The following is a 72,089-nucleotide window of genomic DNA, read 5'->3' on the forward strand; positions in this document are numbered from 1 at the left end:
GGACAGACAAAACTTGGGATAGGCTTTAGCCATTTTTCGCTATTCCAGCTTTAAAACCTTTTAACAGGTTTTTAATTGGTTTAGTAAAAATTTACTGCACCGATTTAAATAGTTTCTGAGAAATTATCCCAACAGTAGACCAAGCCAACAAATCACTTGATGAATCAGACTATTGTAGGAAAAGGTAATTCCAGGATAACTTAAGGATAAGGGAGAAAGGACATTTGACTTTAGAATTCAAGCCATCCATATATTTTATACTAAAACAGGAATAGGAATCTGGAATTTCCTATCTGATGGATAGGAAAATCACTAATGTTTTGGGGAAGGACCTAATTTGGTGATACTAAATTTAAGTATGGATTAAGGGGGGGTGGTATGGGGTGGGGGGGTTGTGTCTTTTTTTTGTCCAAGTTTGAGGAAAATCTGATTCCCAGCTATGGAATGCTTCCATAGTAATTCTATTTTTAAAGTAGTAAAAGGTTGTTATTTGAGATATTAAGTTTTACCCTTAAGCTGATGCTAAACAAGTAACCTAGAAGCAAAAGGCAATTTTATGATCTCTCTCTTTACATAGGTTCAGAAGCTGTATATAATTTTTCTCCCTCTCTTTTTAACATGAAAGTCATACAGGTCATAGTACGGCTTTGTTACTTCATACAATATCATTGTGCATTATAATGCAAGTAATAGTGTAATTTTATGTAGGACATCAACACTTGAATATTGTAAAACTCATAAAAACATTTTTAATGTATTTATTTGGAACTTCAGAGTACTGAAGTCACCTAGCTATATCTAAAAAGAAATTTAAAACTTCCATATGACAGTTTAAGGAACTATTTGTCACTGTCTCTTTTTAAGATTTTAAATCTTCAAACTACGGCCCCTAGCGCGCAAGCGCGCCGAAGACGAACCCACGCTCGGGGAGACAGCTCCCCCTTTCTAGTAACTTCCCGGTTCAGGACGTCATCAGTGTGCGCCGCGGGTGAGCTGGATTGTTTCTGTCCGCCGCTTTAGGAGCGAGGCTGCGGCGCGGAGGACTCGCTTGGAACCGTGCGGTTGGAGGGAGTCAGGCCCCACCCGTCATGTCGGAGAGCGCGGAGAGCTCTACGGGGGCCCACAGCTCTTCTGAGTCCTCCGCTCAGGGCTTCGCTGCTGCCGAGCCGCGGATCATCAAAATCACGGTGAAGACTCCCAAGGAGAAGGAAGAGTTCGCTGTGCCCGAGACCAGCAGCATCCAGCAGGTGAGGGGTTGAGGGTGGTAGGTGGGGAGCACAACCAGAGGGAAGAGCCCTGGCCTGCGGTTTCCGCCTCCCACGCTGGAGGGTGAGAGCCCTTCGCGATGACAAAGCAGCTTCTGCTTATACGAGCTGTTCTCGGCGCTGTTGGGCGAGTATCGGGGCTGGCCCGGCCTTGTGGAGGGCTGCTGCTAACTGAGGCTATCGGGAGTGGTGAAGAAGCCTTCTGCGTCGTATCCTCCACGGCTCCTCCCTGTTGCGATGCTGAGAGCCGGCCCGGGAGATGGACGTAGCTCGTTTAGTAATTCTGAGTTGCTCTGCCGAGCTGAGTCAGTCTGGCAGTAGGAGGCTCGCTGGCGAACTAGTACAACTGTAGAAAACATATGCAATCACCTACGTGGCAGTATTATAGTGCCAATAATTATCTTGATCTAAAATTTGCTTTAGAAACAGCAAGTAGGCTATGGTAAAGATCTCTTAATTTTAGAAAAGTCACGTCTTTAGACTGTATAAAACTTCCGCTACAAATAAAGCACGGCTTCTGCAGTACTTCAGTGTACTAGTGTCTGATAACTGAATTGTTAGGGTCTGTTTTCTAAGATTTTATGAAAGTTAATATCTCATTGTGCCTTTGGTTCAAGAGAAACAGTGACACCTACTGAATCATTGACACTATTTCCTGCAGCACTTCAGTTTTTTGGAGGCCTTCCATGTGAGCATTTACCAGGACTTAATTTCTTTAAATTAGGAGGTTACAAATCATAGGAAAGGTGTGGTCAAAGTGTAAGGCAGATATCTATAAAGCCAGTCTCTCCTATTTGTGAAGGATGTAGATATTGCTATGCTAAAATACTTAAAAAGGTGAAGTTCCCTGAAGGAGATTTAGCACTTCATTTTCTATAAAATTTCTCTGAAATTCAATGTATGCAACTTGAAGTCATGTTATTTTTCTGTGTAGTTGGTAACTGCAAACCTCACCAAAAAAATGGTTACATATGTAAGAGTGCAACTGATGTATAGAAATGGAGCTTTAAATCATTAGTTGCTGATGAGTCAGAGACGCGTTTTCAGAGGGGAAATGCAAAACGTGAGTTAAAAAGCTGTGGGTGATCTTTTAGTCAGGGTGCTGGCTCTATACATTTTACAGACTCTTGCGCTGCCTAGTTGTAAAATTCTTTGTAGGTGCATTTTGTTCTTTATAAAACATGCTGGTTCTAATTTAAGGATCGCATTTGTCCTGAAAAGCAGTTTGACTGCAATAATATTAGGGACTTCAGGAATTATAAACAAACTCCTTTAAGATGTGAATTTGTAATATATTTAACTTTAACACCATGATTTCAAATGTGAGTCCCAATAGGAATATCAGGTTTTTCTAGTAGACGGTTGTCTTAAAAACTGAAATAGTTATACAAGCTAACAAAACCATAAAGTTTTACTGAAAACAATCATAAAAAAATAAGTGATTAATAGAACATATTGCTTTAAAATGTCTTCATCGTCTATAGATATCTTAAACTTTAAATATTGTCTTGGTATTCCTTTGAGCTGATATTAACAGATTAGATTTGCAGTTGAATCTTCCTGTGAAGTAAGACTGCTGCTGCTCCTGTGGGTCCACCATTTGCTTTGATTCCTGGACAAAGTTACAGCTAGCACAAAAAAATATGCAAGACTGTAGTGTGACTAGTATTGGCTGTTTTTCTTAAACTGTCAAAATAAGTTGTTAGTTAATAATAAGCATTATATAGCATAATAACAAGAGATGTGATATTTCTAGAGCCAACCCTGAAAATAGGTTAGCCTCAAATAAACAAATTGAGCATCTGTTCAAATGCATCTGGGATCAGCAAGTGGTTGTTCTGTTGGTATAGGCAAGCTGGCGATGTCTGCCCTATTTGGGGGTGGGGGGGCAGGAAGGCCTAAACTGGTACAACTGAATAGCTTTTATTTTGCTGTGTGTACCTGTAGCTAATATTATGACTTAGTTTTTACAGTCACTTCTGAATACAGCCACAACAAACCCCAAAGGCTTTTAGATAAATATTTTGGGTTATTGGGGCTAAATTTAGGGCTACACAAAGTGTATTTTATGTTGCTCCATTGATGTAAGTCAGGTTTGCAACTGTTCAAAGTTGAGGAAGTTGAGGGTTTGTTACTGCTGATCCTATGTTGTGCCTCTAGAACAGGCAGTATGTAGGTTAGAATGGAAAATAACCCTCAAGTACCAAACTGCTCTGGGAAATCAGTTGAAGTGTTACCCATTTGTCTTTATTTTCTATGGAACTTATTTGATTATGTTGAGCACAACTTGGCTCAGTATTAGGACAAGGACCAAATATTTGCTTTCTTGACTTGGTATGATACTGAACTTGCAGGCCCATACACTGCTCTGTACAAAGACTTCTATTCATGGTAGGTAAAGATGAATACCTATAAGCCTGCTGATTTGAAATCCCAATACACAGGAGACTTTAGCTCAGTTAGCTCTGTTTGTCTTTCTTTTTTTTTCCTTTGTTTTATTTTGTGGGTTCTGTGGGCTTGACTTAACTGTGTTTTGGTAAAACTCATACACAGAGAGTGAGCAGTCATGTTACAGACTACTCACGCATTACTGTTTCTTCTTAGTGAATGATTTGAATTCTTTGAGTGATGAGGTGTTGGAACCGGTTATATTAAAAGCAATTTTACTTTCTTCATTTAGTCTGTTTACCCTGTAGGCGTTCTTGGAATGCCAACATAGCAACATTGGCAAAGTTCAAGATGTTATTGTAATTGATTCAGAATTACTATTCACCAGCATGTATGCATACTTTAAGATATCAAATTATGCATTTTGTGAACATTATAACTATTAGAGAATAACATAGATTGCTTTATATTTTTAATTATTAGGCTAACAGAGTTTGGATATAGCAAATGTGCGCTATTAATTTTAAAAGCCTGCAGTTCTTGCAGAGAATTATTGTCAGTCCCATGATTATCTGAAAATTTCAGGGTAATTCAAAACCCACCTGGACACGACCCTGTGCAACATGCTCTAGGTGAACCTGCTTTGGCAGGGGGTTGGACTAGATGATCTCCAGAGGTCCCTTTCAACCCTAACCATTCTGTGAATGTCTGTTTGGAAAAGCTAGTGAAATCAAGTTTAGTTTGTATAACCATAGAAAAAAGTTTAAATTATTTTTTCTCTATTTTTATTTAACGTCAACCGTTCTTCAGTGAGGAATATAGTTTTCAGCAGTAATAGATTATTATTATCAGCATGTAGTATATTTTTAAACTAATTATATACCTGAAAATTGTGCTTTCTGTACTACACTGAATTATAAATAAACTCACCTAGCGAACTATATGTGTAAATGTATACATTGTGTTGGGACTCTGTTCACTGACAAGTGGAGATCTGGTTAGAGTTGTATTCTCTGTTTAAAATTTGAATAAATATTATTGTTGAAACTTTAAATCCATAAATCCAATGTTTCAGATTTGTGCCTGGTTTTCACAATCACAAATTGGCCATGTTTGGTATATAAAGATCATGTGTACATGTTAAGGGGAGCATTGGGTGATTTGATAGTAGAATATCTTTCCTAACTTCTGTATGCTTTTAATATTTCTTATAATGCTTTATTTCATAAAGACAGCTTAATTTCAGTTCTTTTAAAATAACCAGTTCTGTCTTCCCTGTAGTCCAGGGATTACTGAACAGTACGACCAAAAGAGGTTGGAACTAATATAGTCCAATCTGTTCTTTTTCAGTATTACAATCTAGCTTTCTGTCGGCACTAAAGGAAATTGAGTGCATGAATTGTTTAGCACCAAAGTTAAAGCATTGGTGTTTTTACCATCTTATGTCTCAGTGCACTGAAGCACATCATTGATACATCTGTGTGACTGTTTATGGAGTCAGCCTTATAATATGCTCTGATTATTCACATTTCTTTGAAATAAAGAAGCCCTGTTTCATTAACTATTCAGCACTTAAGTAATTTTATTTTTCTCAGAGTTTGGAAACTATTAAAAGTGATTTAGAACAATGGTAATTTGCTGTTTGATAGCATATAAACCATATACTGAAGAAAGTATATTGACTTCCCTGACGGTTGAATTAACTGATATTTTCAATACGCATCTATCTAACCAAGGTACTTGGCAAATGTCTTCTGACTGGCAGGTATAATAAAATATTAATACCTATTTAAATAATACTCTAAAGTATCTTGTTTGCAGATACTTTTATCCAGAGTGAATTTCATTTTGATGTTTCAGTATAAGGGTAGGTGTGGTGGGTTAACCTTGGCTGGCTGCCAGGTGCCCACCAAGCCACTTTGTCACTCGCCCTTCTCAACTGGACAGGAGAGAGAAAATATAACAAAAGGCTTATGGGTTGAGATAAGGACAAGGAGATCACTCAGCAGTTACCATCACAGGCAAAACAGACTCTACTCAGGGAAATTAATTTAATTTATTGCCAATCAAATCAGAGTAGGATAATGAGAAATAAACCCAAATCTTAAAACACCTTCCCCCCACCCTTCCCTTCTTCCCAGGCTCAACTTCACTCCCAAATTCTCTACCTCCTCCCCCAAGCGGCACAGGGGGACAGGGAATGGGGGTTGCAGTCAGTTCATCACACATTGTCTCTGCCGCTCCTTCCTCCTCATGCTCTTCCCCTGCTCCAATGTGGGTCCCCCACGGGGTCACCGGTCCTGCCAGGAACCTGCTTCTGCATGGGCTTTCCACGGAGTCACAAGCTTCCTTCGGGTGCATCCACCTGCTCCAGCATGGGGTCCTCCGCGGGCCACAGGTGGATATTTGCTCCACTGTGGACCTCCATGGGTTGCAGGGGGACAACCTGCATCACCATGGTCTTCTCCATGGGTTGCAGGGGAATCTCTGCTCTGGCACCTGGAGCACCTCCTCCCCTTCCCTCTTCACTGACCTTGGTGTCTTCAGAGTTGTTTCTCTCACATATTCTCACTCCTCTCTCTTCCAGCTGCTGTTGCGCAGCGGTTTTTACCCTTTCTTAAATATGCTATCACAGAGGCGCTACCACTGTTGTTGATTGGCTCAGCTTTGGCCAGCGGCAGGTCCATCTTGGAGCCAGCTGGCACTGGCTCTATCGGACATGGGGGAAGCTTCTGGCATCTTCTCCCAGAAGCCATCCCTGAAGCCCCCCAGCTACCAAAACCTTGCCATGCAAACCCAATACAGTAGGTTATCAAAACAGCTCTACTGCACGAATCACTATTTACACGTAATCCTTTTTATATCCCTTTCCAATCTAAATGAGTTGTTCTAGATCAGACTTGCTCTGTTTCCATCTGTAGTTTGTGAAGTGCTTTTACAGAGAAAGGAAGTGTTGCTAATCCTTCTTCCTAAGTCAAAGTATAGAGGACTGGAGTGGTTTGCTGAAGGTTGTCTGGAAGGAATAGAACTAGCTAGAACATGAGTCCTCTTTCCACTAGATAGCACTACCTCAGTTTTCTTTTCAGGACTACTAGCTTTGTAAAGTAATCAAGAATTGGAATTTGTTTCTTGAATTAACTTTTTTTTATAGGTTTGGTTTGATTGTGGCAATTTGAGGAAACAATTTGGTTGCGTAACTAGCATGCACAATTGGCAAGGGCTAACTTCTAGGCATAGGAAGATAGTAGCTCTGACAAGTCATGAAAGACTGAAAAGGCTTCTATAGAAGCCTTATTTGGGTGAGCTTTTTAGCTGTGCTTCATCTGCTGTAAACCATAGGCAGTGTCAAAAGTCCTATCTTGTGTTCAAAACAGAGTTTGGTTTGGGAAGAGTCAGCAATTTTGTTACTTTTCTTTATTGTCATCCGTCCTGGTTTGGACTAGGATGGACTTTTCTGTTAAGTTTCCTTTAAGTGACTTCCTGAAGTGAACTACACCTCCTGTTGCCACGGGAACTAGGGTCCCTGTTGGGTCTCTTTGTCCCACAGAGGAAGGGGCTGTAAAGTGCCGCACCTGTGGGGAGGGGCAGACGGGACAGGTGACCCAAAACTGACCAACGGGGTATTCCATCCCACCCAGGTCATTCCTCAGTATAAAGCTGAGGGACCAGGAGGGTCGTGCTCTCTTCCCCTATGGCCAACATCCTGGGAGGACTCTGCCCGCGCTCCTGAACCTGGTTCCCGCCTGCTGCCGCGTGTGCTTCGGGACTGCCCAGCGCCTGCCCTGCAGCGTCAGCGGTGACATGGTCGTCATTGGGGGGAGCTCAGTAGTGGTTTTGTACACAGTTCATTATTTATTATACTCTTTTCCTTGTTGCTGTTCGTTAAAACTGTTTTAACTCTCCAACCCATAAGTCTCTCTCCCTTTTCTCTTTTCCTTTTCCCCTCTGGGGAAGGAGAAGGTTAACAGAGAGCGTCTGTCGTCCGTTTAACTGCCCGCCCAGCCTTAAACGGCGACATCATCTAAATAATATTTTCAAAGCAGTCACAGTTTTAGGAGTCTGTTTTACGGTGGTTTTCAGTGGGAGTTGGATGTTTAATTCCTTGAGGCCTCTTTAGGATCGTTAATGTATTTTTTTTTTTTTTTTTTAAATGTGTCTTGTATTAAACCAAGATTGAGAGGAATTGGGAAAGTATCTCTCATTTTTGTTTTCTTTCACAGCACTTTGTCATGTGAATGGGCATTAATGCTACTATAGTTGCTGCTTTTGATGGCATACTTTGAGTCAGCAGAATGCTTTTGAATCATTATATGGTGGTAACATATCAAAAGACGACAATTTGGGTTTTAAGTTTTTCGACTTTACCTAGGATAACTTTTTTTTTTTTAATGGGACCTTCCTGGGCCAACTTATCAGATGTTAATAAGTTAATGTTAACTAACTGGAAGGAATGTCCTATGAGGAGCAGCTAAGGACTCTGGGTTTGTCTAGTTTGGAGAAAAGGAGGCTGAGGGGCAACCTCATTGCTCTCTACAGCTTCCTGAGGAGGGGAGGTGGAGAGGGAGGTGCTGATCTCTTCTCTCTGGTATCCAGTGACAGGATGCGTGGGAATAGCTCAAAGCTGCGTCAGGGAAGGTTCAGACTTGACATTAGGAAACCTTTCTTTACAGAGAGGGTGGTCAAACACTGGAACAGGCTTCCTAGAGAGGTGGTCAATGCCTATTGCCTGTCAGTGTTTAAGAGGCATTTTGACAATGCCCTTAATAGCAATGCTTTAACTTTTGGTCAGCCCTGAAGTGGTCAGGCAGTTGGACTAGGTGATTGTTGTAGGTCCCTTCCAATTGAACTATTCTATTCTAATGTTTGTATCTTCTCTGCAAAGTGACTGTACAGATATGTCTCCTTTTTAGTCAGCTGTTCTACTTCATGTGTATACAAAGACATTGGATTTGTTCAGTGACAAAATGTTTGCTAGAATTAGCTCAGCTATGAGTGCAAGTTGGATTCTCTTTGCTTCCCCCCTGAATCCATGGGCCCTGATGGGATGCACCCGCGGGTGCTGAGGGAGCTGGCGGAAGTCATTGCTAGGCCACTCTCCATCATCTTTGCTAAGTCGTGGGCAACGGGAGAGGTGCCTGAGGACTGGAGGAAAGCGAATGTCACTCCAGTCTTCAAAAAGGGCAAGAAGGAGGACCCGGGTAACTATAGACCGGTCAGCCTCACCTCCATCCCTGGAAAGGTGATGGAACAACTTGTCCTTGGTGCTGTCTCTAGACACATCAAGGATAGGGGGATCATTAGGGGCAGTCAACATGGCTTCACCAAGGGGAAGTCATGCTTAACCAACTTGATAGCCTTTTATGAGGACATAACCCGGTGGATAGATGATGGTAAAGCAGTGGATGTGGTCTATCTTGATTTCAGTAAAGCGTTTGACACGGTCTCCCACAGCATCCTCGCAGCTAAACTGAGGAAGTGTGGTCTGGATGATCGGGTAGTGAGGTGGATTGTGAACTGGCTGAAGGAAAGAAGCCAGGGAGTGGTGGTCAATGGGATTGAGTCCAGTTGGAGGCCTGTGTCTAGCGGAGTTCCGCAAGGGTCGGTACTGGGACCAGTACTATTCAATATATTCATTAATGACTTGGATGAGGGATTAGAGTGCACTGTCAGCAAGTTCGCTGATGACACAAAACTGGGAGGAGTGGCTGACACACCAGAAGGCTGCGCCGCCATTCAGAGAGACCTGGACAGGCTGGAGAGTTGGGCGGGGAGAAATTTAATGAAATATAACAAGGGCAAGTGTAGAGTCCTGCATCTGGGCAAGAACAACCCCATGTATGAATACAAGTTGGGGGCAGACCTGTTGGAGACCAGCGTAGGGGAAAGGGACCTGGGGGTCCTAGTGGACAGCAGGATGACCATGAGCCAGCAGTGTGCCCTTGTGGCCAAGAAGGCCAATGGCATCCTGGGGTGTATTAGAAGGGGTGTGGTCAGCAGGTCGAGAGAGGTTCTCCTCCCCCTCTACTCTGCCCTGGTGAGGCCGCATCTGGAATATTGTGTCCAGTTCTGGGCCCCTCAGTTCAAGAAGGACAGGGAACTGCTAGAGAGAGTCCAGCGCAGAGCCACGAAGATGATTAAGGGAGTGGAACATCTCCCTTATGAGGAGAGGCTGAGGGAGCTGGGTCTCTAGCTTGGAGAAGAGGAGACTGAGGGGTGACCTCATTAATGTTTATAAATATGTAAAGGGCAAGTGTCATGAGGATGGAGCCAGGCTCTTCTCAGTGACATCCCTTGACAGGATGAGGGGCAATGGGTGCAAGCTGGAACACAGGAGGTTCCACATAAATATGAGGAAAAACTTCTTTACGGTGAGGGTGACCGAACACTGGAACAGGCTGCCCAGAGAGGTTCACACAGAATCACACAGAATCAACCAGGTTGGAAGAGACCTCAGGGATCATCGAGTCCAAACGTTGCCCTGACACCACCCTGTCAACTAGACCATGGCACTAAGTGCCATGTCCAGTCTTTTCTTAAACACATCCAGAGATGGTGACTCCACCACCTCCCTGGGCAGCCCATTCCAATGTCTAATAACCCTTTCTGAAAAGAAATGCTTCCTGATGTCCAACCTGAACCTTCCCTGGCGAAGCTTGAGGCTGTGTCCTCTTGTCCTATCGCTAGTTGCCCAGGAGAAGAGGCCAACTCCCACTTCGCGACAACCTCCCTTTAGGTAGTTGTAGACTGCAATAAGGTCACCTCTGAGCCTCCTCTTCTCCAGGCTAAACAACCCCAGCTCCCTCAGCCGTTCCTCATAGGTCAGACCCTCCAGACCCTTCACCAGCTTGGTCGCCCTCCTCTGGACTCGCTCCAACACCTCAACATCTTTCTTGAAGTGCGGGGCCCAGAACTGGACACAGGATTCAAGGTGCGGCCTCACCAGTGCCGAGTACAGAGGGACGATCACTTCCCTAGACCGGCTGGCTACACTATTCCTAATAGAGGCCAGGATGCCATTGGCCTTCTTGGCCACCTGGGCACACTGCTGGCTCATGTTTAGCCGGCTGTCGATCAGCACCCCCAGGTCTCTTTCCACCGGGCCGCTTTCTAACCACTCTTCCCCCAGCCTGTAGCGCTGCATGGGGTTGTTGTGGCCGAAGTGTAAGACCCGGCACTTGTTCTTGTTGAACCTCATGCCGTTGGTCTCGGCCCATCTATCTAACCTGTCCAGATCCCTCTGTAGGGCCTTCCTACCCTCCAGCAGATCGACACTCCCACCCAGCTTGGTGTCATCTGCAAATTTACTGAGGGTGCACTCAATCCCTACATCTGGATCATCTCTAAAGATATTGAACAGCACCGGCCCCAGAACTGAGCCCTGGGGAACACCGCTAGTGACCGGCCGCCAGTTGGACTTTGCCCCATTCACCACCACTCTCTGGGCTCGGCCATCCCGCCAGTTTTTAACCCATTTAAGAGTCCACCCATCCAAGCCCCGGGCAGCCCGTTTGTCCAGGAGGATGCTGTGGGAGACAGTGTCGAATGCCTTACTGAAGTCTAGATAGACTCCATCCACAGCCCTGCCCTCATCTACTAAGCGGGTCACTTGGTCATAGAAGGAGACCAGGTTGGTCGAGCAGGACCTGCCTTTCATGAATCCATGTTGGCTGGCCCCGATGCCCCGATTGTCCTGCATGTGCTGTGTAATGGCACTCAGGATGATCTGTTCCATCACCTTGCCTGGCACCGAGGTCAGGCTGACAGGCCTATAGTTCCCCGGATCATCCTTCCGACCCTTCTTGTAGATGGGCATTACATTTGCTAATTTCCAGTCAGCTGGAACTTCTCCAGTTAACCAGGACTGCTGGTAGTTAATAGAGATAGATAATAGGTTGTGGAGTCTCCTTCTCTGGAGACATTCAAAACCTGCCTGGACGCGTTCCTGTGTGATATGGTCTAGGCAATCCTGCTCCGGCAGGGGGATTGGACTAGGTGATCTTTCGAGGTCCCTTCCAATCCCTAACATTCTGTGATTCTGTGAACTGTGCATCAACAGACTGCATCACATGTGCATGTCAAAAACCTTCAGAGGCAATCAAGTTGAGCAGGTGTAATAAGTTCTAACTTGCCTTGTGAAGCCTGTTCTGTTCTGTTACTGTGGGACAAAAGAGCAGAGTTTTGTTGTGAAGAGTATTGAGTTTTAAGATCATGTGAATTTGAGGATATTTGGTATGGAAATCATTGAGAGTGTAAACAATAAGTGGTAGAGTGCTGCTAAAAACATTCTCAGGGTAAAAAACCCTATACTGTTCCTGTCCTTAAAAAAATAAAAAAGTGTGGGGGAAGTTCTTAATAGAAAGAAATTAACTTAAGGTGAAATGGTAATGCAGGCAAGGCACTTGAAGACTAGCTTCAGATCTGCTCTAATTCATGTCAAATTGACAAGTTTTTATGCTTTTAGGAGGCTGTGACCTTGAATTAATTCACTTTAGTTAATGCTTTTTTTATCTTTCTTAGGGAAACTAGGCCTCTGTCCATCTACATGATAATCTTGTGTTTCTGTCTTAATGCTCCTGTGTTTTCTTCCCACTATGCCCCTATTATGTCTAAAATTGATTATAACTTTTTCCATTATTGTTAATGTATTCAGTTACTAGAGCAGTACAGTTATCCTGGTTTCATTGGGATTTGGTTTCAGTTTGTGGCCAGCCATGGTGATTAGGGCCATTAGCAGTTAAACCCAGGGCAGCTGACCCTGGTTGGCCCACAGGTGTGTTATATAGCATTGACATCAAGCTCACTGTAAAAGGGAGGGTTTGCTAAGAAGAGGTGGGGTTCTTTCTGGTTTTCTTGTTTCTCCTCCCTTCTCCTTCTTCCTCATTGTGATTGCTGGAGCAACTTGTCAGTGTTCTGTGGATGAGTATACTTTTGTCTGTTTTGTGTTGTCATTTATATTGATTTCATTAAATCTGGTTAACTTCATCCTACAAGTCTCCCTCCTTTTCCCAATTCCCTTCCTCATTTGGGGAAGGGACATTGGGTGAGAGAAAAACTGCTTATTGCTTAGCCCTGGGTGTGGGTTAAACGTGGACAACAGTCAACTAGTTTCTGTGAATGTTAGGTGCTAGGTATGGAGAAATGTTACTTTTTTACAACTTTAAGTCCTTTTTTTATGTTTGGATAAAACTGAACATGTTTATGATGTTGTAATGGCTAGTAGTATTACAATGAAGTAAAGATTGAATTTTTGAACAGTAAAACAAATTGGCTAAAACCATTGTTTGCAGTATCTACATATTAATAAAAAGGGAAGAGTTAGTGCAGTAGGAGAATTAGATGGAAATGTTCATCATTCCCAGCCAGCTGGCAAGTCTTTGAACTTTTATTGCTTCTGGTTTCCCTAAGTGCCAAACTATTATAAAGCATTATCTCTAATTTACTGATAGTGTTATTTAGTTCAGTTGTACAAATTGATGAATTAACTACTCCAAAGATTTTTTTTCTTACAACTGCCTTAATATGTATGAATTCCCATTGTTGTCTCCATTCCTCTGTTTGCTGTCAATTGCATACATTTAATTTGAGAAACCGAGATGATGTGTACTGGATTGACACTTAAAGTTCCATTTAGGGTAAAGAAAATTGAGCTAGTTGTCTTTGCTGCTTGCATCTAACAGTTTCCAGAGTTGATGCTGTTTTCATTACCATGGCACTGGAGCACCTCATTCCCTGAACTCTTTGTTGCAAGTAAGAGTGGTGGAGTCCTATGAAAGCTACACAGATAAGACCTGTAGGAATAAGAATACAATTGCTAGTCATTACTCTTGTCCTTTCACTGTTTGAATTTAATGAAACTTTTTTTTTTTCTTGCAATTTGCTATGGGGGAATGGTCTTGCAGTTTAGTTACAGTTAATGGTGAGAGATGAAGAATAATAAAGAGGAATCTTTGCTCACAGAGGATGGTAAAAAGTCACACAATCACAGAATGGTTAGTGTTGGAAGGGACCTCTGGAGATCATCTAGTCCAACCCCCTGCCAAAGCAGGTTCACTTAGGGGAGGTTGCACAGGGTCGTGTCCAGGCGGGTTTTGAATATCTCCAGAGAAGGAGACTCCCCACCCTCCCTGGGCAGCCTGTTCCAGTGCTCTGGCACCCTCAAAGTAAAGAAGTTTTTCCTCATATTTAGATGGAACTTCCCATGTTTCAGTTTGTGCCTATTGCCCCTTGTCCTGTTGCTGGGCATCACTGAGAAGAGTCTGGCCCCATCCTCTTGACACCCACCCTTAAGGTATTTGTAAGTATTGATAAGATCCCCCCTCAGTCTTTTCCAGGCTAAACAGACCCAGCTACCTCAGCCTTTCCTCATAAGGGAGATGCTCCAGTCCTCTGATCATCTTTGTAGCCCTCTGCTGGACTCTCTCTGGTAGTTCCTTGTCTTTCTTGAACTGGGGAGCCCAGAACTGGACACAGTACTCCAGATGAGGCCTCACTAGGGCAGTGTAGGGGAGGAGGATAACCTCCCTCGACCTGCTGGCCACACTCTTCCTAATGCATCCCAGGATACCACTGGCCGCCTTGGCCACAAGGGCACATTGCTGGCTCATGGTGAACTTGTCCACCAGGACTCCCAGGTCCTTCTCTGCAGAGCTGCTTTCCAGCAGGTCAACCCCCAGCCTGTACTGGTGCATGGGGTTATTCCTCCCAAGGTGCAGGACCCTACACTTGCCTTCTGGGTGTACACTCTGTTCCTTCATCCAGGTCGTTGATGAATAAGTTAAACAGGACCGGGCCCAGTACTGACCCCTGAGGAACACCACTAGCTACATGCCTCCAACTAAACTCAGCACGGCTGATCACAGCCCTCTGAGCTCTGCCATTTAGCCAGTTCTCAATCCATGTCCTCTCTTCTACTCTCCCCAACTTTATTTTGCAATACAACCAGTAGTGATTTGTGTTGAACTTCAGCCTAGGGCTAATCTTCTTCCAGTATTGGCAGAGATTGGATGATGCTGAAGACTGAATTGTATTAATCTTTTGATATTTTCTTTTTTCAGAAGCAACGTATTAGATACTGACAATTTAAAACAAAAAAACCCACACTTGTATTGAAAAGGGTTTTCAGGATTTTTTTGGACAGATACATAAATGATTCTCTAATCTCTGCCTCGGCAAAAAGTAAAGTGTGCTGTAGATGTGCTAATCAGGAGACTCATTTGCAAAATATTTTAGATGGTAACCTAGGTTTTGTATGGTCTTCTGTTGTGGATGAAACGTCAAACAGAAGAGCTGGTTCTTTCATACCTTCTCATTCAGAAGTCTCAAAGTTGTACTGAATGCAAGTGATGCTGATGAAGAGACCTGACACTTTTTTTGCAGCTCTGTTGGACTTTTAATATAGATATGCTTCAGTTAGACAAAAGTGTGGTTCGATATTCATAATAGTCGTCTTATGCTGGCTGGAAAGAGATTCCTTGCACATATGGATCATCCACATTCATTATTGTAGGAGTTTTTTTGTGGTCCTGGTACACAGGCTGTTGTATTAATTTCTTACTGTAGTGCTGTTTTTACAGATCATCTAATTATAATGGCTGCATGTTAGTAGAGAAAGGGAAGTATATATGCTTTAATACCTGCATACTGGCAATACTAGGCACTGTGTGGTTAAGCTCTAGAAGTGTCTTGTTTCCTTAACCGCATGGATAAACAACTGCTTCTAAAAATGTGTAACAAGGTTTAGGATAAAGTAAACAATGTTGATTATACTACTGCATCAGCATTCTGAAGACAGTGAAGTTGTGGAATTCACTGTAACAACATACTGTGGAAAATATGATAGTAAATGAGTTTGGATAAACGTCATTACTCTCTGGTCTGGCACAGTATGATAGTTCTTCATTCTTATGTATTTACTTTGTACCAAATGATGAGGATTTCTGCTGGTTTTATGTTGCAATGTGTCCTGGTTTCATAGGGATAAAAATTTATAGAATCAAGTTTCTGTTAGATTTTGTTTCAGTTTGTGGCCAGCCTGGGTCAGCTGCCCTGGATTTAACTGCTAATGGCCTTGATCACCATACCACAGCTGGTGTATTCTAAACATTAACATCAGGTTCACTATAAAAGGGAAAGCTTGATGGGGAGGGGTGGGGTTCTTTTTGATCTCCTCTCTTTTCCCTCTTTTTCCTTCTCAATGATTGCTATTCCTGGGGCAACTTGACGCAACTTTGTGGGCTAAGTATAATTTTGTGTGTTTTGTATTACTATTGATATTGGTTTCCTTATTTTATTAAATCTGTTGAAATTTTAACCCATGAGTCTCCCTCCTTTTCCCAATTCCCTTTCTTGGTTGGGGAAGGAACATTGGGTGAGAGAACAACTGCTTATTGTTTATCCCTGGGTGTGGGCTAAACGAAGACACAATGGAACATGTATTTGTACTGGTTTTGGCTGGGATAGAGTTAAATTTCTTTACAGTAGCTTGTATGTGACTGTTCTGGATTTGTGATGAAAACAGTGTTGATAATCACAGAATCAACTAGGTTGGAAGAGACCTCTGGGATCATTGAGTCTAACCTTTGACCTAACTAGACCATGGCACTAAGTGCCACATCTAGTCTTTTCTTAAACACCTCCAGGGATGGTGACTCCACCACCTCCCTGGGTAGCCCATTCCAATGCCTAATAACCCCTTCTGTGAAGAAATTTTTCCTAATGTCTAACCTGAACCTCCCCTGGTGCAGCTTGAGGCTGTGTCCTCTAGTCCTGTTGCTAGTTGCCTGGGAGAAGAGGCCAACCTCCACCTCACTACAACCTCCTTTCAGGTAGTTGTGGAGAGCAATAAGGTCTCCCCTCAGCCTCCTTTTCTCCAGGCTAAACAATCCCAGTTCCCCCAGCCGCTCCTCATAGGACATACCCTCCAGACCCTTCACCAGCTTCGTTGCCCTCCTCTGGACTCCCTCTAGCACCTCAATGTCTTTCTTGAAGTGCGGGGCCCAGAACTGGACACAGTACTCGAGGTGGTTTAGCTATTGCTGAGCAGTGCTTACACAGTGTCAAGGCCTTTTCTGCTTCTTACACTTCTTCACAAGAAGTTGGGAGGGGACGCAGCTTGGACAGCTGACCCCAACTGACCAAAGGGATATCCCATACCATATGATGTCATGCTCAGCAATAAAAGCTGTGGGGAGGAAGGGGGGATATTTGGAGTTATGGCATTTGTCTTCCCAAGTAACTGTTATGCATGATGGGGCCCTGCTTTCCTGAAGATGGCTAAACACCTGCCTGCTGATGGGAAGTAGTGAATGAATTCCTATTTTGCTTTGCTTGTGTGCACAGCTTTTGCTTTACCTATTAAACTGTCTTTATCTCAACTCACGAGTTGTCTCACTTTACCCTTCTGATTCTCTCCCCCATCCCACTGTGAGGGAGTGAGTGAGTGGCTGTATGGGGCTTAGCTGCCAGCTGGGGTTAAACCATGATAGTATTCTTAAGAATAATTAACCAGAAAAATGCAGAGTGGAAAGTAACTGCCTACATAATTCCTCTGCAGAAAAGGGCCTAGAGGTTATAGCTGTTAAATGAGTCAACACTGTTAAACTGATATTTTTCCATATGGATTTTCTAACTTATAAATGGGAATATAGCTTGCAAGATGTGGAATTTATCCTTTTGTTCTAAGTATTGGTAAGAATTCATATGGAATATTGTGGCCAGTTTGAGCCCTACACTTACAGAATGATGGTTGGTTTGAAAATCCAGAGAGTAATGGGAATTATTAGATTAGATTAGGTGGTAGTGCCTCTGTGATAATGTATTTAAGAAAGGGTAAAAACCGCTGTGCAACAGCAGCTGGAAGGGAGAGGAGTGAGAATATGTGAGAGAAACAACTATGCAGACACTGAGGTTGGTGAAGAGGGAAGGGGAGGAGGTGCTCCAGGTGCTGGAGCAGAGGTTCCCCTGCATTCCATGGTGAAGACCATGGTGATGCAGGCTGTCCCCCTGCAACCTATGGAGGTCTATGGTGGAGCAGATATTCACCCTGTGGCCCGTGGAGGACCCCATCCCCATGTCAGAGCAGGCAGATGTGACCTGAAGGAAGCTGTGACCCCATGGAGAGCTTGTGCTGGAGCAGGTCCCTGGCAGGACCTGTGGCCCTGTGGGGGACCCATGTTGGAGCAGTCCATTCCTGAAGGACTGCACCCTGTGGAAAGGACCCATGCTGAAACATTTCATGAAGAACAGCAGCCTGTGGGAAGGACCCACGTTGGAGAAGTTCTGGAAGGACTGTCTCCTGTGTGAGGGACCCCATGTTGGAGCAGGGGAAGAGCATGAGAAGGAAGGAGCAGCAGAGACAATGTGCGATGAACTGACCACAACCCCCATTCCCTGTCCCCCTGTGCCGCTTGGGGGGAGGAGATAGAGAATTTGTGAGTGAAGCTGAGCCTGGGAAGAAGGGAAGGGTGGGGGGAAGGTGTTTTTTAGTTTTGTTGTTCTTTCTCGTTATCCTACTCTGATTTGATTGGCAATAAATTAAATAGCCCAAGTCGAGTCTGTTTTGCCTGTGATGGTAATTGCTGAGCGATTTCCCTATGCTTATCTTGACCCATGAGCCTTTCGGCATATTTTCTATCTTCCTCTGTCCAGTTGAGGAGGGGGAGTGATAGAGTGGCTTGGTGGGTATCTGGTGGCCAGCCAAGGTCAACCCACTGCAATGTCTGAATAATTTAGGTAAGTAATCTACTTCAGGCAGGAATGGATTAAATGGCTTCCTAGAATTCTTGCAAGTCTAAATATTACCAGTATAAAGGTTGACTTAAAAGATGTTTCTCTAAGAACTGGAACCAACTCTGTGTGAGCAGACTTCTAACTGACCAAATGCTACCTGCTACCCAGGCACAGAGATTTCTTACCTTTGTTGTGTCTCAGGCTCATTTTTTTGGGGATCTGTTTTATCTCTTCATATACTATAAACCTTTTCAATTAGGGACTTGCCTTTAGAGTATAATACAGTGGGGTTTTCCTTTTTTTTTTAGCCCTGCCTCTTATAAAATATAATTAATCTTGCAAATAATGGTGAATAGCCACATATTTCAGCTGGAAGCACATTTCATGTAGCTGTCATGAGTTGGATGAGAGAGAAGAGCCACCTAAGAAATAATTTTTGACTGTATGGAAAGGATTTCTAGTTTTGACACGTGAAGGGTAGCAGTAATATGTCCAAGAAGAAAGGATACTGCTTCTTTCAGTGCCTGCACAAATGTGGAATGAATTAACATAACGTGTTGTTGCATCCTCAGCATGTCAGCAACGCATGGTTTCAATGGCATGTGTATTTATTGCATCATGGGTACGTGCCTGAGTGAAATGACAGTATAGTCTAAGTGGAAGCCAGGTTTTGTTATTGCCAGCTACATAGTTAGTGATCTAGATGTGAAACATTGACTTTAATTGTATGGAAAAAGAAAAACTTGATTTCCCATCTTCCTTTGGATAAAAAGAAAGTTGAGATAACTTAGTGAAGTGTTTCTAGGTTGTATAAAGCAAAACATATTGTGCAAGTGGATTAATAAATGTGAGGAAAATAGTTATTTCTTTAATTATTAATAAATTAATAGTTCAGTATTCAATTACATAACTATATAATATTAACTTCTGTTTAGTTCAAGGAAGAAATCTCTAAGCATTTCAAGTCCCACACTGATCAGCTTGTTTTGATATTTGCTGGAAAAATTTTAAAAGATCAAGATACTTTGATTCAGCATGGGATTCACGATGGACTCACTGTTCACCTGGTCATCAAAACGCAAAACAGGTAACCTGACTGATGATCAAACTTTTTTATCTCTAAGTAGTAAAAATATTCTTAATTCCTAGTGTGATAGCTTTCTGTTGGGCAAACCTTGTTTTGACTAAAATGCATTCAACAGCAGTACAAACACTCCTGCTATTGAACAAGAGAAGCAACCCAAATTTTGTAAGGTTGGTTCCCTAGATATCACACATAAGCCTTTTGAAAGTTAATGTTGTCTTCTAAACTGAGCCGTTACTATTAAATCACTTGAATCAGCTCCTTAGTTACAGTTGGTGCAGAATAACAATCTGAAGACAATCTGAACAGTCCTTGATCTGTTTCACTGCATGGTGGCACCCATGCTTATGCAGTAGACAGGTGTGATGAACATACGAATTGGGCAAGCAGCCTTTAGTGCTTGTGCTAGTTTATGATGGCATTAACTTTGTGTAACTACATTGTTACCATGCTCTTACAGTCTTAAAGAGTATTGAAATTCTGATATTAGTCTTGCAATTAAATAAGACTAACTTAATTTGACGTTCAGTGGGGCGTCCTACTAAAAGTGTGGTATAGAATAAATCCTGTATTGTAGATCTTGTTAACCTTCTCTTCTTTAAGCACCGGACATGGAATTAGTACTATTTGAGGGGGTAGGAGTACATCAGGATCCCTAAAGCACGGTAAGGACTGAAGAAGCAATTCATTGGCAGGCATACCAGGGATAGGATGAAAAGGAGGTAAGGATCGCAGTGATGCCCATCCATTTTCTTAATGGTAGAAACTACTGTTCTGAAGAAGTGATGACACTATAGATGTCTGAGAATCACAGACTGGTTGAGGTTGGAAGGGACCTCTGGAGGTCATCTGGTCCAACACCCCTGCTCAAGCAGGGCCACCTAGATCTGGTTGCCCTGGACCATGTCTGGAAGCTTTTGAACATCTCCAAGGAGGGAGACTCCACAACCTCCCTGGGCAACCTGTTCCAGTGCTTAGTCACCCTCACAGTAAAAAAGTCTTTCCTTATGATCAGACAAGAACCTCCTGTGTTTCAATTTGTGCCAGTTGCCTCTGGTCCTGTCACTGGGCACCACAGACAAGAGCCTGGCTCCATCTTCTTTGCACCCTCCCTTCAGGTATTTATATACACTGATGAGATCTCCCTTGAGCCTTCTCTTCTCCAGGCTGAACAGTCAACAGCTCTCTCATCCTTTCCTCAGGTGAGAGATGCTCCAGTCCTTTCATCATCTTTGTGGCCCTTCGTTGGACTCCCTCCAGTACATCCATGTCTCTCTTGTACTGGGTAGCCCAGAACTAGACACAGCACTCCAGGTGTGGTCTCACCAGTGCTGAGTAGAGAGGAAGGATCACCTCCCTCAACCTGCTGACAACACTTTGCCCAATGCAGCCCAGGATACCATTAGCCTTCTTTGCTGCAAGGGCACATTGCTGGCTCATGTTCAACCTGGTGTCCACCAGGACACCCAGGGCCTTTTCTTCCAAGCTGCTTTCCAGCTGGGTGGCCCCCATCCTATATTGGTGCCTGGGGTTGTTCCTCCCCAGGTGCAGCACTTTGCACCACTTCCCCTTGTTGAACTTCATGATGTTCCTGTCAGCCAATTTCTGCAGCTTGTTGAGGTCCCTCTGGATGACAGCATGGCCCTCTGGTGTATATTCACTGAATCACAGAATTCAGCCACTCCTCCCAGTTCTGAGTCATCAGCAAGCTTGCTGAGGGTACACTCGTCCCCATCATCCAGATCATTAATGAAGATGTTAAACAGAACTGGAACCAATATTTACCCCTGGGGTATGCTTCTAGCTTCTGCTCTCCAACTAGACTTTGTTCCACTGATCACCACCCTCTGGATCTGGCCACTCAGCTAGTTTTCTATTCTCCTCCTCCAGCCCCTACTTCATCAGCTTCTCTATGAGGATATTGTGGTAGACACTGTTGAAAGCCTTCCTGAAGTCCAGGTAGACAATAGCCACTGCTCTCCCCTCATTTTAGGGCCAGTCATTTCATCACAAAATGTTATCAAGTTGGTCAAGCATGACTTCCTCTTGGTGAATCCATGCTGACTATTCCTGATGGCTTCCTTGTCCTTCATGTACCTGGAAATGGTTTCCAGGATTAGCTGTTCTGTCACCTTCCTAGGGATCAAGGTGAGGCTGACCGGCCTGTAGTTCCCTGGGTCCTCCTCCTTGCCCTTCTTGAAGGTAGGAGTGACATTTGCTTTCCTCCAGTCCTTGGGCACTTCTCCCAGTCACCATGATGGTTCAAAGATTCAAGAGTGGCCTCGCAATGACATCTGCTGGCTCCCTCAGTCCTCATGGGTGCATCCCACCAGGTCCCATGGACTTATGTATGTCCATTTTGCTTAAGTGTTCCCTGATCTGATCCTCTTCCACCTAGGGTACATCTTACTTGCTCCAGCCTTTCCCCCTGGTCTCAGGGGCCTGGTATTCCTGAAGGCCAGTCTTGCTAGTAAAGACTGAGGCAAAGGCAGCATTCAGTACCTCGGCCTTTTCTGTGTCCTGTGTAACCAGGTTCCCTGTCTCATTAAGTAGCAGTCCCACATTTTCCCTAGTCATCTTTTTGTCACCTATGTACTTATAGAAGCCCTTCTTGTTGTCTTTGACATCCCTGGCCAGATTCAATTCCATTTGGACTTTGTCTTTCCTAACTGTTTAAGAAAGAGAGACTCAGACAATGTCTTTGTATTCTTCCCAGGTTACCCATCCTTGCTTCCACTATCTGTATACTCCCTGTTTGAGTTTGGCCAGGAAGACATCTAGAGATATAATAGTTTATTTTTTAGAAATAATAAAAATGTAAATTAAGATTCTGAAGTATGATACTGTTCTTGTATTAAATGTCATTATTCCATTATATTAAATGCCAGACCTTGTGTACTGGGTCTGGCTTGGATGGAGTTTTGCTTGCTTCATAGCAGCCTGTATGGTGTGGTGTTTTGGTTTTTTGACTTAACAGTGTTGATAACACACTGATGTTTTTTTAACTATTGCTGAACAGTGCTCGCACAGCATTGAGGCCTTCTCTCTCTCTCGCTCTGTGCCTGCTGCTCCTCCCCCTCTCTCAGTGAGTAGCCTAGGGTTGAGAAGGGGACACAGCTGGGACAGTTGAACCAAGCTGACCAAAGATATTGCATACCATATAATGTCATGCTAAGCAATAAAACAGGGGGAGAACTTTTCCAAAGTAGCTGTTGCTCAGAGACTGCCTTCGCATCACTTTTCTGTTGTGTTTTTTTTTTTGGTTTGTGTGGTGGTGTGTTTTGTTTTTTTTTTTTTTTTGCTTATTAAACTGTCTTTATCTCAACCCATGAGTTTTTCTTACTTTTGCCCTTCTGATTCTCTCCCCCATCCTGCCTGGGATGGGGGGGAAAATGAGCTTGTGACTGGGTGGGGATTTAACTGGCCAGGGTCAACCTACCACACCTTGTTCAACTTGTAATTTTTTTAATTTGCTTTTTATAGATCACAAGACCATCCAGATCAACAAACACCCACCACTGGCAGTATTGCTACCACATCAATATCAAGCAGTAATACCTCAACACCAACTTCAACAAATAACAACTCTTTTGGCTTGGGTAAGAATATTTCTTAGGTAACACGGTGATTATCTTTAGGTATCTTGGTTTCAGGTAAGTATCCCTGGAGCTTTATTCTAATGTAAATGAGACTTAAAAAAAATAAAATTACTGATTACTGGCTCCTGTTAAAGAGCTACCAAGGGAAGGTGAGGGCTGGCAACAGCTTTCAGTCCTGGCACCTTCCGTGTTGGAGCAGTTGCTGGATGTTTTCACTTTGGGAGCTGGGCTTTTTCTAGAGTTAGAGAAAGTGTTGGGACTGTTAGGTGGCTAGACAGAGCATTTGAATTGGCCTGAAGAGATTATTGAAGTTGGACCCATAACATCAAGTTAAGACTTTAACAGAAGTAACAAAGTTAATCCTATCCTACAAACCAGTATTTCTCAGGTTCTGAGTCTGATTGCATTATCAGTCTTCTCTTTCAGGAATGCAGACAGAAGTCTATTGATTTAAAAATATTCTCTCTTTCCATAGTTACTGGATTTTGTTATTCATGCTCTTTCATTGTTTGCTTTCTTTTAAAAAAACAAAACAAAACACCATGGAAAAACTATGTTAAGCAATTGCTTTTTTTAGTTGTAAACAGTTCTCCAGACTGACTAGTACCTTCTAAAAATGTGAAACTTTTGTGTTTGCTGAACTCTGTGAAGGAGGAGAATTTAAAGCATTATTAGTTCTTGTTGCATCAGCAAAAAAAGAGCTCTACTTTTTGTTTAGAATAGGGAGTATGCGTCGTATTAAGAGATTCCTCGCGGCAGTGGTCTGTCTATAAATGATTATTACAAATGTATTGGAAAGTGTTGAGAATTAACCTGAGGCCCCAAAACTCAAACATCCCTTGTACCTCAGCTATAGTAAAGTAGAAGAAAAGATGTTAGAATTGTAACAAGTTATATTTCAGATGTGGTTTGGATTTCTAGGTGTCTTGTTATGTAAAGAAGCAAACTCTTAGTGGATGACTCCTTACAGCCTTGCAAAGATAGAATTTCCATTGGGTTTCATTATTTTGAAGTGTGGATTATGTTTATGTATTTTGTATTTAGAAAGAACCTGAATGTGTTTAGAAATATACTAGAAGCTGAAAGTTTAATTTTTTTTTTTTTCTTTCCTCTTAAAGGTGGTCTTGGAGGTTTGGCAGGCCTGAGTAGCCTGGGCTTAAATGCATCAAACTTTTCAGAGTTACAAAGTCAGATGCAACAACAACTTATGTCCAACCCAGAAATGATGGTTCAGATAATGGAAAATCCATTTGTTCAGAGCATGCTTTCAAATCCTGACCTGATGAGGCAGTTAATTATGGCTAACCCTCAAATGCAGCAACTGATACAGAGAAATCCAGAAATCAGTCACATGCTGAATAATCCAGATATAATGAGACAGGTATGTAGAAAGATCTTTAAGTTCATTACCTTTGATTATACTGTAACTGTGAACAAAAGAGCAAGAATTGGACATGCTTAGATGAGTGCGGAAATATTGTTGAGGAATTTAGGCTTGTCAGACAATATGTAGAAGGTCACTATAGGAAATTGATGTTTTTATTTCTAGCTGCTGGTGTCTGAAATAAGCTGATAATTAAAAAAAAATGCAGCATAGTTTTGAAAGATGCTGAAGACTGTATAATCATATCTTCCAAGTTTAGAGTTGGATGCTGCTTGAAATCTTCTGTTGTCTAGTCAACAGTGAGTTTACTATAAAGTAATAATTCTCCAAAATACTGCTTATTTCTAGTTTATGTAACTGTGGGTACTTCTGATTGCTTCTGAAGTTGTGTTATGTAAGGTATGCCTTATGTGGCAGAGGGCATCAAGAAACAAATGGAGGCTTTGGAAAATTAAGGTATTTATTTTTCAAGTTCATGTTATAAGCTGCATGCTGTATTGATGTTACAAACAGTAGAAATATATTGTGTTGAGAAGAGACAAGAAAGAACAGGATGGTACATTCAAGGGTTTTTTCTTCTGTTTAGTCAATGCTTTCTGACTCAGCCAGCATACTGACAGTTGTGGCAGAATGTTGGCTAAATATCAAATTCTGTTGACTCCCACTAAGCTGACATCTTGATTTGGCTTTAATCCTAATTTCAAATGGGGTTAGACATTAGTAACTGAGATATTGTTAAATGCTGATGTTTTCACTTTAGAATGGATTTTTTTTTTTATTAATACAAATTAAATGTTCTACTTCGTTAGACACTAGAACTTGCTAGAAACCCTGCAATGATGCAGGAAATGATGCGAAACCAGGATCGAGCCTTGAGCAACCTTGAAAGTATACCAGGTGGCTACAATGCCTTGCGACGTATGTACACAGATATTCAGGAGCCAATGTTGAATGCAGCACAGGAACAGGTGAGAAATGATTGTAGGGGCTACTGAAAGCAAATGGGTTTTTTTGGGTTTGTTTTTCTTTTTTTTTAATGAAAGAAGATAAATAATGTAACTTTTCAAATGGGTACTTGACAAAACTTAATTTCTTGAAGCTTGCAGTCAATGTGTGGCTTGTTCCTATGCTCTTTAAAGTTGAAGGAATAAAGATTGTTTTCTGAGTTTGCTAAGCTATTTTAACGTTAATAGATTTTTGTTAGATATATTCTAAATTTATTTATTTTTAATTCTTGGACTTATAAAGTTCCTGAGGTCCAGGAAAAATTAAGAGTGTATTTAGTAACTTGGAATCTAAGGTGGGAAGAAAAAAGGCTTTAAAATTTTTCTAAGTTGGAAACCACTATGCAAGATATAATTTTACTGTGATCAAAGTACCAGTGTAGTAGCAAACTCTGCATTTAATAGAAGGTGTGATTAACTTCCCTTTTTTATGTTGTTGTTAGAGATATCTCTTTCCATGTTGGTATCTTTTCAGAATATTTACAATGGATTATTTTAGGATGTTGATTATAATTGGTTAAGAGCCATGAACATATTTCTTCATGTGTAATTTTTGGAAAGGTAACTTGCCATTTCTAGCAGACTTAAAAATAGTTGACTAAAAGATGATATGTGTTTGTTTCTCCTTCTGTAGTTTGGAGGTAACCCATTTGCTTCCTTAGTAACCAATGCATCATCAGGAGGGGACAGTCAGCCATCTCGTACAGAAAATAGAGATCCCTTACCAAATCCCTGGGCTTCTCAGACCAGATCTCAGAGTTCCACAAGTACCAACACCAGTGGTGAGAACAGTGGTAGTAGTAATGTCAGAAATAGCACCTCTGCCAGTACGGGACAGAGCTCAACTATACCAAATTTGGGACCTGGACTAGGAGGTGTGTCTGTTATTGCAACTGTATATATTTTTAAATATTCAGGAGTTTGCTGAAATGATTCTCTTATTAGAAAGAGATGTTTTGATTCAAAGTTTGTATTGCTGTTTGATACTAGTCATAGAATCATAGAATGATTTGGGTTGGAAGGGACCTTAAAGATCATCTAGTTCCAACCCCCCTGCCATTGGCAGGGACACCTTTCCACCAGACCAGGTTGCTCAAAGCCCCATCCAATCTGGCCTTAAACACTTCCAGGGAGGGGGCATCCACAACTTCTCTGGGCAACCTGTGCCAGTGTCTCACCACCCTCACAGTAAAGAATTTCTTTCTGATATCTAATCTAAATCTACCCCCTTTCAGTTTAAAACCGATCCCCCTCGTCCTATCACTACATGCCCTTGTAAAAAGTCCCTCTCCAGCTTTCCTGTAGGCCCCCTTCAGGTACTGGAAGGCTGCTATAAGGTCTCCCTGGAGCCTTCTCTTCTCCAGGCTGAACAGTCCCAACTCTCTCAGCCTCTCTTCATAGGAGAGGTGCTCCAGCCCTCTGATCATCTTTATGGCCCTCCTCTGGACTCGCTCCAACAGCTCCATGTCCTTCTTATGTTGGGAGCCCCAGAGCTGGATGCAGTACTCCAGGTGGGGTCTCATGAGAGCAGAGTAGAGGGGCAGAATCACCTCCCTGGACCTGCTGGCCACTCTGCTTTTGATGCAGCCCAGGATACGGTTGGCCTTCTGAGCTGCAAGCGCACATTGCCAGCTCATGTTGAGCTTCTCATCAACCATCACCCCCAAGTCCTTCTCCTCAGGGCTGCTCTCAATCCATTCTCTGCCCAGTCTGTATTTGTGCTTGGGATTGCCCCGACCCACGTGCAGGACCTTGCACTTGGCCTTGTTGAACTTCATGCAGTTCGCACGGGCCCAGCTCTCAAGCCTGTCAAGGTCCCTCTGGATGGCATCCCTTCCCTCCAGCGTGTCGACCGCACTGCACAGCTTGGTGTTGTCAGCAAACTTGCTGAGGGCGCACTCAATCCCACTGTCCATGTTGCTGACAAACATGTTAAACAGGACCGGTCCCAATACCGACCCCTGAGGAGCTCCACTCGTCACTGGTCTCCACTTGGACATCAAGCTGTTGACCACAACTCTTTGAGCGCGACCATCCAGCCACTTCCTTATCCACCGAGTGGTCCATCCGTCAAGTCCATGTCTCTCTAATTCAGAGACAATGTCGTGTGGGACAGTATCAAGTGCTTTGCACAAGTCCAGGTAGATGACGTCAGTCGATCTTCCCCTATCCACCAATGCTCTAACCCTGTCGTAGAAGGCCACCAAATTTGTCAGGCATGATTTGCCCTTGGTGAAGCCATGTTGGCTGTCTCCAATTACCTCCCTGTTTTCCATGTGCCTTACCATAGTTTCCAGGAGGATCTGCTCTATGATCTTGCCAGGCACAGAGGTGGGACTGACTGGCCTGTAGTTCCTTGGGTCTTCCTTTTTTCCCTTCTTGAAGATGGGGGTTATGTTTCCCCTTTTCCAGTCAGTGGGAACTTCACCAGACTGCCACGACTTCTCAAATATGATGGATAGTGGCTTAGCAACTTCATCTGCCAATTCCCTCAGGACCCATGGATGCACCTCATCAGGTCCCATGGACTTGTGCACCTTCAGGTTCCTTAGGTGGTCTTGAACCTGATCTTCTCCTACAGTGGGCGGTTCTTCGTCCTTGCAGTCCCTGCCTCTGCCTTCTGTGACTTGGGTGGTGAGGCTAGAGCACTTGCCGGTGAAGACAGAGGCAAAAAAGTCATTGAGTACCTCAGCCTTCTCCATATCCCAGGTAACCAGGTCTCCCATTTCCTTCTGGAGAGGGCCCACATTTTCCCTTGTTTTCCTTTTATCACTGATGTACCTATAGAAGCTTTTCTTGTTGCCCTTGACATCCCTGGCCAGATTTAATTCTATCAGGGCTTTAGCTTTCCTAACCTGGTCCCTGGCTGCTCAGACAATTCCTCTGTATTCTTCCCAGTGTGCCTGCCCTTGCTTCCACCCTCTGTAGGCTTCCTTCTTGTGCCTGAGTTTGTCCAGGAGCTCCTTGTTCATCCATGCAGGCCTCCTGGCATTTTTGCCTGCCTTCCTCTTTGTTGGGATGCATCTCTCCTGAGCTTGGAGGAGGTGGTCCTTGAATACTAACCAGCTTTCTTGGGCCCCTCTTCCCTCCAGGGCTTTATCCCAAGGGACTCTCCCAAGTAGGTCCTTGAAGAGGCCAAAGTCTGCTCTCCTGAAGTCCAGGGTAGTGGGCTTGCTGTGTGCCCTCCTTGCTGCCCTATGGATCTTGAACTCCACCATTTCATGGTCCCTGCAGCTGAGGCTGCCCTTGAGCTTCACATCCCCCACCAGCCCCTCCTTGTTGGTGAGAACAAGGTCCAGCATGGCACCTCTCCTTATTGGCTCCTCTGTCACCTAGAGAAGGAAGTTATCATCCACACATTCCAGGAACCTCCTGGATTGTTTGTGCCCAGCTGTGTTGTCCTTCCAACAGATATCAGGGTGGTTCAAGTCCCCCATGAGGACCAGGGCCTGTGAACATGAGGCTACACCTATCTGTCTGCAGAGGTCCTTATCCGCTTGGTCTTCCTGGTCAGGTGGCCTGTAGCAGACCCCCACTATAATGTCTCCTGTTCCTGCCCTCCCTTTAATCCTGACCCATAAGCTCTCAGTCAGCTCCTCCTCCACCCCCAGCCAGAGCTCCATGCACTCCAGCTGGTCATTGACATAGAGGGCAGCACCCCCTCCTCATCTCCCCTGCCTGTCCTTCCAAAAAAGCCTGTCAATAGTTCAGTCAAATGTTCTGTGGAAATAAAGTCCTCTGTAGAAAAACAGACATGAAAAGTAAACCAAGAGTACTAACAGTACTTCTGTACTGCCTTAAAATAACAGAAGTAGGGAATCTGTAGATGAATGATAATATTTTTTTTTTCTGTTTGGAGACTGCTTGTTGGATATGACTTCTGACGTAACTTGTTTCTAGGGCAGATGCATCTGCATAAGCAGAAACATGTTGAGATGTATTTAAGGGGCTAAAGCTCATTTAAAAAACCAAAACACAAAAAACCCCAAACCCACACACAAAACCACACAGTTGTATCCCAGTTCTAGGCAGTCTAATTAATTTGATTATGGTAAAGATTTTTACTAAAGCGACCTTTTACTTTTTTTTTTTTTTAAGTTGGTATGTTCAACACGCCAGGAATGCAGAGCTTGTTACAGCAGATAACAGAAAATCCACAACTTATGCAAAATATGTTGTCTGCACCCTATATGAGAAGCATGATGCAGTCATTGAGCCAGAATCCTGATCTTGCAGTACAGGTAAATGGTGTAGCAATGTGTGTGTGCACAGAAGTGAAAAAAGGAATTGAATTTATGATACAGTTATATTTTCATTACAGAGTAATTGTGTCAGCTTCTCAACAATAACTTGTCTGTTACGTATGGTCCAGTTTTTAAAGTATGTTAATGCCTGGCTTATTGAAATTATTACCTAGTTACCTTTAGCAGTCTGTTGTGGTAAGTTTCTTCAATTTATAGTTGTACGTCATGTCAGGTATTCTCTTGTAACAACTTGTAAGTTTGTACGTGTCTCATACAGCCCTAAACTTTTGTGGCCTAGCATAAGAACCAGTTAAACAAAACAAATGTTTTGATTATAAATTAAGGTAGATCTGCTAGTAAATAAATATCTACCCTAGCTTGGGAGGACAGAAGTGGAGGGGAAGGAGTTGGTGCCATATCTAGCTGTTATTCTGGTTTTCATTTCTCATCCATGATCCTTGCTCACAATAAAAGGGCTAATACTTACTGCTGTTCTATGAATGGTATTGTAGAAGTGCTTTCCAATTTTACGTACAGCAATAATATCCGAAGTCAAATCTTGAACTGAGATGATAATATCTTTTGTATATTAAACACTTAATTGGAAAATATCCCAGGCTTTTTGCAGACAGTGTTTACAGGGAAGCCATCACATTTGTAGTGGAGGCTGACCAGAAAAGACTTTTCTTGTTACAAAAATGAGTTTGCTTTGGTGAGGATCTGGCAAGGATTCACTTCAAAAGTTTAACATCACTCTCCCCCTCCCCAACCCCCATCACAACAAGAAACACACCCAAAAATACCAAACAAAAAAAAAAAAAACCCTACTCCACACCACCAATGATTTCAGTAATTTCTCAGACTGGTGGTTCATTGTATCAGAACAAGTTTTGGCCAAACGAGAAGTGGGAGATAATTACTCTGAGGTTATCACAGACTATTATCTTGTTCTCTGATTCATATGTGGTAAACAATTGTCTTAAAATCCACTTTAGTATTTACTTTTTGATCTGCTGCTTGATCTATGATGTTAAATATTTTTGTCCCGTAGATGATGTTGAATAATCCTTTATTTGCTGGAAATCCTCAACTTCAGGAGCAAATGAGACAACAGCTTCCTACTTTCCTTCAACAAGTAAGATGACATACTAAGTGCTGTTAATAAATGCCTGAAATTCAGTGAGCAATTTCTACAATGAACTGGTGTTTTTCCTTGATTTCACTTAAAGCTAGATTCTGTTATGTGTATTCTCATTAGCTTTAGACACTGAGTTGCATTGTCCCTTGATAATTAAATGCTTGATTTATCTCTCCATCCATTTCAAAAGTTAAATCTGGATTTCAGTGGATGTTTTTGCCTGTGACTAGCACAGCTGCTTTGATTTGCTGTTGTCTTTGCTTAGAAGAAATGACTTGTTCTCACTCTTCCCTCATGCCCTTCTTGTAAACCGGAGTAATGTTGCCTAGTTTCCAATCAGCGGGGACCTCCCCAGACTCTCGAGACCTTTGGTAGATGATTGAGAGGGGTCCTGCTGTAACATCCGCTAGCTCCTTCAGTACTCTGGGATGAATCCCATCAGACCCCACATACTTGTGAACATTCAGCTGATACAGCTGGTCCCTTACAATTTCAGTGTCCACAAATGGAAAGTCACTGTTACTGCACTCATGGTCCTCCAACTCAGAGGACCAGGCAGCCCAAGGTCTATCAGTATTATTAAAGACTGAGGGGGGAAAAAAAAAGCATTGAATGTCTCTGCTTTTTCTTCATCCCTATTTGTCAGGTGGCCATCTTCAACAAGTATCAATCCAATGTTTTCTTCAGACCTCCTCTTGCTATTAACATACTTTAAAAAAGCCTTTCTTGTTGTCAGATACAGCATTGGCCAGTTTCAACTCTAGTTGAGCTTTGGCCTTTCATGTCTTCTCCCTGCATATAGGAACCACAGCTCTGTAATCTTTCTGCAGAGCCTGACCTTGCTTCCAGAGATCATATAATTTATTTTTCCTCCTGAGTTCCCTGTTCTGCCAAGCTGGTCTTCTGCCCCGCTTGCTTGACTTATGACACAATGGGATTGCCTGTGCCTGTGGTTTTATAAGGTGGTTCTTGAAAGCTGACCAGCATTCGTGGACTCCTAAGCCCTCAAAGGCAGATTCTCAGGGGACACTGCTAAGTAACTCCCTGAGTAGCTTAAAGTTTGCTCTCTTGAAATCCAGGGAAGCAACTCTGATGTCCTTTTTGCTCACTACACCAAAAATTTTAAACTCAACCATTTCATGATCACTGTGGCCGAGATAGCCACCTACCATCACATCTCCCACGAGTCCTTCTCTATTCACAAACAACAAGCCTAGGAGGGCATCTTTCCTAGTTGGCTCACTGAGTACTTGTGACAAGAAGTTACCTTCCACAAACTTCAGGAATTTCCCAGACTTGCTTGTCACAGCAGTATGGCATTCTCCGTTGGTGTCTGGGAAGTTGAAATCTCCCATAAGGGCAAGGGCTACCGATCCAGAGATTTCTCCTAATTGCCTATAGAATAACTCATCAGTGCTATCATCCTGGCTGGGCAATCGATAGTAGATGCCCACTCCAACATCTCCTTTGTTTTCCATTCCCCTAATCTTCACCCAGACGCTCTTAATGCTTTTGTATCTCTTTCCATCAGTGTCACCTTGGGGTTTATCTGCTCAGCGAGTTCTTTGCTGTCTTCTCTGTGTTAGGTCAGGTGATCAACGATATTAACAGATGAAGTAAACTGGAGAAATACCTGGGTGTTCTCAGAATGTTGATAGTATCACAGCCCATACTTTCTCACTCATCTGTTGCCATTATATTATGGGATTGGGTGATGGAAACTATGAAATATTCCTCTCTATAATGGAAAGCACTTGCAATAAATGGCCAGTTGCTTAGCACAACTGGGAAAACACATCTGTGAGCTACTCTTTCTACTCCTTTTACATAAGTTTTACCCAGAATTGCTGTTACTCTGCTGCTGGAATTAAAAACATTAATAGAGATCTAAGTCACCTAAGTGCTCAGAGGTTTGTTGGGTCATTTTTCTGTAAAAACAACTTGAAATATCAGACAGTAAGTCATGGCTTAAAGGCTATTTTCTTAAAGTAATCACAGCAGCTTACTTCAGTGAATCTAAAATTCTTTCCTCCTTTAAAGATTTGGATTAACTTCACCAGCTATACATTTAGTTATTCTCCTCTGACTTTTAGCTGTCATGAAGATACAAATCTGAGAGACAAATGGAGATTGTTTAAAAACTTACTGTGCTTAAGTCCCATTACACACCCATATTTCAGGACCGAATCAACATTTGATCATTGTGCCCTATTCTGTTCTTCTGTTTTGCACTGGAGGAAGCTTAACCTTAATTTGTGCAGTTCTTTGAATCAAAAAATGTTTTTGCAGCAGAAGGAATTTGGTCTAGTTACCAAGTGAAGGCTGCTGAGATTAATCAGCCTGTCTGCTATTTGAAGCAGGTCTGGCTACCAAGACTTCTAACCGAAACAAATAACTTGTCACTCACATGTGGCATCTATAAGCTAGGTGAGCATATAAGCCATTAGTTTTGGTTTTGTATCTAAAATAGTCCCGTTTTTAGATATACTTTTGATTTCTGAAATTAAATGTCTTTTATCTGTGGATGCAAAAGCCAGGTTTTAGTTGAATTTGCAGTAGAGTGAGGGTCCTTGAATATTATATGTTTGTTAGTATGTTTTGCAGAGTATTTGTACGTCTGTAGGCGTTGATGGCACTACAGATATGAAAACATGCACAAATTATGATCAAATAGCTGTGGTCTGAATTTAGCTAGAAAAAGATGTTTTATAACTTCCTGTATTAGATACCCGCTAGTCCGGTTTCACTGCGTTTGGCCCTGTTGCTTACTAGTAGTATGATATAGGAGACTAATTTAGAATTACATTGAACTCCTGTGGCTTTGGAAGATGATAAAATCTACTAGAAGTAGTAATAAGAAATACTTTTCCTTATGTTCTCCTTATTTAAAAGGGGTCTAGAGAGCTTGTTGATCACCTCCTGTGAAAGTTTTCTCAAAAAAAAAAATCTGAAGGATTTAATGTAAACATTCAAATACAAAGTTGAGAAACAGCAAGTTCTGAAAGGATATCATTCTATAAAACATCTAGTGATAAAGATCAACTTTGAATGTCTGTATATTATTCAATTATGAGTTTCTCTCATGTTTTTAGATGCAGAATCCTGACACATTATCAGCAATGTCAAACCCTAGAGCAATGCAGGCTTTGCTACAGATTCAGCAGGGCTTGCAGATACTAGCAACGGAAGCACCGGGACTTATACCAGGGTAAGAATTGGTTGTACAAATATATACAAGAACTTTTCTCTCGTGTTTGGGTTTTTTTTTTTCAGCTTTTTGTCTGTCTTTTTAACATGTAGAGGTTTATCCAGTTTTTACAGGCTATTCCTTTTGCATTTTTTAGTTTCACTAAACTTGTTTTAGAATCTGTCACACTTTTGTCTGCAACGCACTTTTAAGCATTGATGACTATGATCTTTGTTTTGGTGCTTTACTTGTCATTCTTTTTTTATTTGACAGAATTTTTACTTAGTAATTACATATAATGGGAAGAGATGTTACAACTAAGCCATTTTCAATGTTAGTGATGTATTTCTCTGTCATTTGTGCAGATTCAATCCTGGTTTAGGTGGACTGGGAAGCACTGGAGCTCCTACAGGGTCCACTGTACCTAGTTCTGTTCCCAGTGAAAATAGAAGTCCAACAGCAGGGGCTGCTGAACCTAGTCACCAGCAGTTTGTCCAACAAATGTTGCAGGCGCTTGCTGGTGTAAATGCTCAGGTAAAGTAGATCATTATTCTAGTGTGTGGAGAGAGAGGGGGTGGTTGTTGGTTTTGGGTGGTTGGTGGTTTTTTTGTTTGTTTGTTTTAAATATCCAGCCCCCCCCCCCTCAGTGTAAACCAACAGAATGCTTCTGGTCAAAGGAGAGCAGAGGAAGCTTAAAAGTGATGTTCTAGCTGTGCAAATAAATGCTGGAAAAACATCACATTTGAGTAAAAGCGTCCTCTGAATGGTTGATTGTTGTACACCTATTTTCATACCCTCGAGTTTCTGAAATGCCTGGAAAGAAGCAGATTAAGGTGTTAAAGGGAAGACTGGTTCCCTGGCAAGTGAAATGTGGGCTCAGACAAGAAAAGAACTTAAGTGTACTGAATATTATTATCTCTGTACTTTGTATCTGTGTTGCTGATTGTTACTCTGTAGCTGTGACAGCCTCCATTCCATGCTTCAGAGTAGCCATGCTCAGGTTATTTGGGGCCTGAATTTGTAGCATGCTTCCCTGACATCCTGCAGGTCCAGACTGCACAGCGTACATTGTGTTGACATGCCAAGTGGGATTCAGGCTTTCTGGAGAGCTCCAGAAGTCAAGCAAAGGTGGCAGCTTTGCTGGTAAATGTAGGGTGGTGAGCAAGTCTGGCTTTAAAGGGGGCACACCCGTAACAGTGGAGAGGTATCTCAAGAGTGCTGTGTGAAACAGCACCATTACACTGTGGTACATAGTGTAATGGCAGACTGCTGGTAAAAGGGACAGTCCTGCTCTTACCTTCTCTGTTGCCACAGAATAAGGCAGTTCAGCTTGCGGATCTGACAGAAAAATGTTATTTTATGTAACCATGAGAAAAGTGGTGGTAGGCATAGCTGTAGGAAACCATGTTCCTGTAGATATTTTTATCCTGCCAGATATTACACTACCAATTCAGTATTTGGTTTGGTTTTGCTTGGGGGAATGTTTAAATTTCAGCCAGTATATTTGCATTTTATTGGTTTGGAAGTATATGTGGTTTTTAAATACTGGTAGGAATTTCTCAGTGGATGAAGCTTTAAGTAGAACAAAAGGAAAATTAGCAGTAGCTGCAAAAATCTTGTGTTGATATGTAAACTGTCTCACTCATTTTGAAAAGTGGCTTCTCAGTATTACTCTGACCCTATATACCTAAAGCATATTATTTTCATATAATTGTTCTGTTTCAAAAATGCCTCTGAGTTGAAGATCATGCAACTGAAATTATTGAGAATTTTGCCATTAATTTATGAGCAGTTTATTTAAGCAAGATCAACTCATAAAGTACAGCTGTCACTTTGCCTTAGGCTGAAGTTTTTCTAACTAGAATTTTGGTAAATTTAGTCAACAAATACTTGGAGCATTAAAGAGAGAACTTTTATGTCAAGGAAAAAAAAAAAAGCCTACCACATTCACTGTTGCCAACAGTGACATTCTCAAATTCCTGCTGTCCCACATTACTAGATTAGACTAATTAAAAAAAAAAAAAAAAAACAAACAAAAAAACCACAAAAAAAACCCCAAAACCAAAACGGTCTGCATGCACATCTTTAAGAAACTGTTCTTGGGACACATCAGATTTAACTGTTCCTTTTTTTATCAAACAAGCAGCTCTTCTTGTAGTTCAAAAATGTCACATAAGTGAAGATACTCTTAAAATTTGAGGCTAATCTGACTTATTTGATCAATAATTCAGATGTGAATGAAATTTGTCATAGTCTAGTTTGGGGAACTTGAAAAAGATGCATTTAGAAATTAGTAAAGACAAGAAGTGGTTCAGAACCAACTATGTTTAAAACCTGTACTTTGCCAAATGTGTATTATGCTTTTATAGCTTGAGATTTTTCTTCTTAGCAGTTACAAAATCCAGAAGTTAGATTTCAGCAACAACTGGAGCAGCTGAGTGCAATGGGCTTTTTGAACCATGAAGCAAACTTACAAGCTCTAATAGCAACAGGAGGAGATATCAGTGCAGCTATTGAAAGGCTGCTTGCCTCTCAGCCTTCATAGCAGTGTTTCTTTAACTCGAAAAAATGTAATTTATTTTTGATAACAGCTCTTCAATCTTTAAAATAGTTGCTTTATTTCATTCTGACTCTTGGAGTTGTCTTGTTCTAACTAAAATCAGTTATGCATTTTAAGTTTAAGTGCAGTAGTTTTCTTCAAATGGGGAATTGATGCGTTTTCACTCAGTTGTTGCATGCATCACTTGTTCTTCATTATTTCTTTTTTTTTTTTTGAAAAAAATATCAGCTTTCACAGTTGATTGAGCAGGTTTTGTCTTACAACTGTCCAATTTATTTACTACTAAACTGTTAGCCTTCAGTAGTAATTTATGTAGGATACAAATTAAAAAGGAAAAAAATTGAAGGCTATAATTTGTGGGTACCAGTGCTGCTTATGGTGATTTCGGCATGTATTTTTTTGCTAGCAAAATGCTGTAAGACTTGAGTAATCTACCATTTTTGCTTTTATTTGTATGACATATAAACACAACATATATAATGGAGATGGCTCATTTCTAGAAATTTACACATTGCAATAGAATGAAATTATAAGTAAACAAAAAAGGCCAGGGGAAAAAAAATAAGTAGTAAGACATGGTTTTTTTTGTAGAATCTTCTAGCATCTTTGGTAAACACCTCAGAAAAAATGCTTAGGCAAGTTAATTTAAAATATACTAGAATTGCTGTTCTAGTTATATCTTCACATCTAGCCATAAAGAAACTTGCACTGTAACATTGTCTTATTGCAACATTGTTACAGATTAACTGTAAATTACCTTTGTGCAAATTAAAGGAGCACTGCCTTATGCTCTGAAACTGTTTCTAAGGCATTTTGGCTTGTTCCATTGAGATTCTACCATGCATTATGATTTGTAAATGGAAACATTACTTTCAGCCATTGTCATGTGATATTCTAATTACTTTTAACCACCACATAAAAAAATACTGTATATCTAGAGGGTTTTATTGGTAGTTACCTCTTGTGCACAGGTAATAAATGAATTAAAAAGTACTTAAGCATCTTGTTTCAGTGTGTTTGCAATTGGTGATTATCCAGCATTCAAGCTGACTGACCTTTCAGTGTTAGCTCTGGGACTATTTACAGACTTTGGGCTAAGATTAGCAAATACTTGGAGTATAAAGTGGAGGACAGAGAGGAAGGGTCATATGATACCGAAGACTATTTAGATAAAGTGAAAGTAATGAAATAAAGCATTCTGCTGTGTGTTACTGAATAGCATTTGCTTTTTATTTGTCTTTGGTGTCAGTGTAATTGTGAACATTCTGATTTAATTCCTGTATTGCATTAAACACTTCATCTGAATAATCTTTTATTTTGGTACAAATATAAAACCAGTTTGCTCAAAAAACCATTGCTTGCAAATGGTTTAAACTTACTGGCCTTGACTCAAAATTGTTAATAAGTTAAATGAAACAAATTTATAATGGGATATAAAGGAGAATGTTGAGCACGCTTTCTTTTACATACAATGAAATTAATAAAACTCTTGGCAAAGCCAAGCATGCAGATTTTACAGGGAGTAACTGTGTTGTATTCTTTTCTCAGAAGTTTTGGCTGTCCAGTAATCTTGTCTCTTACTTCAGCAGTAAGTAAATAGATCACATACTGCTGATACACAGCACTGGGTAAAGTTCAAGAAAATATCTTGGTTGGCAGGCCTCTGCCTCTGGATCAAAGTCTCATAGATACAGCAACAGAGAGTATTAAACAAATCAATTAAAATAGAATCTCCTGGTGATTTGAGTTTTGTACGATCAAAGCCTTTTAAAATACTTATAGTTTGGGTAGGAAATTATTATTACTTTTGTTTCCTAGCCAATGATAGTAAACCTGCAAAGGACTAGACCTTCACAGTGCCTTCTGTTTGGGTAGGTAGCTTTCACTACACTGAGTATAAGGCTGCGATAGGGAAGTGATAGCAAGTAGTTTCTGTAGAATAAACACTACTTTCTCACAATTACTTTCACAATTACTCCTAGGATCTTCAAAGTAACTAATTTGACTTGACTTTATAGTATGCTTTATAGGAACTTTGCTTTAAAAAAGTGAGATCTCCAGTCATTCAGAAGGTATATCCTTCTAAGAATACAATCCATAACTTGCAAAAAGGCCATTGTCAAATGGAAAGGGCAAAGCTGAAGTAGGGAAGGGAGTGATTTTTGCCAAGCTTTACTTAAGATACTAAAGCACTGAATCTGACCTCTGTGAACGTTCTTTTGAGACAAGATCCAGTTCACCTATGTAAGTAAAAGAGATGCAATATTTGAAGTTAAATTCTATTAGAATTTAAGAAAAAGTAGAATTTAACCTAAACTGTACAATGAAATGTTGAGCTAAGTTTACTACTTAAGGTACAAGTAATAGTTGATTTAACTATGTAACTATTGTCAACTAGTAATAACAATTAGTAATTGAGTAGCGGTAAAACACTGAGACATCTTTAGTGTAGGAGGAATTTTGGTTTTGTTGGAGAAGACCTACAACAAGACTAACAATTAGTGGTGGTAGGTGGAACAAGGTTTGTAGTAGGGGTAAAAATTTATTGTCTTTAATAATAAAAGATATATCACGCTTGTGTGGTTTAATGGCATAATAGAATCTTTGTACACTCGCTCTCTCACCACTCTAGCCTTTTAGGCACTCACTTTTGAAAATGTCAAATTTCTTTTTGGTTATGAGGGTTTGAAATTTAATATTACTGCTTGGTAATGTGTCATGCAGCTGCTTTCCTATCACTGTGTAGTTTCCTGAATTATTTAGTTTTATTGTGTCTGAAAAAAGTAAGCATTAAATCTGCATTTAATAGTGGGTATATTAGAAAAGCTCTTTGTTTGTAAAATGGAATACTGGGAAAATATGAAGACTTCATTGAAAGCAAAGGTACTACAAGAGGGTGCCATTTATTTAATTTTCATAGTGACTAAATTTGCATGGCAACATTAAAAATAACCAATGTGCAACTGTCTATGGGGATGATTCTATTCAGGTCTGACTTGTAGAATCTTACAGAAACTATCTGCAGAGTTTTCATGAAGTTAAGCTAAAGAGGCATCTCTTGTGTAACAAGCACTTGAAAAACAAAACAAAAACATTTTGGCAATTGAAAAGAGGATTTTAACCTTAAATTTTGTGAGTTATGTAACTGACTATATTCAGAATTTTCTGATCACAAAAAAAGCTGAAATATGTATTCGAAGTTGTTTGATCTTAGGTTTTAAAGCAGCTGTACAAAAACCTATCCATAAGCATATATTGGACTGGGTATAGGCTGAGGTGGAAGAGTAAAGCAAGCCAGAAAAGGGAAGTAAAGGAGAAGGTCCAACTCTGAAAAGAATGAGAACGAGTTTGTTTTGTGTTGTGGGTTTTTTTGTGTGGTTTTCTTTGTTTGTTTTAAAGAAGGAAATATCCATCAGTCTTGTACTGGCTGGTTTGCTGTCCACTGCATTTCATCGATGGGTACGCTTTACATGTGAAAGATGCTAATTCAAAGCCGATATGATGCCCCTTACACTTTATCTCCAAGCTTTCCAGAGAGCTGTACTTTATATGTTGTCTCCCCACCACCACTTTTCTTGTCCCCTTTTTCCAGCTTGATGTTCAGTGCATATAACAAAAGTTCATGAAGTCTTAGCATCCTGGTGAGGTTGGCAAGGACACAAATACAGAAGCTACAACTTGTTCAAAATCTGTCAGTGAGCCAGCAGTAGTGTCAGGAACATAACTTCATCATTCAAGTTCAGGACTTTTATACTTGTAGAAAAAAGAAATACATTGCTTTTTACAAAGCTGTAAAATATTTCATCACCGTGCCCCTCTCCATATTTGACAGAATGAAAAATAAAACTAAGAATTTCAATTCCTGTGTGACCCTTGATGGGATTTTCAAAAGCAGGCTGGGCTCAGATAGCTTCCCTTTGACCCATACTAATGGCAATTTTAACCTCATAGGGAGAAGTGTTTCAATGGTGATAATATTTGAAAATTTCATCTTATGTGTCCTTTACAGTCATTATAGAAATATTAAGAGTAATAAAACAGCTCTTAATATTGTAATCCAAAAAATAAGTTGTTCTGATTAACTTAAGAAAATAAGCATTATTTCATTAAGACATTTTTCTAGACTGACAGCAGGGGAAAAAAGGTATTTTTTTCTTTTTTTTTTTTTTTTTGACAGACTTTTGAAATCAATTTTATAATGCAGGTAAGGATGTGATTTGAAAGTGAAGTCACTCTAGCCTGTCTCCTGCTAAAATCTCTGTCTTGGAGAGTTTCTATATTAGCCACCATTCTTTCATTCCAGTTAAATTCTAATATAGCATAAGGAAGTGCCATGAGCATTTCCTTAATTCCTGAGAACAGCAGCAACTGAATAGCTTTAGAAACTCTGATCCATCATCTATAAAATTATTATATTGATCTGCCTAGAGAATAAGTCTGCTATTAAAGGTATACTTTCAACACCTGTTTTCAGATTTAACTGTAATGTTAAATGTCATGTTGTTTATGTCTGCTGTAACCCTGTGTAGTAGCAGTACTGCACATGTGCTCACTTCAAGTTATGGAAGGGATTGGATGTAGTTAAACTGATGGCCTGTGCTTTTTTTACTGGCAAGGTTTCCTAAAATGAACAAATAAAAGTATTAAACTATGGATGTGAGTGTTACACCAAAAAGCAAATCTGGAAGTAGTTGTCATCATAAATCAGTGACTGAAATGTCTGTAGTCAAATTAAAATTAGGTATACACCTATTCAAAAATCATGACACGTTTCTCACATTTTGGTTCACAAAGAAATAAGAACTTGTCATAATTAGCATTATCGTCTAGGTGAGCCAATGTCAACCTCAGCTACTTATTGGTGCTAGTAATTAAACCTTGTAATTAGGCACTGTTAATGTATACTTCATTTTTGCAAAGTTTCTGGAGCTGGGCAGTGACCTTGGGCAGGCATGTCACAAGAAGCAATGGATCATGTTCTAACATAATCTAAATTTCCCAGTAAATTAACCCACACTCCACCAAGGTATGATCACCTGATGCGCACATGCAACAGCAATGGTGTGAAGCCAGACTAAGGAGATCTTTGTGGGAGCAAGAGACACAGAGAAAGCTGGGTCTATTGGGTTTACAGGGCAAGGTTTTGGTAGTACTGCAGGGGTGGCTTCTGTGAGAAGAGAACATGTTGGATAGAGCCAATTTCAGCTGACTCCAAGATGGACCTGCTGCTGGCCAAAGCTGAGCCCCATCAGTGAAGTTGGTGGTGCCTCTGTGATAACATTTAAGAAAGGGTTAAAAAAAAGAAAAAAAGCAAGCTATGCAGCAGCTGTGAGAGGAAGGTATGAGGAAAAAATGTGAGAGAAACCACCCTGCAGCCACCAAGGTCAGAGAAGAAGGAGGGGGAGGAGGTGTTCCAGGTGCCTGAGCAGAGATTCCCCTGCAGCCAATAGTGAAGCAGGTTCTCCCCCTGCAGCCCATGGAGGACCATATTGGAGCAGATATCCATGCTGCAGCCTAGGGAGAGCCCATGCCAGAGCAGGTGGATATGCCCTGAAGGAAGCTGTGACCCCATAGAGAGCCCATGCTGGAACAGGTTTTCTCTCAGGACCTATGATGGCATGGGGGATCCACGCTGGAGCAGTCTATTCCTGAAGGACTGCAGCCTGTGGGAAGGACCCATGTTGGAGCAGTTTGTGAAGGATTGTCTCCTGTGGGAGGGACCCCACGCTGGAGCAGGGGAAAAAGCGTGAGAAAGGAGCGGCAGAGATGAAGTGTTATGAACAGACAGCAATCCCAATCCCTCTGCGCTGCTTGGGGAGGGTGAGGTAGAAGAGTTGGGAATGAATGAGCCTGGGAAAAAGGGGGTTGGGGGGAAGATGTTTTTACTTTTGTTTTTGTTTCTCACTGTCCTACTCTATTTTTAATTGGCAATAATTTGAATTAATTTTCCCTAAGTCAAGTCTGTTTTGACTGTGACAGCAATTGGTGAGTGATCTACCTGTCTTTATTTCCAGCCATGATCTTTTTTTTTTTTCATGTTATCCTCTCCTCTCCTGTTGAGGAGGGGGAGTGATAGAGAGGCTTGGTGGGCACCTGGCAGCTAGCCAAGGTCAACCCACCATACTGGGCTAGACATGAAGTTTTGGTAGAACAACTTTAAGATTATTTATGTAAGTGTGGTAGCCCCATACACTATAGGAGATAAGTGGCTGATAGTATGTAGGATAGGTGGTTTGCTTCCTCTTCCATCTACCCCCCAAAAATGGATCCCAGGATCCAAGAAGTGACACAGCATGCTTGTAGCAGGCTAAAAGGAAAGGGCAGTGTCTGGCTGTAATACTCCTCCTCTTTCTATTTGCAGTAAAGGTACAAACAGGTGAAATGAAGCATCACAGAAATGTAGTTGTGACCAGAGAAACATCATGCATGAGTCATAGCTCTAGCTAGCTGTGTCAAGTGCCAATTTCAATGGCTTTCAGTAGGTATCCTGTCAGTCAGTCTTCCCCCTTCTCTATCTGACTTTCAAATCCTAGACACTTCTGAATAGGAATCAAATTTCCCCAAGGACTGAGTCCCAGCAGTTCAGCATCTTCCTGCCACATGAAACTCACAAAATCTATTCTTCTGTCTCCCACCCTACTGAAACAGCAAGAGGAAAGCTAATATTGGAGATAATCTAAAAAGATGTGACCAAGGATGGATAACACAAATTCAGCATTTTGAGCATGGTAGAGCTCTTTGGAACTTGCTTCTGATTCCTATTTACAGAGAAGGCTTGTTAGGTGTTTAGTATAACATACTAAATTAAAGCAGAGTAAAAAATAAAATACTTGAGTTTAAAGCTACATATTTTGCTATTACTTTCAAGTTTCAAAAAACTTCCTTTGAACTATCTTTGTTGTGTCTGAACAGTTGAAGTAGGACTATGTGAGCTTAGGAAATATGTAATAAATAAAATTCAAGGTTGAATGAAGAGTTGGTCAGCTGATTTAATTTTTTTAAAAATCAACATTTCTAAAGAGATTCAATCATGATTACCAAATGCCTAATCATTTTGTACTGTACGTTACTGAAACTAATATTTCAGAAAACATTATATTGTAGTCATTATCAGTATATTCTGTGGTCTGGAAGTAGGTAATGTTAGTGTCCTAATCTGTCACGGTTTAAAGCTGGGCCGGCTATTAAACCTGTGGCAGATGCTCTCTGTTATCCCCCCCCCTCCCCCCAAAGGGAAAGGGAAAGGGAAAAGGGAGAGAGACTTCTGTGTTGGAAAGTTAAAACAGTTTTAATAAACTATAATAATGAAAAAGAGTATAATAATAATAATAGAAATAATCAAATATATACAAATATATATACAAAACCAAGACTGAGCTCCCCTAAAGTCAGCCACGTCACCACCGGCACTGCAGGGCAGGCTCTGGGAAGGCCTAGGCTGGGCCTAGCGACGGTCGAGAGCTGGATTCAGGAATGCACAGATTGGGATTGGGGGCAGCAGGAAAACAGACGGAGTCCTCCTTGGACACTGGCCATAGCAGAAAGAGAGCGAGACCCTCGTGATCCCCCCACTTTATACTGAGAATGACGTGTATGGGATGGAATACCTTCGTTGGTCAATTTTGGGTCACCTGCCCTGTCTGCTCCTCCCTGCAGCTGTGACCCCCCTTCGGCTCTTCACTCGTAAGCAGTGAGGAATTCAGTAGTGACCTTGGTTTCTCTAAGAACAAGTACAGCAAGAGCCTTTCTGCACAACATCCCTACCGGTGCCTCAGTGATAACTACAAACTTCGAGCGTTATCAGTCCTGGAAGCAGACACTGTCTGCAAAACATGCAGTTAGTTTCAGAAAGTGCAGTTACTTAGAGGAGACTTAGCTGAAAGTAAAAATCACTGAAAGGAAAATTGGCCTGGTTTAGGCCAAACCAGGACAGTTAGGTTTATTACTGAACTGGATCCTTGAAATAATCTTTATCCAGACAGTAGAAAAACAACTATCATTTGCAGCGTTTTTCCCTACACTATTATTCAGGGATTAGCTTACCCTTAGCAATTATTATGATACCTTAGATTAGTAAAAACATAATGGCTTTACCCAGCTGCAGAATATTATACTACTACATACATTTCTGATTTGGAATGCAATGGTGAAAATACTTAAGTTTTTTTGTCTTTAGCCAGAACTCATTAGATACAGGTTCTCTTATCTCTTCAATATATCATGCAACGCACAAAGCCAGGGAATCCTGTCCTAGAAACAAAACAAGTTAGTTCAAAAATGTTTATGAAACGTATTTGAAACAATTACTTCTAACATTTAAAGCATTTGACTGGAAATGAAAATTAGTATTATAATGCATACTAAGTTCAGTTTTGTGTCTCTCTCTTCCTAATGTAGATTTGCTACCACGGCCTGAAGGCTAACACGAAGTGCTAGACACTTTATCAATAAAAGGGTTTTAGTGAAATAGTACCTTTTATATTACAAATACCTAGAAGTATCTGATAGAAGCCACAATTTTGCATCACCTTTGCTCAGTAGTTTGGCAAATGCAACGTGTGATTGATCAGATTTTCAATATAATCTAAGTTTAAGCTTTAAGCTCCCAGCAACTTTTGTCATACCTAGCAAACATTAAACTATTGCTCCCATTTCATCTGCCAACACAGTTACTTCTGGGTGAGTGCAACAAATGACAGCGTGGGCAAATAAATGCATTTGCTATTGTCATTATAGAACAACTTCCCCCTGGCATTCAAGGCCCTCACAATTTTGCATCACTGATGTTTCAGAAGAGATATTTCTCTCTTGCTTAGCATCATACGCCAATGGTTTATTCATTCAATTGTGCAATGCTGCCATACATGAGATACTGACTTATATGAACTTCCAACCATTAATGAAATATTAGTCTTTAATAAGAATTGTACTGAGTCTGACTTGGATGATGTTATAACAGAGTCACAGTATGGTTGAGGTTGGAGGGGACCTCTGGAGGTCATCTGATCCAACACCCCTGCTCAAGCAGGGCTACCTTGAGCCAGTTGCCTGGGACCATGTTCAGACAGCTTTTGAACATCTCCAAGGAGGGAGACTCCACAACCTCCCTGGGCAACCTGTTCCAGTGCTCAGTCACCCTCACAGTAAAAAAAGTCTTTCCTTATGATCAGACAAGAACCTCCTGTGTTTCAATTTGTGCCAGTTGCTTCTGGTCCTGTCCCTGACACCACAGACAAGAGCCTGGCTCCATCTTCTTTGCACCCTCCCTTCAGGTATTTATATACACTGATGAGATCTCCCTTGAGCCTTCTCTTCTCCAGGCTGAACAGTCAACAGCTCTCTCATCCTTTCCTCTGGTGAGAGATGCTCCAGTCCTTTCATCATCTTTGTGGCCCTTCGTTGAACTTCCTCCAGTACGTCCATGTCTCTCTTGTACTGGGTAGCCCAGAACTAGACACAGGACTCCAGGTGTGGTCTCACCAGTGCTGAGTAGAGAGGAAGGATCACCTCCCTCAACCTGCTGGCAACACTTTGCCCAATGCAGCCCAAGATACCATTAGCCTTCTTTGCTGCAAGGGCACATTGCTGGCTCATGTTCAACCTGGTGTCCACCAGCTCATTTCTCCAGTCTGTCAAGGTCCCTCTGGATGGCAGCATGGCCCTCTGGTGTATCAGCCACTCCTCCCAGTTTTGTGTCATCAGCAGATTAGCTAATCAAGATCCCAGAATTTATCAATACCTAAAAAATTACAGGTTCTTGCACCACAGTATGAATCCTGGGCTGCATAAAAAAAAGCGTGGCCAGCAGATAGAGGGAGGTGATTCTGCCCCTCCTCTCTGCTCTGTGGAGACCCCACCTGGAGTATTGCATCCAGTTCTGGGGCCCCCAGTACAAGAAAGACATGGACCTCTTAGAGCGGGTCCAGAGGAGGGCCACAAAAACGATCAGAGGGCTGGAACACCTCTCCCGTGAAGAAAGGCTGAGAGAATTTGGGTTGTTTAGCCTGGAGAAGAGAAGGCTCTGGGGAGACCTTATTGTGGCCTTTCAATATATAAAGGGGGCTTATAAGAAAGATGGAGAGAGACTTTTTACCAAGGCCTGTAGTGACAGGACAAGGGGCAATGGTTTTAGACTGAAAGAGGGTAGGTTTAGATCGGACATAAGGAAGAAACTCTTTATGATGAGCGTGGTGAGACACTGGAACAGGTTGCCCAGAGAAGCTGTGCATACCCCATCATTGGAGGTGTTCAAAGTCAGGTTGGACAGGGCTTTGGGCAACTTGGTCAGGTGAAAGATGTCCCTGGCCCATGGCAGAGGAGTTGGACTAGATGATCTTTAAAGGTCTCTTCCAACCCAAACCATTCTATGTATGTAATGATGCTCTAACCATAACTACAAAGTAAGCTCAGTAAGAAACAGCAACAGTTAATGCATAATGGTTGTTCTTTCAGTCGATTTAGACTACACAGCATTGGTGATAGCCACCCAAACCCAATTTAGTGAGGACACAGACGAAACTGTTAAATTATAATTGTTATGTCATGTGTAAATACTAGCTATTTGTGAACTGTAGGTTGCCAGAAGCAGTAAGAAAAAAATCCTATCAAAGAAGTGGTGATCAGCACCCCACATCTGGAATATAATACAACCATATCTTTGCTGCCAAATGTGACCCAACTGTGGTTCTGCAAGAGAGCACAGAGTCTGTTATATAAATATCACTTCATAATCTCTTTTCTCTCTGAGAGATGAGGTGATCCTGACGGGAAGACCATTGTACATCAAGAAGTTTGTGATCCGCAGTATTGTTAACCTGAGGAGGCTCAGGCCTGTGCTGTGCTGCACTGTGGTGCAAGTATAGCGTGGACTTCTGGCTTGTGTTGTGCTGCGCATATCACTTTGCCGCAGGATAAACTCAGCCAGCTCATTGTAACAGAGGAGCCTGCAGGCAGGTCCCACTTGGTACCGCGATTACGCCACCTGCGTGGCCTTGCCTTTATCTAAAAGTGCAATAACAAGTTCTCATGGGAACATCCTTCCTGTTTGACAGTAGAAATTATGAATACGATTGATTTTCTTGTAAGAAAATCCTATAATAGCTCAAAGGACCAAAAAGGGGAAACCTCTCCGCAGACAGAATCTGCGCAACACACTGTGGGAAAATTCATCCAGTTTCTGTCCAATGCAGCACGAACACAGGATTCCCAGCATCTGAAGGGATGTAAGATATATTCACTACCTATATTCCTCTTTTTATTCTTTCTTATTAAAACAACTATTTTATTAGGCCAGTTGTTGTTGGACACTGGATCGTCTCTCCTTCTCAATGTTTTCAAACTAGAAATTAAATTAGAAGTACTCAAAAACATTGTGGTTTGACATTACGCAGATGTCAGGAGCATGTGATCTGTGATTCTGTTCAAGAGCTTATGGCCAGTGTAAAAATCAGGTGGATGGAGCCATATCACAGTGATCCCCTAGAACTTCACTGTGCCACTATGGAAGATAATCTGCATGGCAGTATTATAGGTACCACTGATACTATATTGTGTCTGGCTGGGATGGAGTTAACTTTTCCCATAGCAGCCTTCATAGTGCTGTGCTTTGTATTTGTAGCTAGAAAGGTGTTGATAACACACCAATGTTTTGGCTACTGCTGAGTAGTGCTCCACAGCATCAAGGCTGTTTCTCCAACCCTCACCCACCCAAAGGCCTGTAGGCTGGGGGTGGGCAAGAGGATGGGAGGTGACACAGCCAGGACAGCTGATCCAAACTGACCAAAAGGATATTCCATGCCATATGACATTGTGCTCAGCAATAAAAGCTAAGAGAGGGGTGGCGGGGACGGGGGGAGGCATTAGTTATTAAGGTGTTTGTCTTTCAAAGCAACTGCTACAGGTACTGAGGCCCTACTTCCCAGGAAGTGGCTGGACTTCGCCTGCTGATGGGAAGTAGAAAATAAATCTTTTGTTTGTTTGTTTTCCTTTGCTTCTACACACGACATTTGCTTTTCTTTATTAAACTGCCTTTATCTTGACCCACAAGCTTTTCTTTGTATTTTCTCTCCCCCCATCCTACTGAGGAGAAGGAGTAAAAGAGTGGCTTGGTGGGCACTTGGCAGCCAGCCAAGGTTAACCCACCACAGATGCACAAGGTAAAAAGTGACAGATGCCATGCCCCCAGCTTCTGGTGGAAGTCCCACCTCCTCCCAGAAGCCTCAGGGGCCATTTGCCCCAGAAGTCCCCTCTTCTGGTCACATCTTCTGTTGTGATTGGCTGGTAGGAACAGCACCCCCCACTTCTGGTTTACCCTGAAGTACATCAGACCAGGAAGGTCCTTCCCCTACATACACAGTAGGGTGCCATTTTGTTTTGGCCACCACTTTATGACAGGGCTCGGGCCATGTTATGGCAGAGAGCTGCCATTTTGTTAAATGTCATACTGCTCTGTGATTTGCTGACAGCCGTTTCTTGACTCCGTCCTACCCGCGTGTTCTCAGGCAGCCCTGTGATTGGCTGCCTATTTCCTTTGGACCCAGAAGTGCTCAGATATAAACTATATACATTTCAATACAATATATACATATATAGAAATATATATAAAGGAGTGTACAAATATGTATAAATATATATTTTATTTATTTATACATTGATACACTATTTTATATGTATACTTCTATATGTGTGTATATATGTATATACATTTATAAAGCTATAGAAATTAAATATATATATACCCCGGTAAAAGCATACATATAAAATGGATTAAACATTCTTTAATAAGAGCTAGTGGGATGAATAATTAAAGTTTAAATGTGAATATGAAGGAATTAAACAAAAGTAAAAGGCAGGTTTGGAGACCCCTACTTTACCAGGCTGCAGAACAAGCCCTGACATGTCTGGGGTGGGGGGGGAACTTCAAGAGGGTAGAGGGGTGACAAAAGAGTGGGGGAGTATGGACAAGTTGGAGCATGCCTATGGGAAGGGCTATGGACCCCTCCTAGGAGGCCCACTAAGAAGCCACCTGCACAAACCCTGTCACGTGCAAATAAGAGGTCAATCCTTTGAGACAGACTGAGAGTCCCCTGCATCCGGCCCCAGCCCAACAGGATGACCATGCAGGATTACTGGGACAGACTTTGGGCTTTGCATAGTACTTCAAGACACAGGCAACACTGGCTGTGAAAATTAAAAACCAGAACAAAATACCAACTTGAGAAGAACATGCAAGTGGGGACAACAAAGAAAAGACCCTAAGGGGTTCCCAAAAAGGACCATGAAAACCAGAAGAACTGGCCAATGGGCCCATGAATTACAAACTGGATTTTGAGGTAAGAGTCACACAGAGAGGGCAAGTGGTGGGGGGCAGCTCCCTTTGCCCATCGTGGGGGATCTTACAGCTACCTGTAAGACCATTCTGGGATACAGGCTGGTGCTATATGTGTTTCCTTATCCTTAAGCCAATAGAATGTTTCAAAAAGCTCCATCTGACTGACTGGGAAGTCAGGAGTGTGTCATGACTGATCTGCCTTCCTGTCTGGGCCTGCATCAGCCAAAGAAAGGAGAACAGGCATAGAAGTGACAGAGGCATTCAAGGAAAAAATGGAAAAAGCCTGGAGAAGTCTGGCAACCAACTCCCCTCTTGCCCCGTTAATAAAGTTTCTCTGTTTTTGAGTTAAATTGATTGTCCAGTGTTTCATTTTGTACATGTGTGAAGTAGCAGCATGTCAGTAGACATGTCTACGCCGCTGCTTCTGTTAAAAGAGATTTACTATGCTCCTGGGGAGGTGGGAAGCTTTGGGGGTATAAATCTGCTTTTTGAAGCTGCTAAAAGAAAAATTGCTGATCTGAAAAGAAGGCAAGTAGCCATCTGGCTTGCAAGCCAGAATGCTTGCAGCTTACACAAGCCTACAAGAAAGCACTTTAAAAGAAACAAGGTGATTGTGGCAGAGGTGGATGAACAATGGCAGGCAGACTTGGTGGATGTGCAAACTTTTCCAAACACAACAATGGAGTTAAGTACATCTGAATGGTGACAGACATATTATCCAAGAATGCCCAGGGTCATTAGTCTAAAAGGCAAAACAGGTTCTGAAATAGCTGGGGCTTTTAAAACAATTTTTAGTAGGGGGCGCAAGCCTCAGAAATTACAGACTGACCTAGGAAAAGTGTTTTTAAACCAGCCTTTAAACAAGCTGTTAAAGCAGTGTAATGTTCACCATTTTGTTACTAATAATGAAGTAAAAGCCTCTCTCATAGAACGTTTTAACAGGATGCTCAAAACCAAGCTGTGGAGATATTTTACAGCATGCAACACTTTTTGCTACAGTGATGTGTTTATGAAGAGCTATAACCATAGCTTCCACAGAACTATCAGAGCCAAGCCTGTGGACGTGAACGCTTTGAAACTCCACAAGGGTATGGAAAACCGTATGTGGGGGTGTTTAAAATTAAAGAATCTGCACCTCTGCTCAAAAAGGGAGGACACATGCCTAGAACAAAAGAGAGATTTGAGAAAGGTTGTGAGCAGACGTTCTCAGATGAAATTTTCATAGTAGCTGAAATTGTGAGAAGGGGACAGATACCTGTGTATTGCTTATTAGACTATGATCACAAAGCAATTGAGGGGACATTTTGCCCTAAAGAACTTCAAACAGTGAATTCTGAGGACAGAATCTACAAAATTGTGAGGACCATTGCTGCAAAAGGGAAAGGAAGAAAGAAACATCTGCTGATGAAGTGGCATGGCTGGCCCCTGAAATTTAACAGTTGACTAGAAGCCTCCCAATTACAGGACATCTAGTGACTGGCAGTGGAGCAGCAGGGGGAAAAGAAGGATGGCAGATGGGGTTTTCTACACCACACTACCCAGCAAGGCCAGCACCAGAATCTTCCCACAAAATACCAGCTTGATGTTTACTGTACAGCTGGTGAGGCCCCTGGACCTCTTGGGAAAGTGGGGGGTAGGGCTGGCAGAAATATGGTACCAGCACAGCTGGAATAACATCAATGAAGACACCATCTTTGAAATAGGGCTGCAGGGCAAGACATGGCAGTATACTTTGCAGAAAGGCTATTATCCATCCCTCTCCATGTTAATGGAGCATATGAACTATCTTAACCCCCCACAACAAAGCTTTAGCTGTTGACTCTCCAGCAGTGGGCCTGGTCTATAACTCCATCATAAAGAAAAAGCTCAAAATATAGGAAAAGCTTTACACTTTTTCTACAACTGGCACATATTTTGGGGGCTTCTCCAAGGGTTGCTGCTAAGAAATTTCCCTTTGTTGTGAACATCTCTGGAGGGCTTAACTCGCTCTACCTCTACATGGATCTTATAGAGCACCAGCTTTTCAGGGAATTTGGGGTTCCATTATTGCACTGTGTTCCAACCAGTGGTAATAACAATAAGATCATTACAGTGACATATGATAAGCTGCTCTATGTGCCAGTAAACTGCTAACACGTCGTCGACACAATCTGCACTGAGATAAAGACTCAGCAGAACAAGCATGTCTCATTTCACTTTGGGAAGGTGACCATGAAGCTGCATCTTTGGTCCCAAAGGCTTCTGATATTTTAAGAAACCATGCCAACATAGTAGTGGTAAAAAATTATGGAGATCTGTCCTTGTACATGAATTATCACATGGTTTTCAAGGTGTTCCTGTGATGTATGGAGCAAGCATTGGAGGTATATTGCATAGCCTGTTTAGAAAGGCCGTCCCACTTTTGAAAAGGGGCTTGGAAATTGTTAAGGCACACATTAAAAGCACTGGTCAAGATATTGCAAAAAACGTGTTTGGACATGTTTCCAAGGTTGTCATGGACAAGTTGGAAACATCGTCAAATCAGGAGGACTCGGGACTTTTTCAAAGAAAAAGCCTTAAAAGAAAGAGAGCCATATCACACCCCTGGAGGGAAGGGCCCCCCCCAAGCCCTTGAAAAGAAAAAAGAAGGGGGGCACCAGACAACAGTCTGACCAGGACAAGAAGAAAAAGAACAACAAGCCAGGTCAAACAGTGCAAAAGAAAAGGAAAATCCAGAGAAAGAGGTCCCATTCTACCACTAGAAAAGGAAATATATTTTTAAAAGGATGGCTTTTGTTCATGGCTGCTCAGGAGAATGTACCAAATCTGAGCTGGATTTGTTTTAAGTATCCCTGACACAGACCAGCATTGAGAAAATCCTGTTTATTGAGGTGCCTCCACTTGCCACTATTACAGAGTCTGCACTTTTTCATAGCTGGGAATGGGGAAGAATACATAGATCTGAACAACAGCCTGCTGTACCTTTGCTGCAAGATGATAAAAGCTGAGTCCAACCTCGGAGCCGCTGAGGCCGTGGGCCTCATGAATTATCCACTGGCCTCTATTTTCAGCCAGCTGAATGTTACACTGGGGCACTGACTGATGAGCCAGAGCAACAATGGCTAACCCTACCATACCTTCAAAGAGTTGCTTCTCAATTAGAGATATGACATACTGTCCATGTACTTCTTCACTGGGCTGTTATACAAAGACACAGCTGGGCAGCAGGAAGTGGTCACGCTGGATGGCATCAGAACAGAATAGTTCGGTTGGGAGGGACCTACAACGATCATCTAGTCCAACTGCCTGACCACTTCAGGGCTGACCAAAAGTTAAAGCATGTTATTAAAGGCATTGTCCAAATGCCTCTTAAACACTGACAGGCATGGGGCATCGACCACCTCTCTAGGAAGCCTGTTCCAGTGTTTGACTACCCTCTTGGTAAAGAAGTGTTTCCTACTGTCAAGGCTGAACCTCCCCTAATGCAGCTTTGAGCCATTCCTACCTGTCCTGTCACTGGATAGCAGGGAGAAGAGATCAGCACCTCCCTCTCCACTTCCCTTCCTCAGGAAGCTGTAGAGAGCAATGAGGTCACCCCTCAGTCTCCTTTTCTCCAAACTAGACAAACCCAGAGTCCTCAGCCGCTCCTCATAGGACATTCCTTCCAGCCCTTTCACCAGCTTTGTTTCCCTCCTCTGGACACATTGAAGTACCTTAACATCCTTCTTACATTGTGGGGCCCAGACCTACGCATGAGGCTCTCGACTCATTCTTCTTCCACCCTTAGGCAGAGCTCGATACGTTCCAGTTGCTCTCTCACATAAAGGGCAACTCCACCTCCTTGCCTTGCTGGCCTGTCCTTCCTAAAAAGTACGTACCCATCCATGACAGCATTCCAGTCATGTGAGCTATCCCACCATGTCTCTGTAATTGCAATGAGATCATGGCCTTGTGACTACACATAGATCTCTAATTCTTCCTGTTTATTCCCCATGCTGCGTGCATTGGCGTACAAGCATTTCAGAGAGTTAGTCAAGCATGCAGGTTTCCCAGGAGACATGCAAGAAGAACCACCATATCTATACACACCCTTGAGGTAGTTGGCCTTCTGGTTCCCATCTTGGGAGGCAGCTATGGAATATTTGTTGCTGCTCTGGTTGGCCTGGCTTATTCCCCCATTGGAAGCAATGGCATGAGCATTACCACTCTGGATCCCACCCCCCAAGGTCTTCATTTTAAAGCCTGCCTCACCAAGTTGGCCAGCTTGCTGCCAAAGATTCCCTTGCCCCTTCTAGATAGGTGGATTCCATCCCTCCTGTCACAGTTTAAAGCTGGGCCAGCTATTAAACCTGTGGCAGATGTTCTCTGTTAACCCTCCTTCCCCCACCCGAAGAGAAAGGGAAAAGGGAGAGAGACTTACGGGTTGGAAAGTTAAAACAGTTTTAATAAACTATAGTAATGAAAAAGAGTATAATAAGAATAATAGAAATAATCAAATATATACAAATATATACAAAACCAAGATCGAGAGCTTGGAAATCCTCCTTAGGCAGAGTTGCTCCCCCCAGCACAGGCAGAGGGGAAAATGCAATAGCTCCCCCTGCCATCACACCTGCAGGCTTTTAACTGGAGAATTGGCAAAGCTAGTACCAATCAGTGGGAGACAGGAGGGCCCCTCCCTCCTGGGCCCCACCTCCAGGAGGCAGTGGGTTAGTGATAAATAGGAAAGTGAGAATGACATGTACAGGATGGAGTACCTCGTTGGTCAATCTTGGGTCACCTGTCCTGTCTGTTCCTCCCTGCAGGTGTGCCCCCCCTTCGGCTCTTCACTCATAAGCAGTGAGAAATTTAGCAGTGACCTTGGTTTCTCTAAGACTAATTGGCCTGGTTTGGGCCAAACCAGGACATTCCACCCCTTATTCCATACCCTTCACATCATACTCAGATCACCACTACCTTTTCATTTTCAAATATATATACACATATCACTAGTTTACGATTCATCTTTTTGCATAAAGTCCATCAAGTTCATTTGGTTCAGGATTGTGGGTTTCCATCTGGCTAGCAGTCTCTCAGGGTAGGAGACATGGTATGAGTTTTGTCACAGTTCGTGCCCACGGGTTGCAGGTTAAAGATGTCAGTCTCGAGGAGGTTACTGGATGCCACTTGCAGCTAGCTCCGGTCTCATCACCACTGTCTTAACCTGAAAGACACTTATGCAGCAACAACATACAGTTCAGAATTAAGTAGTCTCACCCAGAATCAGATCACCTTCAGGGACACATCGGACTTCACCATCTTGCAACATCACCCACCAAGTACATCCAGGTCCCTGAGCAAAAGCAATCCCACGAATGGGTTTACCTTTGCCCGTTGCAGGAAGAACCCAGACAGTTTTTCCCAATAGATTCCTTTCATGCACCACAGGGACTTTATCTCCTTCTACTGTATGTAGAAGGTCTGACTGAGCAGGGCCAGCTCGATTGATAGATCCCCTGGTGTTAACTAACCAGGTAGCTTGTGCCAGATGTTTATCCCAGTTTTTAAAGGTTCCACCCCCCATTGCTTTCAGGGTAGTTTTTAACAGCCCATTATACCGTCCAATTTTCCCAGATGCTGGTGCATGATAGGGGATGTGATATACCCATTCGATGCCATGCTCTTTGGCCCAGTTGTCTATGAGACTGTTTTTGAAATGAGTCCCATTGTCCGACTCAATTCTCTCTGGCATGCCGTGTCACCACAAGATTTGCTTTTCAAGGCCCAGAATAGTGTTCCGGGCAGTGGCATGGGGCACAGAGTATGTTTCCAACCATCCGGTGGTTGCCTCCACCATGGTAAGCACATAGTGTTTACCCTGGCGGGTTTGAGGGAGTGTGATATAGTCAATTTGCCAGGCCTCCCCATATTTATATTTCAACCACTGCCCCCCATACCACAAAGGTTTTAACCGTTTGGCTTGCTTAATTGCGGCGCATGTTTCACAATCATGGATAACCTGTGCAATAGAGTCCATGGTTAAGTCCACCCCTCGGTCACGAGCCCATCTGTATGTTGCATCTCTCCCTTGATGACCTGAAGTGTCATGAGCCCACCGAGCTAAAAATAGTTCGCCTTTATGTTCCCAGTCCAAATCTATTTGGAACACTTTAGCAGCCTGATCCGCTTGTTGGTTGTTTCGATGTTCCTCAGTTGCCCGACTTTTAGGTACGTGAGCATCTACATGACGTACCTTCACGACTAGTTTCTCTAGCCGAGCAGCAATATCTTGCCACAGTTCAGCAGCCCAAATAGGTTTACCTTTGCGCTGCCAGTTGCTTCGCTTCCACTGCTTTAACTACCCCCACAAGGCATTTGCTACCATCCATGAGTCAGTATAAAGATACAGCCTTGGCCACTTTTCTCGTTCAGCAATGTCTAAAGCCAGCTGGATGGCTTTTACCTCTGCGAATTGACTCGATTCACCTTGTCCTTCTGTGGCTTCTGTGACTCGTCGTATAGGACTCCATACAGCAGCTTTCCACTTCCGATGCTTTCCTACAAGACGGCAGGATCCATCGGTGAACAGGGCATACTGCTTCTCATCCTCTGGTAGTTCATTATATGGTGGGGCTTCTTCAGCACGTGTCACCTCCTTTTCTGGTGGCATTCCGAAGTCTTTGCCTTCTGGCCAGTCCATGATCACTTCTAAGATTCCTGGGCGATTAGGGTTTCCTATTCGAGCCCTCTGTGTAATTAATGCAATCCATTTACTCCATGTAGCATCAGTTGCATGATGGGTAGTGGGAACCTTACCCTTGAACATCCAGCCTAGTACTGGTAATCGAGGTGCCAGGAGAAGTTGTGCTTCAGTACCAATTACCTCTGAAGCAGCTCTAACTCCTTCATATGCTGCCAGTATCTCTTTTTCAGTTGGGGTGTAATTGGCCTCGGAACCCTTGTATCCTCGACTCCAAAATCCTAGGGGTCGACCTCGAGTCTCCCCTGGCACTTTCTGCCAGAGGCTCCAGGTAGGACCATTGTCCCCAGCTGAGGTGTAGAGCACATTTTTAACATCTTGTCCTGTCCAGACTGGTCCAAGGGCTACTGCGTGCACAATCTCTTGTTTAATCTGTTCAAAAGCCTGTCGTTGTTCAGGGCCCCACTGAAAATCATTCTTCTTTCTGGTCACTTGATAAAGAGGGCGTACAATCTGGCTGTAATCTGGAATATGCATTCTCCAGAAACCCACAACGCCTAAGAAGGCTTGTGTTTCCTTTTTGTTAGTTGGTGGGGACATAGCTGTTATTTTGTTGATCACCTCTATCGGGATCTGGCGATGCCCATCTTGCCATTTAATCCCTAAAAACTGGATCTCCCAGGCAGGTCCCTTGACCTTGCCTCTTTTTATGGCAAAACCAGCTTTCAGAAGAATTGGGATAATTTTCTCCCCTTTGTCAAAAACTTCTGCTGCTGTATCACCCCACACAATGATGTCATCAATGTATTGCAAATGTTCTGGAGCTCCACCCTTTTCTAGTGCAGTCTGGATCAGTCCATGGCAAATAGTAGGACTGTGTTTCCACCCCTGGGGCAGTCGATTCCAGGTGTACTGGATACCTCTCCAGGTAAAAGCGAACTGTGGCCTGCACTTTGGTGCCAAGGGAATAGAGAAAAATGCATTAGCTATGTCTATGGTGGCATACCACTTGGCTGCCTTTGACTCCAGTTCGTATTGAAGTTCTAGCATGTCTGGCACAGCAGCACTCAGAGGTGGTGTAACTTCATTTAGGCCACGATAGTCCACAGTTAATCTCCATTCTCCATCAGACTTTCGCACTGGCCATATAGGACTATTAAAGGGTGAGCGAGTCTTGCCAATCACTCCTTGATTTTCTAATTGTCTAATCAGTTTATGAATGGGGATCAGGGAGTCTCAATTGGTGCGATATTGTCGTCAGTGCACCGTGGTAGTAGCAATTGGCACCTGTTGTTCTTCAACCTTCAGCAACCCCACAACAGAAGGATCCTCTGAGAGGCCAGGCAAGGTAAACAGCTGTTTAATGTCCTCAGTCTCTACAGCTGCTATACCAAAGGCCCATCTATACCCTTTTGGGTCCTTAAAATACCCTCTCTTGAGGTAGTCTATACCAAGGATGCACGGAGCATCTGGGCCAGTCACAATGGGGTGCTTTTTCCATTCATTTTCAGTTAGGCTCACTTCGGCCTCCAATACAGATAACACTTGACATCCTCCTGTTACTCCTGAAATACTGATAGATTCTGCCCCTTTATGATCTGATGGCATTAGGGTGCACTGTGCACCAGTGTCTACCAAGGCTCGATACCTTTGTGGGTTTAATGTGCCAGGCCATCGAATCCACACAGTCCAATAAACTCGGTTGTCCCTCTCCTCCACCTGGCTGGAGGCAGGGCCCCCCTAATTAAGAAACGGATTCATGCTGCTCACAGGGACTGGACCTTCATTTCTCCTATTCACACTTGGGAAAAAGGGATTTGAGGCCCATCTCCCCTGACTGGGGTCCTGCTCACTGGTAACTGGAGAAGCCATCCTTCTAGAAAAATTCTCTCTGGTATTTCTTTTAGCTTGCAACTCACGTACTCAACTACGTGCCTGTAGGGTACTGGTAGGTTGTCCATGCCATCTGCTCATGTCCTCCCCATAACCACGCAGGGCAAACCACAGGATACCTCGTGATGTGTTCTGTTTCCTTTGAGCTGGTCCTGTAGGAGAGCGTTTTCTCCTAACAGCTGCAACGCAGGCCTGTGTAGGTAGAGAGTCAAGTTTATTCTCGATCCTGGACAGTTTGTCTGACAGTTGTTTAAATGAGTCCTTGTTTTCCTTAGTCAGTTTTTCCACAGCCGAGATGCGTGCCTGCAGTGGGGAAGAAATACTATCTTCATACTGTCGCATACAATTAGCCATTTCGCCCACAGTAGAACGTGCCATATCATCTTCTCCCCACACTAATATTGACAATGTATGGGTATATGTTGGTGGAGCATTCTTCACAACCTTCTGGAACATGGATCGGTTGCATTCCACTTCATCAGGATTTACAGGATCTACAATGTCCTGAGGGTATCTATAAATGATCTCTTGCACAGCTAGTTCTCTAAGGTAGTTAATACCTTTTTCTATAGTGGCCCATTTGCTCAGGTGGCTCATAACATCATCTTTATAGGGATACCTGCTCTTTACAGCTGACAAGAGTCGCCTCCAGAGACTGATAGTGTTTGACTTTCTTGCGAGTGCCTTATCAATACCACCATCTCTGGACAGGGATCCCAACTGTCTGGCTTCTCTGCCATCTAATTGCATGCTGTCTGCCCCATTATCCCAGCATCGGAGCAACCAGGTAATAATAGGCTCACCGTCATAACGGCTGAAGTCTTTCCTTATATTTCTCAGGTCCTTCAGGGATAAGGAGTGGTAGGTTATCTCTACGTCCGAGTCCTCCTCTTGTGATAGTTCTGCTTTAGAAGGACCTTTCTTCTGTGATGGGTCTGCTTTAAAAGGACGATCAAGGAAACCCCCATCTGTGTCAGGCCCTAACTCTGCCTGAGAAGGGCCCTCACCTGGGTCATATGATGGCTCTGCCTTAGAAGGCTCTGAGTCATCATCCTTCTCTTCACCAGCTGATTTCTTTTGGTATTTCTTCCTGGTTACAGGAGCAATTGGTACAGATTCAATAGATGCTGGGGTCCGAGTAGATGCAGTGGCCTTCTTGGGGGGTGTAGCAGCTGTGGTGCAGGCTGCCAAGGTTTCAGTGGGTTTAGTGGCTGTAGCAGCAGCACACACTGTAGGATCTGAGGTGGCTGCATAACACCTACAACTATCCCTGCACCGATATTTAATCTTATCCCACATCAGAAACACATTCAGGACAACCGAAAATAAAAACATGCCACCTAGACAGCACCATCCTAATTTCACAAAATCTAGTGGAATCAGCTTGGCAGAAAAGGAGAAGGTACTATTTCCCAAAGTAAAACTGGAAGTGTAATCATTAACAGAATCAGCTAAAGGACGCCTGGAGCGTGCAGATGAAGTCGCTGCTACTGATTCGCAATTAAAGCTGCCCATCATTGTGTCATAGAGATAAGAGATCGGAATAGTAACTGCCCAGTTTATCACAGCATAAATCAGTATCAAACCCCATACCAAAACAATACATTTCGACCAGCGCCCACTACTAAACTGCATGTAAACATTCATAAGAAGCAAGCAATAACACAGTGCCCACGGCAGGTAAGGCATCATTGCAATACTCAACTGTGAAAGAAACTCTATAAAAAGACGAGATAACACAGCATTCAAAAATGACATCACTATTTTCACTATTTGTTTTAACTTTCCAACCCCTCATAAATCTCAAAGGAAGAAATCTGATGCTCTCTCAGCTGAGCTCTCCGGGTCTCCTCCCACCAGAGCCAGGATTCAACTTATCAGAGCAACCTGTTAGAGCTTCTCTGGAGCCCCACTTTGGGCACCAATAAATCTGTCACGGTTTAAAGCTAGGCCGGCTATTAAACCTGTGGCAGACACTCTCTGTTAACCCTCCTTCCCCCACCCCAAGGGAAAGGGAAATGGAAAAGGGAGAGAGACTTATGGGTTAGAAAGTTAAAACAGTTTTAATTAACTATAATAACAAAAAAGAGTATAATAACAATAATAATAGAAATAATCAAATATATACAAATACATACAAAACCAAGATCAAGAGCTTGGAAATCTTCCTCAGGCAGAGTTGCTCCCCCCAGCACAGGCAGAGGGGAAAATGCAATAGCTCCCCCTGCCATCACACCTGCAGGCTTTTAACTGGAGAATTGGCAAAGCTGGTACCAATCAGTGGGAGACAGGAGGGCCCCTCCCTCCTGGGCCCCACCTCCAGGAGGCAGTGGGTTAGTGATAAATAGGAAAGTGAGAATGACATGTACAGGATGGAGTACCTCGTTGGTCAATCTTGGGTCACCTGTCCTGTCTGTTCCTCCCTACAGGTGTGCCCCCCCGTCGGCTCTTCACTTGTAGGCAGTGAGGAATTTAGCAGTGACCTTGGTTTCTTTAAGACTAATTGGCCTCGTTTGGGCCAAACCAGGACACCTCCCTAACAGGTTATAGTCAGAGTGTCCTGTTGTCATAAAAGCCAAAACCCTCATGACAGCACCAGCCACAAAGCCAAGAGTTGATTTCCATTATGCATCTATTTCTGGCTGTCCTCTTTCTTCCAACTGGTAAAATGGAGGAAAAGATAACTCGGGCACCAATATTTTTCACTTGTACTCCCAGGGCTTTGTGGCCTTCCTTGATTCTGCCCAGGTTCCGGCTTGTGGTGTCATTCATGCCCACATGAAAGAGCAGCAGTGGATAGTAGTCTGTTCTCTTGACAAGTTGTGGCACCCTCTCAGCAATATCTTGGACCTTAGCACCTGGAAGGCAGCATATCTCTCGTGACTGTCAGGTCAGCAGATGGGCACTGAGGTGCCCATCTCCTTTGTATACAAAACTTCCCTGCTTGTTCTGAGAAGAAATAGGCTGGTGTTGCCCTAGTTTACACAGGAGGACTTGTATATTCCTCTGATACCATGGATGTACATTATCCAGCACTGCCTGAACAACAGGGTCAGGGTCCTCAGGAGTCTCCAGGGGCTTTTCCACTTCTGTCTTTTCTTCTGGAAAAAGAAGAGTTATTTTTCCCCCTTTCCTGATCACTCTGCTTCACATGTGCCAAATACTTTTGAAGAGTGGCTGTATACACCTCAGTTTTCTTGTAGACCGTCAAGCCTAGTTTCTGGAGAATGACCCTCATTTCAGCATCGAAGTAGTGGACTGCATCAGCCCTCCTGTCTTTCCCAGGTAATGGTGGCACCCTTAGCTGCTCCAGCTGATTTGCAGTAGATATACATTTTTTCAGCATATTCCATGACTGCTTTACCAAAAGCCCAATGATGACAGGAAAAGCAAAAATTAGAAGAGGATTGATAAACCCACTGGATTGCTTCACTAGTAGCTTCTTTCTTTTCAAGAACAGACTTTTACTACTCAGACTTTGAATGAATTTGTGGTCCTATTTCCAGCACATTTATCTGGTAGGATGTTAACTGAAAGTTCTGAGAAGCAGAAAAGGCCTCGATTCTGTGTAAGCACTGCTCAGCAATAACTAAGACATCCCTGTGTTATCAACACTGTTTCCAGCACAAATCCAAAACATAGCCCCATATTAGCTACTATGAAGAAAATTAACTCTATCCCAGCCAAAACCAGCCCATGCTCCACCCCTTTTTCCATACCATTTACATCATGCTCAGGTCTCACACTATCCAATACATCCTCATTAACTACCACTCCCCTTCCCATCCTTTGATATTATAAAACACAGATATCATTCACCTACTCTATGGACCACCCCTGTGAAATGTCTGTAAAATGTCTTTAAAATGTCCACTGAGTTCATTTAGTCTATGACTTTGGTCTCCATCTGTTATGGTGGCATCTCCATTTAGCCCACACCCAGGGCTAAACAATAACCAGTTGTTCTATCACTCAAAGCCCCTCCCTAGCTGAGAAAGGGAACTGGGAAAAGGAAGGAGACTGATGGGTTGAAACTGAAACAGATTTAATAAAATAAAAAAACCAATGTCGGTACTAATACAAAAGACACAAAATTATGCTTAGCCTATAGAGTGGTAGCAAGTCCCTCTAGGTATAGTAACTGTTAAAAAAGAGGAGAGCAGAGCAAATAAGCCCCCATTCCCCCCAAGCTTTCCCATTTATAGTGAACCTGACATTAATGTTATAGAACACACCTGTGGGCCAGCCTGGGTCAGCTGCCCTGGCTTACTGCTAATGGCCTTGATCACCACACCACAGCTGGCCACAAACTGAAACAAAATGTAACAGAAAATTGATTCTATAAATTTTATCCTTGCAAAACCAGGACAGGTGGTCATGCAGGGCAGGTGAGGTGGTGTGTTGCATGGAGTTACTGGGCACCAAAGGCAGCTTAGGTCAGGTCACTGCTGTGCTTGCATTGCTTCTTGGAAGGCTTGTCCTCCATTGGTTAGGGTGGTTCCTGCTATAATAATTCCCATAACACGCAACTCAAATCCCAGGTTGCAACAATTTAAAGATATTTCCATTACAATCTCCACCCCTGGTCCCTTTGGACCAGACCATAGGGTTTAACATTGCAATGAACTCCTCCCCTTGCTCCTAGCCTGGCTAGCAACAAGGGGTTCCTACTATAGTAATTCCCATAACACACAACTCAAATCCCAGGTTGCAACAATTAGAAAGGCGAAAGCCCAGCTAGAACTCACTCTGGCCACTGTCGTAAAAGATAACAAAAAATGTTTTTACAAATACATTAACAACAAAAGGAGGACCAAGGAGAATCTCCACCCTTTACTGGATGTGGGGTGAAACATTGTCACCAAGGATGAGGAAAAGGCAGAGATACTTAATGCCTTCTTTGCCTCAGTCTTTAACAGTCAGACCAGTTATCCTCAGGGCACCCAGCCCCCTGAGCTGGACGACAGGAATGGGGAACAGAATAATCCCCCCATCATCCAGGAGGAAGCAGTTAGCGACCTGCTGCTCAACCTAGACATGAACAAGTCTATGGGGCCGGATGGGATCCACCCAAGGGAACTGAGGGAGCTGGCGGATGAGCTCGCCAAGCCGCTCTCCATCATTTACCAGCAGTCCTGGCTAACCGGGGAGGTCCCAGACAACTGGAGGCTGGCCAATGTGACGCCCATCTACAAGAAGGGCCGGAAGGAGGATCCTGGGAACTACAGGCCTGTCAGCCTGACCTCGGTGCCGGGGAAGGTGATGGAGCAGATCATCCTGAGCGCGATCACACAGCATGTCCAGGACAACCACAGGATCGGGCCCAGCCAGCATGGGTTCATGAAGGGCAGGTCCTGCCTGAGCAACCTGATCTCCTTCTATGACCAGGTGACCCGCCTAGTGGATGAGGGAAAGGCTGTGGATGTGGTCTACTTAGACTTCAGTAAAGCCTTTGACACGGTCTCCCACAGCATTTTCCTGGAGAAGCTGGCAGCTCGTGGATTGGACAAGAGTACTATTCGCTGGGTAAAAAACTGGCTGGACAGCCGAGCCCAGAGAGTGGTAGTGAATGGAGTTAAATCCAGTTGGCGGCTGGTGACCAGTGGTGTCCCCCAGGGCTCAGTCTAGGGGCCAATACTGTTTAATATCTTTATTGATGATCTGGATGAGGGAATTGAGTGCACCCTCAGTAAGTTTGCAGATGACACCAAGCTGGGTGGGAGTGTTGATCTCCCTGAGGGTAGGAAGGCTCTGCAGAGAGATCTGGACAGGCCGGATCGATGGGCCAAAGCTAACTATATGAAGTTCAACAAGGCCAAGTGCCGGGTCCTGCACTTGGGGCACAACAACCCCATGCAATGTTACAAGCTTGGGGCAGAGTGGCTGGAAAGCTGCCTGGCAGAAAAAGACCTGAGGGTGCTGGTGGACAGCCGGCTGAATATGAGCCAGCAGTGTGCCCAGGTGGCCAAGAAGGCCAACGGCATCCTGGCTTGTATCAGAAATAGTGTGGCCAGCAGGATGAGGGAAGTAATTGTTCCCCTGTACTCAGCACTGGTGAGGCCGCACCTTGAATACTGTGTTCAGTTCTGGGCCCCTCACTACAAGAAGGACATTGAGCTGCTGGAGCATGTCCAAAGAAGGGCAACAAAGCTGGTGAAGGGTCTGGAACACAAGTCTTATGAGGAGCAGCTGAGGGAACTGGGGTTGTTTAGTTTGCAGAAGAGGAGGCTGAGGGGAGACCTTATCGCCCTCTACAGCTACCTGATAGGAGGTTGTGGTGAGGTGGGGGTCGGTTTCTTCTCCCGGGTAACCAGCGATAGGACAAGAGGAAATGGCCTCAAGTTACGCCAGGGGAGGTTCAGGCTGGATCTTAGGAAGAATTTTTTCACTGAAAGAGTCATTAGGCATTGGAACAGGCTGCGCAGGGAGGTGGTAGAGTCACCATCCCTGGAGGTGTTCAAAAAACATCTAGATGTGGCGCTTCAGAACATGGTTTAGCAGGCATGGTGGCATTGGGTCGATGGTTGGACTTGATCTTTTAGGTCTTTTCCAACCTTAACAATTCTATGATTCTATTATTCTATTCTAAAGGTATTTCCATTACAATCTCCACCCCTGGTCCCTTTGGACTAGACCATAGGGTTTAACATTGCAATGAACTCCTCCCCTTGCCCCTGCTCCAGCTTCGGCTTATCCACAGACTGCAGTCCCTTAGGGCCGTACCTGCTCCAAGTGGAGCCTTATCTATGAGCCACAGTCTCTTCAGGGGTATACCTGCTGCAGCATAGACTTATCCACAGCCACAGTTACTTTGAGGTGCACCTGTCCCAGCGTGGCCTTCTCCATGGGCCACAATGCCTTCAGAGGTATACCTGGTCCAGCATGGCCTTACCCACAGCCACAGTCCCTTCAGGAGTGATCCTGCACCGATATGGCCTTACCCATGGCTGCAGTCCCTCGAGGGGAGTACCTGCTCTGTCGCGGGCTTATCCATGGCCACATGCTTTGAGGTGCTCCATCATGACCTCACGCACAGCCACTGATGCTTCAAGGTGTACCTGCTGCAGCATGGACTTAGCCACAGCCACAGATGCTCCAAGGTGTACCTTCTCTGGCATGGACTTACCCTTGGGCCACAATCCCTTCAGAGGTATACCTGCTGCGGCACAGACATAACCACGGCCACAGATGCTTCGAGATGTACCTGCTCTGGTGTGGACTCATCCACAGCCACAGATGCTTCGGAGTGTCCTGCTCCAGTACAGCAGCACAGAAGCAGCAGCGATGCCCTGGCCATCTGCCAGCCCAGGCACATGGCCATTGCTGTTATCAAAATGTTCCCAGGCACAGCAGAGTAAGATGATAACCAGTACAGCAAGCAGTGAAAGCAAAAAGCAGCCACTAATGAGCACAAGACTCTAACACACAGTAAGGCAAGCAAGCCCCATGGCAAACACAGGAGCCTGCCAATTAATAGCTAAACAGCAATAACAGCTATAAATTCAACCTAGCACATTCCAATCAAATCTGTCGTTATCTTGAACCCTTCGAGCCCCACGTTGGGCACCAAAAAGGACTGTTGTGGTTTAACCCTAGCCGACAACTAAGCACCACACAGCTGCTCACTCACGCCCCCCAGGTGGGATTGGGGAGAGAATCGGAAGAGTAAAAGTGAGAAAACTCATGGGTTGAGATAAAGACAGTTTAATAGGTAAAGCAAACCAAGGAATTCATTCACTACTTCCCATTGGCAGGCAGGTGTTCAGCGATCTCCAGGTATCACCGTTTAAGGCTGGGTGCGCTGTTAAGTGGATAACAGATGCTCTCTATTAACCCTTTCCTTCCCCAGAGGGGAAAAGGAAAAGAGAAAAGGGAGAGAAACTTATGGGTTGGAAAGTTAAAACAGTTTTAATAAACAATAACAACGAAAAGAAAGAGTATAATTAATAATGAACTCTATACAAAACCACTACTGAGCTCCCCCCGATGACAATCACGTCACCACTGATGCTTCAGGATAGGCACTGGGGAGTCCCGAACCAGACGTGGCAGCAGGCGGGAACCGGGTTCAGGAGCGAAGGCAGAAGCGCGGGCAGAGTCCTCCCAGGATGCCGGCCATAGGGGAAGAGAGCATGACCTTCGTGGTCCCTAAGCTTTAAACTCAGTATCACATGGGTGGGATGGAATACTTCACTGGTCAGGTTTGGGTCACCTGTCCTGTCCGCTCCTCCCCGCAGGTGCGACACTTCTATAGTCCTTTTGTCACGGTTTAAAGCTGGGCCGGCTATTAAACCTGTGGCAGACGCTCTCTGTTAACCCTCCCCCCCTCCCCCCGAAGGGAAAGGGAAAAGGGAGAGAGACTTCCGGGTTGGAAAGTTAAAACGGTTTTAATAAACTATAATAATGAAAGAGAGTATAATAATAATAATAGAAATAATCAAATATATACAAATATATATACAAAACCAAGATCGAGCTCCCCTGAAGTCAGCCACGTCACCACCGGCACTGCAGGGCAGGCTCCGGGAAGGCCCAGGCTGGGCCTAGTGACGGTCGAGAGCTGGATTCAGGAATGCACGGATCGGGATCGGGAGCAGCAAGAAAACAGACAGAGTCCTCTTCGGACACTGGCCATAGCAGAAAGAGGGCAAGACCCTCGTGATCCCCCCGCTTTATACTGAGAATGACGTGTATGGGATGGAATACCTTCGTTGGTCAATTTTGGGTCACCTGCCCTGTCCGCTTCTCCCTGCAAGTGCGACCCCCCCCTGCGGCTCTTCACTCGTAAGCAGTGAGGAATTTAGCAGTGACCTTGGTTTCTCTAAGACTAAGTACAGCAAGAGCCTTTCTGCATAACATCCCTACCGGTGCCTCAGCGCTAACTACAAACTTCGAGTGTTATCAGTCCTGGAAGCAGACACTGTCTGCAAAACATGCAGTTAGTTTCAGAAAGTGCAGTTACTTAGAAGAGACTTAGCTGAAAGTAAAAATCACTGAAAGGAAAATTGGCCTGGTTTAGGCCAAACCAGGACACCTTTCCTTTGTGGAACAGAGAGACCCAACAGGGACCCTAGTTTCCATGGCAACAAGCGCGTATAGTCAACTTCAGAAAGTGCAGTCACTTAAAAGAAACTTAACTGAAAAGTCTGTCCTAGTCCAAACCAGGACACCAGGAAAGCAGGGCTCCATCACGCATAACGGTTACTTGGGAAGACAAAACGCCATCACTTGAACATCCCCCACTTCCTTCTTCTCCCCCCAGCTTTATATGCTGGGCATGACATTATATGGTATGGAATATCCCTTTGGTCAGTTGGGGTCAGCTGTCACAGCTGTGTCCCCTCCCAACTTCTTGTGCACCCCCAGCCTACTCACCGGTGGAGTGGTGTGAGAAGCAGAAAAGGCCTTGACTCTGGGTAAGCCCTGCTCAGCAATAACTAAAACATCGGTGTATTATCAACACTGTTTCCAGCACAAATCCAGAACATAGCCTCATACTAGCTGCTGTGAAGAAAATTAACTCTGTCCCAGCCAAAACCAGCACACAGGGCAAGTTCTTTTATAAATTACTCCGTATTTGTGCTAGGACTAAAAAAAAACGCAAAACAGCCTTACGCATAAACTTACAGTTTCCTTATCTGTGCAAACGTTTCTTCTTATGCTTTGTATAGTGGAAAAACAGGGAACGTTGTGAAACGCGGAATCAAACTCTGTAACTCATTAAAGGGTTATAAAGCAGGTATGTTTATTACAGCGCTGGGTACAAGGGGGATCTCTCCTCCAAACTTGCACACCGGACCACAAAGTAAGCATCCATTTATTATACAAAATATTCATATTCATTAATATGGGCTGGGTTATTACAATTAGTTCTGGGAATAGGTGTGACTATGGTAATTATTTCCAGGAACTCATTATCATAAGTCTCCTCCTTCTGGCGCTTGCGCACTGTTATCTGGTGGTCGTCTATGGGGGTCTTCAGGATGAATGCTCGTAGTCTTCTTTACTGTGTACTCTCCACCTTTGCCCTAGAATGCTGAGTTGGCTGAGCTTCTAAACCGCAAGATCATTTCTAACCCATTTGTGTACCAGCAGTTCCTCTTATCTATACATTTTCGCTTGTTAGCAGAACTTTGGGCCTGTTGTTATGTCTCCCTGCCTGCCTTCTCATCCCAAGATGTTTTTAAACTCTTGTCCTGTTTTCCCATATCAGTTGTTTAGACAGTATATCTTTGCTATTTTGTAAATCAATTCTCTCAGGAAAGTAAAGTCTGAAAGTGCAGTAGCTCTAAAATTTTCTCCCCTTCATTCCTCCCAACTGAGGTAAGTTAATCAAAGTCAAGGATGAGATACCACAGAATTGAGCCTTAATTCCTTTAAAATAATAGAAAAGCCTGTATAGCTAAAAGTGTTTTCACTCAATACAATTCTCTGTAGCGAGCTTCCTGAATGACCTTGGTCAAGTCACGTCATTTATCTTCTCTTACTGATTTATGAAGTACTTTTTGAGATACTACTAATAACAACAAAAAGCATAATTATTGACCATCCTTTTCCTTCATCTCTATGCCAATCAAAGTTACCCGCTACAGAATACAATATCAATACAGTACTTTAGCATGCTCCATGTAGAAGTAATTTCTTTGTATTTATGGTCTGTAGAGTATTTAAATGCTATTAATTCAAAGAATAAATAAGAATACACATAATCATCTGGTCTCTAGAAACATAATGTATTAACCTTAAAACCCACAAGTTTTCTCATTTTAACCCTTCTAATTCTCTCCCCCATGCTACTGGGGGGGGAAGGGGAGTCTGAGTGAGCGGTTATGTGGTGCTTAGCTGCTTACCAGGGCACATTCTCACAAAAAGGACTGTGGTGGGTTGACTCAAGCTGGCAGGTAAGTCAGTCACCCCACCCAGTCGCTCACTCATTCACCTTTCCCACAGTGGGACTGGGGAGAGAATTGGAAGGGCAAAAGTGAGAAAAACTCATGGGTCAAGATAATGACAGTTTAATAAGTGAAGAAAAAAACAAAACAAAACAAAACAAAACACAAAAAAAACCCAAGTGATGCGAAAGCAATCACTCACCACCAGCAGACTGATGCCCAGCAAGACTCTGAGCAACGGCTACTTGGGAAAAAACTCCCCCTCCCCCGGTTTTACTGCTGATCATGATGTCATATATGGTATAGAATGTCTCTTTGGTTATTTTGGGTCAGCTGTCTTTGCTTTGTCCCCCTCACAGCTTCTTGCCCTCCTCTAGCCTACTCACTGGGGGACAGAGTGAGAAGCAGAGAAAGCCTTGATGCTGTGCAAGCACTGTTCAGTAACAGCTTAAAACATCAATGTGTTATCAACACTGGTTTGGTCACAAATCTAAAACATAGCACCATATGGGCTTCTATGAAGAAAATTAACTCTATCCCACCCGGACCCAGTACAAACACTTGGCAAAGCCTTTCTCTCATGTATTAGGTAAAGGCTAAGACATAAGAGATGCCACGTCTTCATTCTTCTTGTGTTGCACCAGGACAAAATTAACTACAGTTTCATATGTGATATGACAAAACATAAAATATATTGGAATATTCCTTCTCTCATATGCCGGTATTACTAAATATGAACTTAAAGCAATCTTTCCCATACTTAAAGAAACTAAAATGATACAAGAACCTATACAGCCTCCAGAGGTTCAAACACAAAATGTTCTAAACTACTGGCAGGAATGTATAGTTGCTGATTTGTGATCTCTGTATAACATGACTATATATAGGGATTATGCCTGAATCATTCATGTATTACTGAGTACCATGAAATCTAGTACCTACTAAAATTTGCATTAAACACTATTCCAAATCATTTTTGATAGATGCGGTTTTAATATTGTACTTGTACTGTATAAACATAACTGATGTTGCCACTCTCTATTACATGTAGTTGAAACAAGGGAAAGACAAATATTTCAAAAACAAATTTAAAGCATATGGATGTCAGTGATTAGTTTGCAGCAGTCATTTCAGTCTTACCCTTTTAGCCATTTTTCCAGATGAATGATCATATTGGACAAGTACACAGACTATTCAGAAACTCTTAACACCCTCTGTTCATTAATGTTGTCTTGTACAGTCTTTAGAACTAAGCATACTAAACTCTCAGTCACACTCAGAATACAAGCTATTGTTCTTTTCTAACAATAACTAGAAATCCGAAATGAAAAAGAGTGTACTTTTACATGAAATGCTTCTGTTATGGACATTCAATGCACAACAGACAGAATCACAGAATAACAAAATGTCAGGGATTGGAAGGGACCTCGAAAGATCATCTAGTCCAATCCCCCTGCCGGAGCAGGATTACCTAGATCATGTCACACAGGAACGCGTCCAGGTGGGTTTTGAATGTCTCCAGAGAAGGAGACTCCACAACCTCTCTGGGCAGCCTGTTCCAGTGTTCGGTTACCCTCACCGTAAAGAAGTTTTTTCCTCATATGTCGTTATATTTGTCACGGCGGTCAAATAAAACAGGAGACAGAAGGATAGTTTCAAGCAGGCAGCAAAGCAAGAGCAAAAGCAAAAGAGCGCCTGTGTTTATTTTACTCCATTTTTTTACATCTTCCCTCCTCTAGCTGGCTAACTTTATGATTGGTTGCACTCGCTGTTCATGCGCCCGACCACAACCGCTGATTGGCCATCACGCGCCGGCCACGAGTCCATAGTTGGCAGCTGGAATATCACTCCGTATCTTGTTTTTCTCACATCCTGTTTTCTTGCTAAATTCCTTCAAGGTCAGGGCCGCCAGCAGCCCAGTCCAATCCCACAATTCCCCCTTTTTGTTTTTCGACCAAAAAGGCCGTGTTTATCATCCATTGCAGGGCCCTTTGCAAACAAGAAAACAAACACAGTAACACGAGCATGATGATGCAAACTACAAACAATCCCATAAGTCCCATAAGTGACCCAGCCAGTCATCTAAGAACCCATGACCCATGACCATGCGCTAATAATAAAAATCTATAGCAGCTCTATTTTGCAAGGTAGCATGTCGAATACTATCTATATCATTGGCTAATGCTTCTAAAACTCTAGAAGTGTGGTTAGCTCTTTTTGCAACCCAGCAAGCTAAATTTCGCGGTTGCGTCAATCCTCGAGCAGCATCGTTACATTCTATCCCTATGTTAGTGACACTTCTTTTTTACCTGACCTTATGTAGGTTAGTATGGTTAGTATGACTTTTTGCGTAGGCATTAGTAGACTTAATTTGCTTATCGTACACAAACCTCCCACCTTCTTACTGGGCAACATTGGCCAAGCCCTATCCCCACAAATTAGGAATAAACCCTTTGGTAATTTTTGCTTTCAGATCCATTTAAGGGAACCCCCACTAGACATGTATGAAAGGGTTGTTCAGGCTGAGCCAAGGAGGCACAAAACTGCGTCTGGTTCAGGCTCCGCATCAGAGTCACCCAAACGTTGTGACTCCCCTCCCAAGGTGTCGGCAGAAGGACTATCGGCTGGTGTCCTCTTGTCAGCTCCAGGATCCAAAGCAGGCTTAACACAGCTGGTGGGAAACCACCGTGGCCCTGCATCTGTGGAGACACAAGCATACCCACGTCCCCAGGTGAT

General features: G+C 43.0%; 1 protein-coding gene across 4 annotated transcripts; it reads left to right on the forward strand.

Moving 5' to 3' along the window:
* The first annotated feature begins 991 nt into the window (after window positions 1–991).
* On the forward strand, window positions 992–43,536 carry LOC137677155 (ubiquilin-1-like). Of its 4 annotated transcripts, none has more exons than XM_068424388.1 (11): window positions 992–1,247; window positions 19,316–19,467; window positions 22,948–23,063; window positions 24,182–24,444; window positions 25,257–25,415; window positions 26,086–26,326; window positions 29,550–29,692; window positions 30,747–30,830; window positions 33,926–34,041; window positions 34,386–34,554; window positions 43,114–43,536. In XM_068424388.1, the coding sequence occupies exons 1-11, from the start codon at window positions 1,089–1,091 to the stop codon at window positions 43,258–43,260; spliced, it is 1,749 nt and encodes a 582-aa protein (XP_068280489.1). In that variant the 5' UTR covers window positions 992–1,088; the 3' UTR covers window positions 43,261–43,536. The 4 variants fall into 4 exon arrangements, with proteins under 4 accessions (XP_068280489.1, XP_068280490.1, XP_068280487.1 ...); XM_068424389.1 differs by having other exon boundaries at window positions 40,758–43,207; XM_068424386.1 differs by lacking the exon at window positions 43,114–43,536 and adding an exon at window positions 36,410–40,747.
* The last annotated feature ends 28,553 nt before the right edge of the window (window positions 43,537–72,089 follow it).

This window comes from Nyctibius grandis, assembly GCF_013368605.1.
Source record: "Nyctibius grandis isolate bNycGra1 chromosome W unlocalized genomic scaffold, bNycGra1.pri SUPER_W_unloc_2, whole genome shotgun sequence".
Lineage (NCBI taxonomy): Eukaryota > Metazoa > Chordata > Aves > Nyctibiiformes > Nyctibiidae > Nyctibius > Nyctibius grandis.

Bases quoted from the DNA above. Each gene is read 5' to 3' on its own strand.
- LOC137677155 (XM_068424386.1), top strand. From the start codon at position 1,089: ATGTCGGAGAGCGCGGAGAGCTCTACGGGGGCCCACAGCTCTTCTGAG. The intron at 30,831-33,925 runs GTAAGATGACAT...TCATGTTTTTAG, and splicing joins TTCCTACTTTCCTTCAACAA to ATGCAGAATCCTGACACATT. The intron at 34,555-36,409 runs GTAAAGTAGATC...TTTTCTTCTTAG, and splicing joins TTGCTGGTGTAAATGCTCAG to CAGTTACAAAATCCAGAAGT.